The sequence below is a fragment of the Capricornis sumatraensis genome, chromosome 16 (genome assembly GCF_032405125.1).
Source record: "Capricornis sumatraensis isolate serow.1 chromosome 16, serow.2, whole genome shotgun sequence".
NCBI lineage: Eukaryota > Metazoa > Chordata > Mammalia > Artiodactyla > Bovidae > Capricornis > Capricornis sumatraensis.
The window spans coordinates 43,761,002-43,832,179 of record NC_091084.1 but is presented as its reverse complement, the minus strand read 5'-3'; the positions used below and the strand labels follow the sequence as shown (position 1 = coordinate 43,832,179).

Genomic DNA, 71,178 nt, shown 5'->3' with positions numbered 1-71,178 from the left:
TTTTAATTGCAGTAAAGAATCTGTGACCAGGTGTCTCCGGAAGACCTCGTTATGCAGCTTCCAAACATTTTCTAGATCCTGGGCCCTTTTCAGAATGTGATTAAAGTTCTAGGTATTCTCCCCAGAAAAATGCACACAAGCACATGTACACGACATTCTGTGCACGTAGTAATGTCAGAGACAGGCCTTCAAGAAGCTAAGAGTCCCACAGAGAACGTAAATGAGAGGACAGAAATGCACATAAATAAGGATAAGACAGTTATGGGTGCTCTGAAGGACTGTGGCGTTTAAGTATTTTGAGAGCTCCTGGGGGAGAGGGATCAAGCTGTGAGGTAGAGAGTCAAGCACCACATGAAGGAGCCTGTCTTAGATGCATTCTGATGTCCTGATGTCCTCCAGACATCTGCGGAGGGCCTCTGAGCCTTGATGTCCAGTGCGGTGGCCTGGACTTCTGAATCCCACGGACCGAGGAGTTCCACGCCCTCTCCAGCATTTCTGCTGGTTCCCTGTGGGGACCTCAGTCTCTTGGCCCTCCTACCTCTCAAAATGCTAGCTTCCTTACACACCATTTCTGTCCCCTTAGGACACCCCCTCCCCCAACACAAAATTCAGCCACTCATCTGGTTTGCACAAGAAAAACTCAATCACACCAAGAATTTATACACACAGGTTTCATACAGGAGAATGGCTCCTGGGATGGAGTCGTGTTAAATATCACCTGGCCTTCTACCATCCCTCTGCCCTCTCACCACACCTTTGTCTCTTTCCTCTTCTTTCTCAGAAGCAACTCAAAAAGTTCCTGAGCCTTAGTGCCAGCTGACACCTAGGCCTGGGGTGCCGGTGGGGCAAGGGTTGGTGGGAGAATTTCTCAAGGCCTCCTTCCAAAGCACACACACAGTCTTTCGCTAAGAGGAAGCTGGCAGTAAAAGTCTCTCCATCCCATTTGAATTGGTGAATTGAAGAGAACAAAATCCACTCAAGCTAGATTAAGCAAGAAGGGATTTATGACAGGATATTAACTGTCTTACAGGACTACTAGGAAGAATTTAGAAAAGATTTTAGGTTGAGCTTGCAGTAAAGTCTTCCAAAGCAGATCCCGGCCACCAAGGAAGCCACTTGCTCCAGAATCAGCACTGCTTCTGCTACAAGGCCAATGGCAGAATGCATGATCCTGGGCCTCCCAGCATCTATGAGACTGTGGCAGGACCCTGGGATGTCTGCTCATGCCAGCAGAGAAAGCTCAGTCAGCCCCTCAAGCGCAGTGCCAGCAGAAAGTGCAGGAGCAGCAAAGGGCTGGCCTCTGCCTGGCTACCCCCTAGATCTGTTTTGCCTCACACCTTGAGGTTTGATCATCTACCCCAGGGAAGACATCACAGTCTTCCCTGAGAGTCCATCACAGTCAGGATCCACTAGGCCTACCCAGCAGGTAGGGACTCTTTACTGAGCACTCATCCTTGTAATGTGGGCCACATACACATATGGGTGCCCTACTCCTTGGGCTCAGGCAGAGCCAGGACTGGAATGAGACAATGGGCACCAGAGGCCCAAAGTTGAAAGAGGCACTTCTGTGGCTCACGCAAATGCAAGGCCAGCCCCTGGAGTGAGTGTCTCCTTAAATATCTGTGCACTCAGTCCCCTGTTCGCCTCACTGTAGTTCCAGCCAGCTCCCAGGAGAGACAAACCTGCACTCCTCCCCGAGCCTTGACAATCTGGAAACAGGTCCTGGCTGGTCACCATGGTGAGATTTCCACGTGGAATCACGAGGTGCCACCTCCAGCTTGATACCTAGGCCAGCTATCAGAAGAGGCACCAGGCTCTCTGAAAGTCAACCTTCTATGCCAGCTTCCTTAATTTGAGAGTCGTCAATAAACAGATGTACTTTGTACCTCTTAATCCCTTACCCCTATCTTGTCCCTCCTATGGATACAGTTAAAAAAAAAAAGAAAAAGCTGTAATGATATACTGTTGGGGCTTCCCAGGTGGCATAGCGGTAAAGCACCTGCCTGCCAATGCAGGAGATGCAAGAGACACAGCTTGGGTCAAGAAGATCTCCTGGAGTAGGAAATGGCAACCCACTCCAATATCCTCGCCTGGAAAATTCCATGGAAAGAAGAGTCTGGCGGGCTACCGTCCATGGAGTCGCAAAGAGTCAGACACAGCTGAGGACACACACACACAGTGAATACACACAGGGAATATAGCCAATATTCTACAATAATGCAAATGGAATACAGTCTTTGAAAACTGTGAATCACTATGTTGTACACTTAAAACTTATATAATTTTGACCCTGAGACCTGACCCCAGGTCCAGCTGGGTGGCCAGCACCGTGCCACACTGCCTCCCTGGCAGAGGCTAACTTTTTAAGGTCCATTTCAGGATACTTCCCAGCACAAATGGAACCCTGGTATAAGAGGTCCTCTATCCTCCCCAATCCCACCACCGCCCCTGTGAAATGTTAAATGTACAGGATAACTTTTTCCTCCCACGTCTTTGCAGCCCCCTCCCCTGGAGACCCACCCAGACTGAATCAAACACAGGAGGCAGCCGGAGGTGTGGTGGGCGGTGTGCTGCCCTGTAAGGGAGACGGAGAGGCTTCCAGCCAAAGCCCCCCTGCGTGGGAAGCCCAGCACCACCTCTATGTAGCGCTGAGCAGGTGACACTCTCTCTGAGCCCCATTCACTAGTTGTAAAATGGAATAAGTGACACCCACCCAGTAGGGTGGTTTTAAACATGTATGTATACAGTCTTGCCTCTGCATCCATAGGGAATCGGTTCCAAGAGCTTCCTCAGATGCCAATCCACGTATCCTCAAGTTTCTTAAATAAAATGGTGTAGGATAATCAATACAGTCAGTCCTGTGTATCCATGGGGTTTTTATCCATGGATTCATCCAACCAAGGGTTGAGCAACTGGTTGAATCAGAAGCTGCATAATCCAGCAGATTCAGAGGGCCAACCGTGTATACAAAATCTACATTGTCAGCCAGGTTGCCTACCCTTTGAAATTCAAAAATGCTGGCTTAAATCTCATCTCAGCCTCTGCCAGGGACCAGATCCATTTAGAGATTTATTTCTGCACAAATTAGAATTGTGTCACTTTCCTTCAAAGGCAAAAAGGCTATAGTTGGCCTTGGGTTTAAATATTATTTTCCTCTCTGTTATCCATGAAAATCTCTGAGAACTGTTCCAGGTCCACTGTAAACACTTCGAGGACCCAGAGGCCAAGGGGGGATAGAGAGGAACAGTCTCCTTCTTAAAGCAGAGGCTGAACCCCTCCAAAGCCTCCTATAGAGGCTTTTGGGGAGGAGCTGCTCTGTTCTGAGGTTTTATGATATAAGAAACAGAAAACCCAACCCGAAGGCCTTAAACACCAGGATGACTTATTGGTTCACAAAGTCCAGAGAGGGTGAGCTCTAGCACGGGTTGTTCAGAGGCTCCCAATGTGTGGAGGTCTATACCCCAGTATATCCATGAGTCTTTCCCCTCCCCCTCCCCCTCCCCCATCAGCTCTTTCCAAAGTAGCCTTTTCTTGGGGTAGCAAGATGGCTGCTGGCAGTTTCCAGGGTGACATGCTTCCTCATTCACAGCGAATGGATGGACATGGTTGCATGCCCACTCCTCTGCCAACAGGGTTGGGACTGTGTTGATGACTTAGGCCATTTGAAACCTACCCCAGAAACCAAAAGTTGGCTTGACCCTTGACTTAAACCACATCGTTGTTATACATGCTGAGATGGAGAGGCAACCATAGTATCTGCTACAAAACCCCTTTATCAGCGTGGGTGCAGGTATGCTGTGTTGTGTGTGATTTGATATGCCACTGCGTGTAAAGCATGAGTGTGCTATGTGCATGCGATGTCTGTGTGAACATGTGTGTGGGATGTGTGTATATAAGTGTAAGTATGCTTAGTAATCATTTTGCAATATATACAAGTCAAATCTTTATGTTGTGCACCTTAAACACTGTGTGCATGCGTGCTAAGGCACTGTAGTTGTGTCCAACTCTTTGTGACCCTATAGACTATAGCCAACCAGGGATTCTGTCCATGGGATTCTCCAGGCAAGAATACTGGAATGGGTTGCCATGCCCTCCACCAAGAGATCCTCCTGACCCAGGGAACAATCCAGGCAGGTTCTTTATCACTACAGCTACCTGGGAAGACCCAAACTTATACAGTGCTATATACTTATACAGTCAATCATAAGACGCTTTCTCCTAGGAAGAAAAGCTATGACAAACCTAGACAGCATATTAAAAAGCAGAGACATCACTTTGCCAACAAAGATCCATATAGTCAAAGCTATGGTTTTTCCAGTAGTCATGTACTGGATGTGAGAGTTGGACCATAAAGAAGGCTGAGCATCGAAGAATTGTTGCTTTTGAATTGCGGTGCTGGGGAAGACTCTTGAGAGTCGCTTGGACTTCAAGGAGATCAAACCAGTCAATCCTAAAGGAAATCAACCCTGTATATTCATTGGAAGGACTGACTGCTGAAGCCGAACCTCCAATACTTTGGCCACCTGATGGGAAGAGGCGACTCACTGGAAAAGATCCTGATGCTGGGAAAGACTGAAGGCGGGAGGAGAAGGGGATGACAGAGGATGAGATGGTTGGATGGCATCATCGACTCAATGGATGTGAATTTGAGCAAACCCTGGGAAACAGTGAAGGACAGGGAAGCCTGGTGTGCTGCAGTCTGTGGGGTCACAAAGAGTCAGACACAACTGAGTGACTGAACAACAAATATGTCAATCATATTTCAATAAAACTGGAAAAATTTAAAGTGTATGTATGCTATGCGATTGTGTATATATGTGTGTATGCGAAATGTGTGTGTTGAGAAATCCAAGTGTCCAGGTTAAGTGAAACTCACTCAGTCCTTCAGTTGCTGTCAGTCTAACTCTTTGTGACCCTGACCCCGTGGACTATAGCCCACCGGAGTCCTTGGGATTCTCCAGGCAAGAATACTGAAGTGGGTTGCCGTTTCCTTCTCTGGGGGATCTTCCCCACCCAGGGACTGAACCCAGGTCCCCTGCATGGCAAGCGGACGCTACCATCTGAGTTGCCAGGCAGGTCCAGATTAAGCGCTGCTTCTGTTTGGGGCCTGTTACTCTGACCTCTGCTGCTACCACCTTGATGAGCGCTAAGGAGCACTATGCTGCCCCCTCCCCCCTCCCTACCCCCCCGCCCCCCGGCCAATTGTGTACAAAATCCTTTACCCCTAAGTACAGATGAGAGGTCAGAAATTTTGAAAACAACACTAACAAAAAGGAAAAGTAGTCAATTCAGAGAGCATACTGCTACTGCTGCTGCTAAGTCGCTTCAGTCGTGTATGACTCTGTGCGACCCCATAGATGGCAGCCCACCAGGCTCCCCCACCTGGGATTCTCCAGGCAAGAACACTGGAGTGGGTTGCCATTGCTTTCTCCAATGCACGAAAGTGAAAAGTGAAAGTGAAGTCACTCAGTGGTATCCGACTCTTACGACCCCATGGACTGCAGCCCACCAGGCTCTTCCATCCATTGGATTTTCCAGGCAAGAGTAATGGAGTGGGGTGCCATTGCCTTCTCCGTCAGAGAGCATAAGAATTATTCAAAGTTATTTCTGGCAATGTCCACTGAGGAGCCAATAATGACCTCCTGTTGACCCCAAAGCACTGTCTGCCCTTGCTCTTTCCCAGCTCGTGGCTGCGGCTGAGACACGCCTCATTCCCTGCTTTGCCGAACAGTCTCCAGGAAACCTGTTCCCTTGCTGCTGCTGCTGCTAAGTCACTTCAGTCGTGTCCGACTCTGTGCGACCCAGGCCAAAATTTCCATCTGTGCTCACCATTTCACCTCAGGGCCCTTCCTCCTCCTCCCTCCTCCTCTCCCCTTTCCCCCATCCCTGCGCCGGGAGACCGCCCTTCGCAGCAGCAACTGGGCCACAGTGAATCAGCTTCATTATACTCTATGATAAAAAGCAGCACAGTCTAAACACAGAAATATGGCCTCACGCTCTTCATCAGCGCACTTTAGGCTCCCATGAAGGACCGGCGACTTTCGTCACCTTTTTCCTAAGCCCCAGCCTGGGGCGGGGTCTAGCTGCCTAGCCTGCTGCCCAGCCACCCCCCCTCACCGCCCCGGGCCAGGCCAATCCAGCAGAACCACAACCCTATGCGGCCCTCTACTGCCCTCTGCTGGGACTTTGCTTACACAGCCCTGGAGTTCACTAGCAACCAGGGACCAACTCTACTAAAAGATGAATCCTCTTCAGTCTGGCCGCTGGAATGTAACTAACCAATATTCAACCCACCCATCGCTACTCAAATGCTTTATTAATTTTTAAAAACGTGTATGGGATTTAAAACTCTCACTCCACAGGGCCAGGATGCAAATCGAAAGGGCTTACTTATTCATTCATTCATGATTCAAAAATTGATCGCAGGCTACTTGCTAAAATCCATATTAGCCCTAAGGACACAAAAAGGACTAAGAGAGAAACTACCCTAAAAAGGAATAAATAAGATGCTGGGATAGAATATAATAAGGAGAAGTTACTTGCATGAAGAGGAAACAACACTTCTTTGCAGCAACTTTTTTTCGACTCCTCCCAGTCTCCAGCAAGAGTGACAATGTCATATAGTGGGAAACTGGAGCATGTCACTTTTCTACTTCAAATCCATTAAGTGCACCCCTTTATACTGAGGACAAAGCCAAGCTCTCCAACAAAATGTGGCCTATTATTTCAACCCCTTCATAACCTTCTCTTCTGTGTTTGCTGTGCTCACCACACTGGTCTTTTTTTTTTAAATAGCTTCTTCAAATAAGCCAAGCTGTTTTCTATCTCCCAACCTTTGGATATGTAGCTCTCTCTACCTTGAATGTTTCTGCCTTCATCTCCATGAAGCTGGCTACTTCTTATTCTTCAAATGTTAGCCTAAATGTCGCCCACCAGCAAGACCTTCTCTGTTTAGCCTGTCTAAAACATGTCCACTTCTAGTTCTGCATGGTATCAAAATATATTTCAAACCTTCAATTAATAAAGCAGTTTGATATGAGAATAAATGAAACCAAAGAAAAATAAGACATAGACTCTAATGCACAAGGGAATTTACTGTAAAGATGGAAAAGTGAGACTTCAAAATGCTGGGGAAAAGAGGCTAGTGAATAAAAATAAGTAGTGATGGCACAACTTGTCTGTATATATTGAGATAAAAACAAAGCTGGGATCTTATTCCTTATATCCAATTCTGATATATCAAATATGAACTGTAAAAAAATAACTCAAAAAATATCCTTAAAAATATGTTGCTGCTGCTGCTGCTAAGTCGCTTCAGTCGTGTCCGACTCTGTGTGACCCCATAGACGGCAGCCCAACAGGCTCCCCCGTCCCTGGGATTCTCCAGGCAAGAACACTGGAGTGGGTTGCCATTTCCTTCTCCAATGCATGAAAGTGAAAAGTGAAAGTGAAGTTGCTCAGTCATGTCCAACTTAGCGACCCCATGGGCTGCAGCCCACCAGGCACCTCCGTCCATGGGATTTTCCAGGCAAGAGTACTGGAGTGGGGAACTAAATGCTAACAGAGGCTTTTCTAAGAAGACTGTGAAATCTAGCAACTATATGGGGAAAAATTAGTCAAGTTCTCCAGGTAGCAATGTAACTTTGGAATGAAAAAAAAGAAAAAGGAAAATAATGACAGAAATTGAAATTTAAATGAAAGGCTGTTTCAAAACAGGGAAAACAAATTCAAAGAACTCTTTTTCTTAACTTAGATAGAACTGATATAAATGAATATTTTAAAAAAACAGCTCAATAGAAAAGTGTGCAAAGGAGAGAAAAAGTTCATAAAAAATAGCAAATTCAAAAGATAATAAACATGTGGAAAGATGCTCTAATTCACGCATACTTAAAGAAATGCAAATCAAAATGGCAAGAAAACTTTTTTTTTTTCCTTATCAAACAGGTACAGGACTTTTCAGATGCTGGGAGGGATATGAAGAAATTAATACTCTGGCTTCCCAGGTGGCTCTAGTGTCTAGAATCTGCCTGCCAGTGCAGGAGATGCAAGAGCTGTGGGTCTGATCCCTGGGTCAGGAAGATCCCCTGGAGGAGGAAATGGCAACCCACTCCAGTATTTTGCCTGGAAAATCTCGTGGACGGAGGAGCCTGGTGGCTACAGTCCGTGGGGGCCACAGAGTTTGACACAGCTGAGCACATGCACACAGCACTCTCATTCACTTTTAAGGAAAGGAGGGCGCAAATTGATACAGTTTCTTACTGCAGGCAAGTCTGATAAATACCAAAATTTAAAAGGCACATATCCTTTCACATAGCAAAAAATTTAGATATGGTTATACCTACAATCAGAGAAGGCAATGGCACCCCACTCCAGTACTCTTGCCTGGAAAATCCCATAGGTGGAGGAGCCTGGTGGGCTGCAGTCCATAGGGTCTTGAAGAGTCAGATACGACTGAGCGACTTCACTTTCGCTTTTCACTTTCATGCATTGGAGAAGGCAATGGCAACCCACTCCAGTGTTCTTGCCTGGAGAATCCCAGAGACAGTGGGCCCCCGTCTATGGGGTCGCACAGAGTCGGACACGACTGAAGCAACTTAGCAGCAGCAGCATACCTACAATAATTTGGCCACATATGTACAGGAATCTTCCTGGCAGAATTTTTATAAAAGCAAAAACCAAAGTATGAATTAAAAGTGAATAAATTATCCATCATCTATGATTCCATACATATAGAGTTCCAAAGATGCCATGGAAAAACTACTAGAGCTCATCGATAAATTCTGTGAAGTTGCAAGGTAAAAAAATTAACATATAGATATCTATTGCATTTCTATACACTTACAACAAGCTATCAGAAAGAGACATTAAAACAGTCCCATTTATAATCCCATTAAAAAAAATAGCTAGGATTAAATTTAACCAAGGAGGTAAAAGACCTGTATTCAGAAAACCTTAAGACACTCATGAAAGAAATTGAAGATGACACCAACAGATGAAAAGATACATCATGTTCATGGATTGGAAGAATTAATTGTTAAAATAACCACACTACCCAAAACAATATTCAATGAAATCCACAGATTCAATGCAATCCATATCAAAATATCAATGGCATTTTCCACAAAACTAAAATGATTTTAAATCTTGTGTGGAAACACAAAAGACCCCATATAGACAGCAGTCACCCTGATTTCAGACTATACTATGCAGCTATACTATACTGTACCATAAACTCCTAGAAGAAAATATAGGCATAACACTCCTTTAACATAAATAATTTTAAGCAATTTTTAAAATCTATCTCCTAAGGTAAAGGAAGCAGAAGCAAAAATAAATAGGACCTAATTAAACTTTAAAACTTTTGCACAACAAAGGAAACCATCAACAACATCAAAAGAAACCTACTGAATGAGAAAATATTTGCAAATAGTATGACCAATAAAGAGTTCCTATCCAAAGCATATACCGTATGACTCCACTTATACGTGGAGTCTAACACAGCAAAACAAACAAATAGGCACTAACATAGTGTTGTAGGTCAAAAACAAACAAATTTTAAAACTCACAGAGAAAGGTATCAGATCTGTGGTTACCAGAGGCAAGAGTTGGGAGGAGGGAGAATTGTATGGGGGCAGTCAAAAGGTTTAAACCTCCAGTTGTAAGATAATGGCATCCGGTCCCATCACTCCATGGGAAATAGATGGAGAAACACTGGAAACAGTGTCAGACTTTATTTTTGGGGGCTCCAAAATCACTGCAGATGGTGACTGCAGCCATGAAATTAAAAGACGCTTACTCCTTGGAAGAAAAGTTATGACCAACCTAGACAGCATATTCAAAAGCAGAGACATTACTTTGCCGACTATGGTCTGTCTAGTCCAGGCTATGGTTTTTCCAGTAGTCATGTATGGATGTGAGAGTTGGACTGTGAAGAAGGCTGAGCACCGAAGAATTGATGCTTTTGAACTGTGGTGTTGGAGAAGACTCTTGAGAGTCCCTTGGACTGCAAGGAGATCCAACCAGTCCATTCTGAAGGAGATCAACCCTAAGATCTCTTTGGAAGGAATGATGCTAAAGCTGAAACTCCAGTACTTTGGCCACCTTATGCGAAGAGTTGACTCATTGGAGAGGACTTTGATGCTGGGAGGGACTGGGGGCAGGAGGAGAAGGGGACGACAGAGGATGAGATGGCTGGATGGCATCACTGACTCGATGGACATGAGTCTGAGTGAACTCCGGCAGTTGGTAATGGACAGGGAGGCCTGGCATGCTACGAGTCATGGGGTCGCAAAGAGTCGGACACGAATGAGCGACTGAACTGAACTGAACTGAGGGAGAAGGCAATGGCACCCCACTCCAGTACTCTTGCCTGGAAAATCCCATGGATGGAGGAGCTTGGTAGGCTGCAGTCCATGGGGTCGCTAAGAGTCGGACACGACATTAGCGACTTCACTTTGACTTTTTCACTTTCATGCTGTGGAGAAGGAAATGGCAACCCACTCCAGCGTTCTTGCCTGGAGAATCCCAGGGACGACAGAGCCTGGTGGGCTGCCGTCTATGGTGTCGCACAGAGTCGGACACGACTGAAGCGACTTAGCAGCAGCAGCAGCAGGATGTAATGTTTAACATGAAAAATATAATGAACACTGCTGCATGTGATACATGGAACTTGTTAAGAGAGTGAATCCTGAGTTCTCATCTCCAGAAAAAATGGTTTTTTCTATTTCTTTGATTTTGTATCTACATGAGATGATGGATGTTTCTTAAACTTATTGTGATGATCACTTCGTGTTGTATATCAATGAAATCATTATGCTGTGTACCTTAAACGTATGTACTGCTGTATGTCACTTGTATCTCAATACAACTGGAAGAAAATAAATTATTCATCATTCACATGATGCAATATTCTTTTATTTTTAATGGAAGGATAACTGCTTTACAGTATTGCCTTGGTTTCTACCCAACATCAACATGAAACAGCCATGGGTTTACCCATGTCCCCTCCCTCTCGGACATCCCTCCCACCTCCCTCCCCACATGAAGCAATATTGTGCAGAGATTAACAAGAATATGGGTGTTCTGAACATGCCAATAGGGAAAGACTTTTAATACATTAATATTTAATATTTTAATTTTAATTAATAATTAATTTATTTAATTATTAATTCTCTTTTGTTCTTGAAAGCATTCTGTAGAGGAAAATGATCCCTTTTGTATGATTTATAGCATTGACACATAAGTGGGTAAGTGCATCTTTTTCTGGAAGGAATCATAGGGAACTATGCTTTTTACCTTTGAAGAGAGAAAATGGGATGGGAAAGGAAGGAACAAGATTCTCCATTTTTGTGTTTTCTGGAGTAAAGCTGAAGGACTTGAAAAGTTTCACCTTAGATTTATATTATCTTTTAACACTTTTAAAAAATTTGACACTCAACTGTTTGTAATGAAATTATGGCCTCAGTTCTGAATGCCCCTTTCATATCATGTTCTGTGCTAAACAACAAGATCCCTTTAAGCATTTCTCCTTTAAATTGAGAAGGATGTGAAAACTTTCTTAACTGGATGCACTGGAGGGATGCTGCAGGAGAGAGTAGGCTTTCATGTCATTCCCAGGTTGGAGGGGTGGGTGTGGGGACGAGAGCCTGCCCAGCCATGGCGCAGAGCACTGTCCCTCCGTAGCCCTGCAGCCTCAGCCTATGTAGGGTGACCTTCCCTTAAAACTCAAAACCTTGAGCCCCCATGCAGCCCACATATTCTAAAGGGCTCCTCCCTAAGCCAGGGCCCCAGACCATCCACCCTGGTGGCACATGCCCCTCCTGTGTCCCAGGAGGTAGGCTATTGCTTGTCCAGTGAGGCCAGAACAGCTCTGGCCTGCCCCAGTCAGCCAACCTCTCTGCTATCCCACGGCAGAACCGTACTGCTATGGACTGAATTTCCTCCCCCTTAAAATTCACATATATAGTTCTAATCCCCAGTGGGATGGTAGGTGGAAATGGGGGTTGTCCCCAGTAAGAGCTCCTTCATGAAGCAGTGAGTGCCCCTTCCTGAGAGGCTTGACAAAAGCTGAAGAGTCATGGATCAGGTATGTTAGAGAAATTACTCCTACGTGAGGAAGAAACTGGGACTAGAAGATCTTTAATCTAGATAAGAAAGCATATTTCTTTCTTCTTTTTTTTTTTTTTTGAGTGTAACTGCCTTACAATGTTGTGCTAGTTTCTGCTGCACCACAGTGTGAATCAGCGATAAGTATAGATACATCCCCTCCCTCTTGAGTCTCCCTCCCACCCCACCCCTCCAAAAAAGCATATTTTAACAGAAGTAACATTCAGCTAGAGACAGAAAAACCTGGGTTCAAATTCTGGCTCCTCCACTTACAAGCTATGTGATCTTGGACAACCAAATTAACTTTTTGAGCCTCCGTTTCTTGATTTATAAAATAGCAATAATTGTTTCCAATTTGTAAGGTTGTCATCTGGATTAGATGTTAACAGATGTAAAGTGGCTTGCACAGTATCTGACCTAATATCAATATCCAGAGGTCCAACTCTAGAATTCTCTAATCCCAGGGTGTCTCAGCAGCAGTTCTCAGAGTGTGGTCCCTGGACCAAGAAAAGAAGCAGCAGGAACTCATTAGAAATGCAAGCTCTCCATCCCACCTCACACTTACTGAGTCAGAAACTGGGATTAGGCCCCAGAAATCTGAGTTTTAACTAGCTCTCCAGGTGATGCTTATTACACTAAAGACTTTGAATGGCTTTGAAAAGCAGTTCTCTAAGCAACAGTCTTGTCTCTGAAACATAAGAATGGGAAATCTCTCCAAAACTTGAAAAGTTCTTGCTTTTTTCCACCATAAAATAAAATTATTTTAAAATAAAAATAGTGCTGAAATGTTGACCCAAATGCCTTTTATTTTATTTTATTTTTTTAAAGTTTTATTTACACTTGTATCTTATAAACAACTAACTTAACTTGAAACATGATGAAATGAAAGTTTGCAGCTCTAATCATCCCTTAAATACCCCAAAAGATTTAAATTAAAATTAATGTGCTAATATAAAAATATTTCCTCTTTCCTAATATATAGCAGCATGTTTTCTTCCAAAGCTATCACATATATTTTAAAACACATTATAGAAATTAGGAAACATAAATGATGTACAGAAAAACAATAATCAAAAAAAAGTTAATTCAGATGTACACTATCAGAAAAAGATACTAGAGTAAAACATGTGGCTTAAAAATCAATGCAGCGTCCTTTTCGTTCCCAAGCTCCATATCGGGTAGGTTCTGGGCCTCTGGGTCCACCTTTCTCTTTTGTAACAGGATTAATATCATCTGGAAATTTTGTCAGTGGTTCCTTCTCTAAATTGGAATCTTCTGGTGCATCAAAACGACCTTCTGGTAACTTCGGCTTCTTAAGAGGTTGTTTGCTAGGTTCAGGTTTTCCTCCTTGAGAACTTATTTTCCTCAAACAATTATACAGAAGGGGTGATCTTGCCGAGGCCTAACGCAGCCATGGCATCCGCTCCCGCGGCGTCCGCAACAGCCTTCCCTGAGGTGTTAGCGGGTCGCATCCCCAAATGCCTTTTAAAAGGCAATTGCCTTTGTAAACAGGTTTCACAGGCAGGAGTTATTTGCACTCTGGGGTAAACATGTCAGTATGACCTGGGCTTGGCAAGCATGCCCTCAGCCAAAAAGCACTGATAAACTGACTTACTTTAGTTACACCATATAAACCACTAATTTGACCAATCATGAACTACACAGTCGAGCTGATTTTTCACACTCATAAAGGGGGTAAGTCAGCAGAATAGTTGGAAAAGAATTTCTTAAATTGTGATGGTTCTCTAGATGGGAAGTCACCTTGAGGGTAAGTAAAAAGAATTCTCACTGGAGTGCACATTAACTTTTTCTCTGCCCGAACAAGTCCCAGAATTCAGTGATATGTTTATCATATACATAAACCTGGACAAAGAATCAGGTTAAAGTAATTTTTAAACAGTTCTAAACTCATTTTATAGACAGAGGGGATCTTTTAATATACAAAACCTAGGATAATTCCATCAAAATAATCCATTTTTTCTTGAATTTGAAATGTTTCTCATGATTTTTAGGGATGAATGTGAAGAAAAATATTTACTTTTCAAAGTTCTGAGACTATCTTGAAACTGTTGTTTAAACAGTCAGGCAGAAAACTTCATCTGCACAAAGCAAGAGTACCCAAATTCCCTGGGCACATTTGCTTTTGAAAGGAATATCCTTTACTGTCCTTCCAACTCTGGCTTTTACCAAGCAATTCAAAATCTATTTATGTATTGAGAACTTCTAGGCTCCTCAAGCTGGGAGAGGGGAGTATTCAAAAAGTATTCTGACCTTGAGGAAAGGAAGAGTCAGAGGGGAGAAAACACTGCATTCAAAATAGGTATTTTAGGGACTTCCCTGAGGGTCCAGGGGTTAAGACTGTGCTTCCAATGCACAGGGGTGACTGGTTTGCTCCCTGGTTGGGTAATTAAGATCTCACCTGCCACTCAAACAAAATTGGTATTTTAGCCTCTTTCCATGCCGACACTGCTCTCACAAACATGGTGAATGTTCCTAAAACCCACCAGACTTTCTATAAGAAGTGTGGCAAGCGCCAACTGCACAAAGTGACACACACCAGGAAGGGCAAGGATTCTCTGCCTGCCTAGGGAAAGCGGCATTATGCCAGGAAGCAGAGTGACTATGGTGACCAGACTAAGCCGATTTTCCAGAAAAAGGCTAAAACTACAAAGAAGAGTGTGCTGCAGCTCGAATGCATGACGCCCAACTACAAGAGAATCTTGGCTAAAAAGAGGTACAAGCATTTTGAGCTGGGAGGAGATAAGAAGAGAAAGAGGCAAATGGTCCCGTTCTGAGCTTCATAGTTTTATTATGAAGAAAATAGAAATTTGAGATTGTTTACCTCAAAAAAAAAAATATTTTAAATATACTGTGATATACTAACATGGAGAACAGACTTGTGGTTGCCAAGGGGGAGAGGGTTGGGGGAAGGATGGAGTGGGAAGTTGGGATTAGCAGATGCAAGCTATTATATATAGGATGGATAAACACAGGTCCTACTGCATAACACAGGGAACTATATTCAATATCCTGTGATAAACCTTAACGGAAAAGAATATTTTAAAATATATATATGTGTATAAAGTAACACAACATTGTAAATCAACTATACTTCCATTTTTCTAATGAAAAAAAAAAAATAGTATACTGTGATACATACTTTCTTCCAAAAAGAAAGGAGGAGAATGGGGCAACAGAGGATGAGATGGATGGATGACATCACCGACTCAATGGACATGAGTTTAAGCAAACTCCAGGAGACAGTGAAGGACAGGGAGGCCTGGCATGCTGCAGTTCATGGGGTCACAAAGAGTTGGACAGGACTTAGCGACTGAACAACAACAAAACTGAATATCGTTCAATGCCAAGCTATTTTTGGAGACAATAAGACAAATAGAAAGGAGAGAGTTTCTTGAACGATGTTAACAAGGAAGGCTTCTTGGAGGAGATGGGAAATGGAATACTATGTATATTTTAAGGCAGGCAAGAACGTTTAAACAAAATTCTGCCTTTCTGTTCCATTTGGGCCTCCTCCCTTCCCCCTTCATGCAGTGTGCGTCTATCTTCATTACAAGTTAACCAGAGCTCCTCAAAGATGGAAATTCCTACTCAAACTTAAACATCAATTTCTTTTCTTCTTTCTTCTGATGCTAGCAACATAACTTCCCAAAAGATTCACGTTCCTTCCCAAGTCTGTAGGCAGTCGTGGGAACTTACTGCTCAATTTGTACATGTTTACCTGGACTATGTATTTTTGAAAGTGTTATTTAACATATCAGTATATCATTTTAATGTATGATCCTTTGTCTCAAGAATGTATATGACCTTGCCTTCAATTTCTAACAGGTCTCAGAGCTTCTGAGAGTCTGTCTCCTGGGTTCTAATCCTCAGTTTGGCCTAAATAAAATCCTCTTTTTTCTTCTTAATGTGATTTTTAATTGAATATTTGTCAACAGACACATGATGAATGTCAAAGAACTGGTAAGTTTTAATGCTGGGATGCAGGCTTCCCTTGTAGCTCAGCAGTAATGAATCTGTCTGCCAATGTAGGAGACTCAAATTCAATTCCTGGGTCATGAAGATCCCCTGCAGAAGGAAACAGCAACCCACTCCAGTATTCTTGCCTGGGAAATCCAAGGAACTGAGGAGCCTGACAGGCTACAGTCCATGGGGTCAGACACGACTCAGCAACTAAATAACAACAATGCTGGGATGTACTCACTTGTCACTGGCCTTTAAAGAGTGTTATTCTTGCCATTAAGATTTTGCTTGAAATGGTTCCCACATTCTGCCTATTCAAATTCTACCCATTTCAAAGCCACTTCAAAGTCCATCTTCTTTTCTTCTTTCAACAAGAATCTATAACATCCTTAAAATAAGAAGGGACCTGTGCTTCTTACCTTTGGAGACAATAAGAAAGAGAAGAAGTGAAGACTTTGAGAGTCTGTCATCCTATCTGTAGCAGAAAACCCCCAGGGATAGAGCATATGGTTGCAGTTTCCAAAGTAGAGTCACATGCACGTTGGCCCATCACTTTATACCTCATCTTATTTCCACACTGATCCCAGGAGAGAGATATGACCACCCGCCTTGGCCTCCGTACCTTTGACAGTTTACTGTACCCATGTCATAAAGCTGTTCTGAAGATTAAAGGAGTTTCGGCATTTCAAGTACTGGAACAAGCAAACATTCAATACCTCTTAGTTACTACTATTTAATTTCCAGTAGGGGAAGTACTCCAGTGTTCTTGCCTGGAGAATCCCAGGGACGGGGGAGGCTGGTGGGCTGCCGTCTATGGGGTCCCACAGAGTCGGACACAACTGAAGTGACTTAGCAGCAGCAGGGGAAGTAGGGGCCAATCAATCAAAAATATTAAGTAACTTGCCCAGCCATGCCAGGGACACCACACACTTACGGATAATTCCTATGCTGTCTTGCCTTGGGAATTCCCAGACCAAGAGGAAAATGTCAGATACTCAATCTACCTAATATATAGATCCTGGTGGTTGCAATTTCTTGAGGGAGATTCTCCCACCCCTCCCCCACTACCAACTGCAAATTTTATACCCTGAGTCCAGACTGTTATCTGTATTGGTGGGATTTTTTTCCTTACCCTCTTTTACTTAGAGAATAGCCTCTTAAGGCTTCCAGCATAAGCCCCAAACCTCTAATTCTCTCTCTCTGTGAGCATTACTATTACCCACCACTATCTGGGTAGTCTTAGCACGGGCTTTAATTTCTGTTATTCAGATTAGTAGATCTCTCAGCTGTGCATTTACAGGGACATGCCATACTATAATATTCTCATTTTTTTTTTAAATTCAGCATATCTAGGTTATCTAGCAACATATTCAACATGTCTAGCAGAAGGATTTTCTGGTTATTTCAGTTTGCCAGAACTAAGATTTCTATCATCGTTTTTCTTTTTTACTGACAATGAAATTATTAATAGTTCTGTTGATCTTTACATTCCCAGTTCTTCTCTAAGGGAGCATTTTATATAGTTTTAAATTCCTGAAAATAGGCTCATGTTTTAGAGATGAAAGTTTATTAAAAACCTAGAGGTGGGGGAAGAATAAGGGGGAAAAAAAAAAACCTAAAGGAAACTATGACATAGATCATAAAACAACTGCCCAGAAAAATGTAATGACAAACTAGAAGCCTAAAAAGTTTACTAATGATCAGGCATCCCACTACTACAGGAACAAGGCTTATTTTAAAAAAGGACAAGAAAAAGCACAGTTTAAAAATCCACCTGGGAACTTCCCTCATGGTCCAGTGGTTAAGACTTGACCTTCTAATGCAAGGGGCATGGGTTCAATGCTCAGGGAAATGAGATCCCACATGCCTCCTGGCCAAAAATACCAAAACATAAAACAGAAACAATATTGTAACAAATTCAATGAAAGCTTTAAAAATGGTCCTCATCCCAAAAAAAAAAAAAATCTTTAAAAAATAAAAATTCACCTGCAAAGACATATCCTATGATAGGCTCTCTTAAGGCCTATATTATGTCTTCCCGTAATTCAGATGTTGTAATCCTAACCCCCAGTGCCACAGAATTTGACTTTATTTGGAGTTAGATCTTGAAAGAGGTAATTAAGTTAAAATGAGGTCACTAGGGTTAGTCCTAATCCAATTATGACTGGCATCCTTAAAAGAAGAAGAAATTAGGGCACAGACACCCAAGAGACAGCCAGGTGGAGACAGAGGGAGAAGACACCACATACAAGCCAAAGAGAGAAGAATCCTCAGAAGAAACCAGCCCGGCAGACACCTTGATCTTGGACTTTCAGCCTCCAGAATTATGAGAAAACAAATTTCTGTTGTTTAAGTCACCAGGCCTGTGGTACTTTCTTGTGGCAGCCCTAGCAAATGAATACAATTCCTATTCTTTCTTAATAATATATACAAACTACTTAAAATATATATCCCTTTGTGTCCCGGTATTTAGGGGGCAGGGTGGAAGGGAGGGTCTAGAGGGAAGGGATATATGTACACACACAGCTGATTCACTTTGTTGTACAGCAGAGTCTAACACAATGTCGTAAAACAATCATACTCCCAAATAGAAAATAAAAATAAATAAAAGATATCTAATTTGAGAGCTCAAATATTCTTTACCAAAAGATCAATTATTTCAATAAGTACTATATTTGATCAACATGTAAAACAGCTCACTCTTCAGAATGGTTAAATATACATGTTTACCAACACAACAACCAACCAAAAATCAATATCAGAAAGTTGAAGAATCTTAGCAATCTATTTAGACTATGTATTCACCAAATCCTACACTGACCAAATACACTAACTGCTTTACCTTGATCTGGGCCACTCAAACCCAACGTGGAGCCTGGCATTTGTGAACAGACTTTGCACACGCATGTCAGCTGGAGGAAAATCTCTGTACTCACTACCAAACTAGATCTGCAGCTTAAAAACATCGAACTTCAGGCTCCCCTGGTGGTTCAGTGGTTAAGAATCCACCTGCCAGTACAGGGGACTCGGGTTCAATCCCTGATCTGGGAAGACCCCCCCCCCCCGTGGCACAGAGCAACTAAGCTCATGCGCCACAATTACTAAGCCAGAGCTCCTAAGCCTGTGAGCCACAACTGCTGAAGCCCACGGGCCCAGAGCCGGTGCTCCACAGCTAGAGAAGCCACCGCAGTGAGAAGCCCTGCGCGTGGCAACAAAGACCCAGCACAGCCAATATATGAATAAACACATCTTAAAAAACAAAAGTCTAATTTCACCCATGTCTGCTACAGTTAGGGGAAAACAAAAGGCTGCCTGTCACTCTCCGTATCAAGTTACAGTTTAAGTCCCAGCGGTTGCCTCACGATTTTCTCTCCTTCTAGTCTTCTAATTCCTTACAGAACCTCTTCCCCTACCTGCCTACTGCATATGCTACAGTTCCTCATAGCTTGGCCCTGGGCCCTCCCTTGTCACTTTACATTCTCACTCGAGTTTATCTCAACCTTCCCCATAATTTTAAATTTCACCTATATGCTAGGAGCTTTCAGACTTATTTCTCCAGCTCTTAGAAACTATCTTCTAAGCTCCAGACCTGTATATTCAACAGCCTGTCTGATATCTGTCTCAGAGATGTCAGAGACAGGGCAGGCAACACAACTGAAACCCACTAGGGATCTGCACTTGCCCAAATGTGCTCCTCCACTAATCATATGTATCTTGGAAAATGACACTTCATTCACCCAGTTGCCCATGCCAGAAACCTGGAAGTGCTTCCTGACACTACTTTTTCAATGACCCTTGTATCCAGTTCATTAGCAAAAGAAGTGAAAGTGAAAGTCACTCAGTTGTGTCCAACTCTTTGCGACCCCATGGTCTATACAGTCCATGGAATTCTCCAGACCAGAACACTGGCGTGGGTAGCCTTTCCCTTCTCCAGGGGATATTCCCAACCCAGGGATCAAACCCAGGTCTCTTGTACTTCTGGCAGATTCTTTACCAGCTGAGGCACAAGATTATACACATACACATACACATGTGGAAATGGAGAAAAGTGAAGAGATTATATTTATATATATCTACCACCACCTACCTGCCTGCCTGCTAAGTCACTTCAGTCATGTCCAGCTCTTTGCAACCCTAAGGATGACAGCCCACCAGGCTCCTATATCCACAGGATTCTCCAGGCAAGAATACTGGAGTGGGTTGCCATGCCCTTCTCCAGGGCATCTTCCCTACTGGTGTCTCTTATGTCTCCTGCATTGGCAGGTGGGTTCTTTACCACTAACGCCACCTCCATCACCTTAAACCTATTCTTAGCTATTTATCATATGTAACTCGGACAGTAGTTTTCTAAGTATTCGGCCCACATGCTCTTAAACACTCTCGAATCCATTTTCCACAATGTAACCACGACAATCTTTAAAACCACAAAACAATTCTCTCTTTCATAGAGACCTATTCAGTGATACATATACATCACTTCATTGCACCTAAGATAAAATCCAAACTCCTTAACCGACTTTATGTCAAAAGAAGTCTCATGGACACATGCATTAGAAAAAGTATTTCCTTAGGAAAATACTTGCACAAGTTTACAGGTGAGTCAAGGCTTTAGTAGGACTGCTTCATCAAACACCCGGCCCCCACCCAAGGTTATAAGGTCTACAGTCAGCTGATTCATGACTGAAGAGCAGTTTTCTCATACGACTTCCATGTTCCCCCAAATTCTTGCATATTTTCAGACTTGCAAAAGTCAGCCCTGCAAACGTCATTGATTGAGTTGTTTTTGTTGGAGAATCAATAACATGGGAAACACTGAAGGTTCCATTCACCTTGGAGACCTACAGATAGTGTGACACAGATCTGGTTTGGTTACCTCGGAGTGCAATTGTTTTGTTTTTTTCTGTGATGTCTATACTTACATTAGAAACAGGGCAAGGCACCAGCTTTGCTTTGCATGGATAAACCTGGGCATGATCTGGCTATTTCTTACGTCTACAAGCCTCAACCCATGCTACTCTCCGCATCAGTTTTTACATTCTAGCAATATGACTTTCAGGTTCACAAAGCTCTTCCCCAGAGTACTGTCCCTTCTATCTCGCATACACTCCACCTGAGCCTTTACCTAGCCAAATTTTACTCATCTTCCCAGTGGCAACCTAAATATCACCTCCTTCAAATTCCACTCTAAATCAGGCTCTCGTATTACTCAATGATAGTGTTCTGCACTGTCAGTTAGGATGCTGTTGATTGCCAGTAAATGAAACACCAATTCAAATGTGTTGCTAGCGTCTTTAAGGCCAGGAGGGTTTGGGCAAGAATAATAACATTCATCACTAAGTTTACTTTTGTCTAATGCTCACTTTATAAACCTTAAAATGTATTAAACAGTATTTCCTGAAAATACAATACTGAATCCACTAACCATATGTACCTACTGAACACTCGAAACATGGTTAATGGAACTAAGGAACTGAACTTTAAATTTTGTTTATTTTTAATTGACTTAAAATTTTAACTTTAAACTGATGATTGATTCAGTTACTGAAAAACTTGTAAATTTGTTTGGAAAATTCAAGTATGTGGATTTCTTTCTTTTTTTGGCTGCGCTGTGGGGCTTACAGGATCTTAGTTCTCTGACCAGAGATTGAATCAGGGCCCCAGCAAAGAAAACATCAAGTCTTAACCACTGGACTGCCACAGAGTTCCCTGGATCTATTTTCTTTTCAATGCCAAATTTTATGAAATTTAAGTACAGGTCCAATAGTTCCAATTAAAATTAAGCAACTGAACTAAGTATATAAGTGTAAAATACATACTGCATTTGCAAAACTTACTATGAAAAATAATGTGAACTATCTCAATTTTATATTGATTATACATTGAAGTTTTATTTTTTATATATTGGGTAAAACAATTTATTAAACTAATTTCATCTACTTCTTTTTATTTATTTAATGTGGTTACTAGAAAAATTTAAATTACCTACATACCTAGTATTATGTCTATATTGGACAACTGATCAAAACATAAATTTAATGAAGTTTCCACTTAAAGGTTTTGAGGGAGGTGGGAGGAAACACAAATATCAAACTAGTATTTTTTTTAAAGATAGATGTGTAACATGCTGAAGCTGGATTGGAGTTTCGGATCAAGAGTGGATGACATATTGGATAAAACAGGAATTTATTCCAGGAAAGTGAGGCTATTGGTTTGGTCTAGAATGGAGGTTGTGGAGATGAAGCCCATACATATAACAGGCACTAGGTAAAACTGACAGTGTTACAAATCTGTTTAATCAGTTTCTTTTCTGGCTCACTCAAAACAGTGATTACAAGCTAATCTAATCACATTCTATAATTTAATGAAAACACTAATTAAAATGTACTTAGTCAAATTCTATAATCAAAACGCTGATTACAAATTTAATCCAATTCTTCAACAGTTTTATTAAAATCACAAATCTAGCAGATTCTCATATGCTTCAAAGACACTCCCCCCAAAAAAACCCCGAACAAAACCCACACAAAATACATGAACTAGCACAATGATTACAGAATTCACTGAAACGTTTCTATTTAAGCTCGTCACAAAGCTCGCACAAATAGGACGAACGAAAAGTAGCTGCTAACTGAACGACCAATTTGCGTTAAGGAATGAACCGATTGTCTCATTCATGGTAATCTGGATTAGAAAAGGAGGCTGGCCGGGCCCATCTGGTAGAGGATAAATCCGGGGATCGGGGGCGGAATCAGGCTCAGGAAAGGATGGCTATAATTGGCCAGAATTCCCATGCCAGTCATGGGCTCCTAGGGCTTCCCTTGTAGCTCAGTCAGTAAAGAGTCTGTCTGCAATGCAGGAGACTTGGGTTCGATCGCTGGGTCGGGAAGATCCCCTGGAGAAGGAAATGGCAACCCACTCCAGTATTCTTGCCTGGAGAATCCCATGAACAGAGGAGCCTGGCAGAGTCGGACACTACTGAGCGACTTTTCACTTCACTTCACACATGGCAGTCAGCGGCCAGGCCCCGAATCCGAGCCTCATTCGCCTCTAAGGTGGGAAGGGGCGGATACGCTCTCCACCTATTTATCCCCGCTCCTGGGCGGCTTCAGGTTCAATAGCCTCAGGCCCTCGGAGAGGTAGGGCTACGAATCTTCCAAACCCTCCTTTAAAATCGGGGAACCTAAACCACAGAAGGAGCGTTCCCAACGGACAGGCCCTCCCGCGTGGAAAGTTTCCGGGGCAGGGGGCGGGGCTGCCGGAAGTCGCCGGTCGCCGTCTGCTGTTCGTTGTTTGAGCGGCTGACGGGAAGGAGAAGCCGAAGCTCCGGCGGCGCTGCGGGGCTGCAGTCACAACCGGAGCCCGAGCCGCCGCTAGTCTCCGGACGAGCTATAAGCCAGGAGTACCGGCTGTGGAGAGGCGGGGCCCGACGCCCGCTCTCCTTCTAATTTCACCATGTCGCGGGGCTCTATTGAGATTCCCCTTCGGGACACTGACGAGGTAAGTGTCGAGCATGGGGGAGGGTGGGGGCCGTGAACTTGGACGATCTCCCCCTCCCCCTTTCTCTCGACTTCGCTTCCGAAGTAAGAGCACTGTCTCTCCCAGATCGAACTCCCCTACCGAAGCTCCGACCACTTCCTTCCCCAGCCCCGGCACCCTCCCAGGCTGGGAACATCAGGTCCCCGAAACCTTGAGGCCACCCCGAGAAGGAGTTCTTTTGAAGTTCCCCTCCAACCTGTTCGTATTTGACAGTACTCCGCTCTTCCTAGTTCAGAGGCGCGGGAGTGTGAGTGTGCTTGATCAAATGTGAGGGACCTCACAGACCACAGAGGTGGACACTGATGTCACTGTGTTCTCTCTGCTGCTCAAACTAAGTATCTCTCCCCGGGAATATGTAGGATGTCGCCCTTCCTCCCTTAGAAACTCCCGTGTCGCTGCACAAGGCTCTCTCAGCGAAATAGAGACCCCAAGCCGCTGCTGTGTGCTGATAGAATTGCCCCCCTCTCCCTTGTCTCCTCTTTTATGGATGGCCAATAGCTTGTCTGAGTAAAGCTCTCAGAATTGCTGTTGTCTTATTGGCTATCTCATATTCCTGTTTGTTTGTTCGATTGAGGTACAATATTGAGATGTGTTTCACTTACCATAAAATGCAGTGGTTTTTAGTGATATTCACAAAGCAGTATAACCACCACCACGATCTAATTCTAGGAAATTTTTCTACTGTGATTTTTGTGCCACAGTCAGGAGTGTGTGTGACACAAATGCTGCCTCCATGTTGCCTTGCTTCTAGGATTGTGCTTCTTGTCAGACCAATGGCATCAGAGTCTCTGGGGTGCTTATCTACACTTTACCTGCACTATGCATTAAGCAGAGTTTCCTTTCATTTTTTTTCAAAGCTTTATATAGTTCTAGTGATTTGAAGACAGCTAGCAGGATTTGTTGCTATGCTTTTACTTTACTATTCCATATAATGTATTTGGCATATGCTCCTTAAACATTTCTTAACATATACTTGTTTAGCCTTACAGAAAGTGAACACAGATCCTATTGATTAAAAAAAAAAAAATTATATGTATAACCAGACTGATGAATCTCTGGGAAAAGAGCAGTCAGAGGAGAAACATGGATTTCAAAAAGAAAAACGGACTTCCCTGGTACCCCATGCAGGGTTAAGACCCTGCATTTCCACTGTAGAGGGCACAAGTTCGGTCCCTGGTTGGGATATAAGATCCCACATGCTGTGGTGGCATGGCCAAAAAAAAAGAAAAAAAGAAAAGTAAGAGTTAAAACCTACATTTTGTATTTTAGGTCATTGAACTTGATTTTGATCAGTTACCGGAGGGAGATGAAGTTATCAGTATTCTGAAACAGGAACACACACAACTGCACATATGGATTGCTTTGGCGGTGAGTATTCATGTAACAAATACTTTTTATATGTCGACTGGAAAAAAATATGTGGTTTCTGTTTTCAGATACAGTAATAGCCAGCTTGGGTGAATGATAGTACCGTGTATGTGAAAGTTAATTATATTATAGTCCAGTTTCCTAAGTGGTCTGCTGGCCTCTGGTAAATTAGAATATGTTGGTAAAAGCAAAATTCACTTAAGCCAAATAGTACTCAGCATTGAACATTTGATTATTTACTGGTTATTCAGTGAGGACTGGCTTATGATTTGCAGATAAACTGAGAAAAAAACAAGGTGCCACAATGTAAACAATCTAACACCTCAGTACTACCTGCATGATTATGTTTCTTTTTTGTGGGAACATTATAGGAAATGATTATAGTAATGAAATATAGTGAATACTTTAATCATTATTCCTAAGCAAGTTTGCCACAAGTCACTTTTCATGTAAGGATATAAACAAGGCATCTAATGTTAGCTTGAATAGTCAGAGAAACAGATCTGGAATTAGGTTTGTGTCCAGTGCTCAAGTGTAACTCCTGAGTTTCTTAGGCTTGGGTTTAAAGAGAGGTGCTATCAGTGACAAGCAGTGCCTTCCTGACTTAAGTGCCAAGTTTTCTCAGTCTTTGGAGAACAGGCCATTTATGCTTGTCACTCATTTTTTTAAAACCAGAAGAGAACTTAAGTTGTTTTTTTTTAGTACAAATGCCTCCTTTCACAGCACTTATATGAAAATTGGAGTCTTGCAGGGTTAGCATGACACCTGTAGTAAGATAAATTTATGAACCATTGTGGGCTACAGGTTGTTAAAACAAGAAAGAATGTAGGCTTTGGGATTAGAAAGGCCTTTGTTCAAACTTCAACACAGCTGCTAACTAATTCCGTGACCTTCAACAAATGATCTATCTTCTGAGCCTATTTCCTCATCTAAAATAGGGGGTTGTTAACACTGGATTAAAAGATAGTTGTAGAGATTAGAGATAATGTCTAAGAAACTCCTGGCATTGTTTGTGGCCCAAAGGAAGGGGCTAATGATGGATATTCCTTATATTATTAACAAATGAAACAAATATCCACAGAAGTTATTCAACAGGCCCAAAGTCATAGATAATTTTTGGTGGATCTAGAACTAGAACCCAAGTTTTTTGTTTGGAATTCTTTATACCTCTCACTATTTCTTTCTCTCTTTGGCTCTGATTTAGTTTGCAATCAACTATTGCTGAGTAAGGAGATGGAAACATTTATAGTGATTTTAATTTTTTAAGCAACTTGATTAGGTATATTTCACTGTAGTAAACTGCATATGGTTGATAACAGTCAAAAAGGAGAAGGGTTCCTTATTAAAATAGAAATTCCTCACACCGTTGAATTAATATGGGCATATTTAGCATAGAAATTTATAAACATGTTGAGTTGGTAATTCTAACATCCTCAGGTTAATTTCAGATCACTGAATATAACACAGACATTTGAGAAGCTTTAGCACATATATACACCTGTGAAATGATCACCATATTTAAAATAACACATACATCCATCAGCCCTGAAACTTTCCCCCCAGCTCTCCCTTCCCCACCCTCCCATAGTGCCCAGGCACTTGTTAATATTATTATGTATGATCAGGTAAATTAAGTCAGATTTCTTTGAATTTATGAGAGAGGGAAAAAATGCCACATGAAAGCAAAATAGTGCCCTGGCAACCCCTGATCAGCTTTTTGTCAATGAAGATTAGTTTGAGATTTATCCACATAGTTGCATATATCCAGTAGCTCCTTCTTACTGCTGAGCAGTAGCCATTGTACAGATAGACCACAGATTGTCCATTCACCTTTTCATCAACAGTTTGGTTGTTTCCAGTATGGGGCCTATAAAACCTCTGTAAACATTTGTGTTCAACTTTTTGTATGGACATAGAATAATTCTAACTTGATTATATGCCTTATAGCTGGAATACTACAAGCAAGGGAAAACAGAAGAGTTTGTCAAGTTGTTGGAAGCAGCGCGTATAGATGGCAATTTGGATTATAGAGACCATGAAAAAGACCAGATGACTTGCTTGGATACATTGGCAGCCTATTATGTTCAACAGGCTCGTAAGGAAAAGAATAAGGACAACAAGAAGGATCTTATTACACAGGCAACCCTATTGTATACAATGGCAGATAAAATTATTATGTATGATCAGGTAAATTAAGTCAGATTTCTTTGAATTTATGAAAGAGGAAAAAATTGCCACGTGAAAGCAAAATGTGTGTAATAGGCAACAGAGTTTCTAAAACAATTTTTAATATGGTTGATAACAGTCTAAAAGGAGAAGGGTTCTTTATTAAAATAGAAATTCCTCACACTGTTGAATTAATATGGGCATATTTAGCATAGAAATTTATAAACATGTTGAGTTGGTAATTCTAACATCCTCAGGTGAATTTCAGATATATTTTAAGGAGTTTGAACTTTTCTTTTTGTCATTTTTCTTGGCTTGCATTTTGGGATAATTTCTCAATTTGTAATTCAGAATTGCTTACTGATGGTTTAAACACACTATAGTGTTAGGGGAATTTGTGTGATGCCCAACTTCTGCCCTGTATGGTTTTCATTTTCATGTTACACATTTGTCTTAAATCACGGTTAGTCCTATGTAAAGTCAAGTGTAAAATGGTACGTTACTTTTTCAGAACCATTTGTTAGGAAGAGCCTGCTTCTGCCTTCTTGAAGGTGACAAAATGGATCAAGCTGATGCACAGTTTCATTTTGTACTTAACCAGTCTCCAAATAATATTCCAGCACTGCTTGGTAAGTCATTTTCAGCAACCATCTTAGGAATCTTTATTTTTCAGCATGTGCCTAAAATACATCTCTTTGTTGATAGCTCCGTAGTAACTGGGCTGGGCAGCAAAGTAGAAGAGCTTTACCTTAGTAAAAATAAAACCTTCGTGGGGTGGGGAGGAGACTTCCCTGGTGGTCTAGTGGTTAAGAATCCACCTGCCAATGCAGGCAGCATGGGTTCAATCCCTGGTCCAGGAAGATTCCACATGCCACGGAGCAACTAAACCCGTGTACCTCAACTACTGAGCCTGAGTGCTCCACAAGAGAATCCACCACAACGAGAAGCCCATGCACCATATAAAGGAGCTCCCATTCACTGCAACTAGAAGAGAGCCTGCATGCAGTAACAAAGATCCAGTGCAGCTAAAAATAAATAAAATTTTAAAAAACAAAAAAACTCTCGTAGGGAGTTCCCTGGTGGTCCATTGGTTGGGACGTCATGCTTTCATGGCCAAGGACCTGGGTTCAGGGCCACCCAGCCTGGCCAAAAAAACAAAGACGGAAAAAACTTACTGCAGGAGATCATCATTTCTGTTGGCATTACGGAAATAAAATATATACCAGTTAAGCATAATTTGTAATCTACTTCTAGAGAATCAGTAAACAACCTATTTGGACAACTCTAAGCTAATTTTTGTTTTCTAACATTTCACATAAATATAGGACTGTTCTATTTATAGACATAGGTTAATAGATTGTTATGGAAAGCAAGTTTAAATATGAAATCATTTTTACTATTGACTGTTTTTTACTGGGAGATATATATTTGATCTAGGTGAGTTAGTGGAGAGTATATAACACTTGAGTTCTTTAATAAGTGCATGTTTATTTTTAAAAACCATTACAGGTAAAGCTTGCATTTCGTTCAACAAGAAGGATTACAGAGGCGCTCTAGCTTACTATAAGAAAGCCTTGCGGACTAACCCAGGTTGTCCAGGTAAGAGGAAAACTTCAAGTCTAAGCTGTATATGATCCAACTTAAAATATTGATATTTGATTCAAAGGCTGAGTAGAAGTAGTTCTTAATATATCTTTTTCCTGTATATTTTTTTTCTTTGCAAAATCACATTCATTTAGCAAATTTTGAAATTAAATATCAAGTGTTTCCAGAAGGAGAGATTGCCAGACTGTGTCAAATTCTGTTGTTAGGCCAAGTAAAATAGGGAGTGAAAGTTGCTCATTGGATCTGGCAACATACAAATCATTAGTGACCTTGATAAAAGCAGTTCTATTGGAATGGTAGAGGTGAGATACTCATCGTAGTGGAGTCCAAAGAGAAAAGGGAAGGAAAGGAATTGGAGGCAGCAAGTATAGAATCTAAGGAGCTTGACTTTCTAAGGAAAGTAGGAATGAAGTGACACTGGAAAGACAAATGGAATCAAGAGAGGATTTTTTAGGATAGGGGAGTGTGTATGGATGAGAATGATGTAGTTGAGAGGGAAATTCTGATGATGCAGGAAAAAGAGGGGAGGGTTGCTGGTGCAGTGACCTTAGATGAGAAGGGGTAGCATCTAATGAGCACTGGAGAGGTTGGCCTTTGATAAGAACATGGTTGACTTTTGGCATGGGTTTGAAATTGGGAAGCATTTATAAGCTTAGTTCTGCAGATGTGCAGGTAGCCAGTCACTTTATTTAAGCCTATAATGAAGCTCTTTGTTTAAAAAATTGCTGTTTAAAAATTAGAGCTTGAAGGTACAGTATAGTCAGGCATATTGGAAGACAAGAAAAATAACATTATTTTTCTGACCCCCAGTGAAGTCAAGATTGTGATACAAACAAAGATTTCATGGTGGGATTATGTTGAGGTTAATTCTGGCATTTTGCAACTTATAAATAGTGTGTAAGCATTTTAAAAAATTTAAATCCTAAGAATGCCTTAGTTTGACAGACTAAATAACTTGACTTTATTTTTGTAGCGGAGGTTCGTTTAGGAATGGGCCATTGCTTTGTGAAACTTAACAAATTGGAGAAAGCTCGTCTGGCATTCAGCAGAGCCCTGGAACTCAATTCCAAGTGTGTGGGCGCATTGGTGGGACTGGCTGTTCTAGAACTCAATAATAAAGAGGTGTGTGATAAAAAAACTGTTTAGTTTCTGACTGTTTTGTCAGGTGAATAGTATTAAATTATATATTGAATTATATCTCAACAGAGCTGTTAAAAAATGCAGTCTTTTGGAGTCTTTCCTATTATTTGCCTTGGGGATTAGCAGTAGATTGTTTAGGACAGTGATATCAGGTATATGTATTACATTCACCCAATTTCAAAGGGCAGGAAGTGCTTTCCAGTGGCAGTGTTTCTGCAGTTAAGTCTGTTAAGAAAGCTAAATTCTGAAAGTTTAACTCACTGTTTGAATTTATTTCTATTATTTTTCCTTTAATTTTTGTAGTTTTTAAAGATTACTTTCCATTTGCGTTATTACAAAATCTTGGCTATGTTCTTCATGTTGTACACTACATCCTTGAACCTTTCTTATACCTTGATAGTTTATGCCACCCACTTCCCAACCCTTATATTGTCCCTCCCCTCCCCAACTGGTAATCAGTAGTTTGTTCTCTATATCTGTGACTACACTTCTTTTTTGTTATATTCACTATTTTGTTGTATTTTTTAGATTCATATAGCATTTATCTTTCTGTGACTTATTTCACTTAACGTAATGCCTTCCAAGTCCATCCATGTTGTTACAAATGGCAAAATTTCATTCTTTTTTATGGCTGTGTTGTATTCCATTGCATGTACATGTGTGTGTATCATCTTTATCCATTCATCTGTTGATGGACACTTAGGTTATATATCTTGGCAATTATAAGTAATGGTCTGGATTTTGAGGTAGTATTTCCAGTTAATATTTGGCTTTTCAGCTGTGTGCCCAGGAGGGGAGTTGTTGGGCCATGTGGTAGTTCTATTCTTAGTTTTTTGAGAAACCTTCATGCTGTTTTCTGTAGTGGCTGTGCCAATTTATAATCTCACCATCACGGTTTGAAATTTGTTATTGCTGGTGAGAAAGTTAAAAAGAACTATATTTTGGTATCTGAACTTAGATTTGTATAATCTTATTTCTTCAGACTAGAAAAGAAACTTTGAAAAAGTGCTATTTAAGTAATGTTTCTCTCATCCCTGTCATCACTGTGTTTCCTTTAGGCTGATTCCATCAAAAATGGTGTCCAGCTTCTTTCCAGAGCCTATACTATTGATCCTAGCAACCCTATGGTATTAAACCACTTAGCAAATCACTTTTTCTTCAAAAAGGTAGGAGAAATCATTTATTAAAGTTGTTTAATTTTAAATCCTTATCTTTGCTTTTCTGCACTGCAGTTGACACTTTATCTTTTTAACTTCAAAAGAAATTTTAATCAAGAGAATTTTTTCAAGTTAGAGTTTATATTAGTATCTAGGTATGTCTGTTTGTTCATTCAATCATTTAATAATTATTGATCCTGTATACCATACCCAATGTTGTGATGGAGGTGTGAAGTTCAGTAAGACATTTTTTGCACTCAAGGAGTTCAGTTTCATAGAAAACCCAGACATGTGAACAAATGTAAATGTAAAAATAAAGGTCTCTACCCTGCTGTGGTAGAGAAATGAAAGAGGAAATGATTAAGTGGTTAAGAAAAGTGTTTACCACCAAGAAGGAAAACGCTCTTGAGCTACATTTTTAGAAGACGATCACTAGGTAGCTGAAAGAAGAGAGGCACAGCTTGTTTATTTTTGTATGTTGTTTATTTTGTATGTTGATCATGATGTCATTTTTAAAGTTGCCACTAATTCTGTAGAGCAATGGCTTTCTAGATATCTAAAATACTAGAAAAGTTTTTATATAGTTGGTAAGCATGAGTTTAATAAATCATTTTGCAACTAGGTACTAAATTATACCAAGAACTTTAATTAAATAGCAATTTAAGTAAAAGTTCACAAAATTACATCGATCCTTATTAGTAATACATGCTATATTGCTGTTATTGTTGCTATTGGTATGCACTCTATCCTTACTAAATGCCAAGTACTGTTAAAAGTGCATGCCATGAATTTATGTAATATTCAAAACAATCCTGTGAGATAGGTAATATTTTCTTAATTTTGTGGATGAATCATGGAAGCACAGTTAATACCCTGGGGTCACAGAGCTGTTAACCATGGTGCTTTACTCTCCCTGGCTATAGAAGCCCCTTTCATAGTGAATTATTAATTAAGCTTTCAGTTTAGTTCAGTTCAGTCGCTCAGTCGTGTCCGACTCTTTGTGACCCCATGAGTCGCAGCACTCCAGGCCTCCCTGTCCATCACCAACTCTGGAGTTCACTCAGACTCACATCCATCGAGTCAGTGATGCCATCCAGCCATTTCTTCCTCTCTCATCCCCTTCTCCTGCCCCCAATCCCTCCCAGCATCAGAGTCTTTTCCAGTGAGTCAACTCTTCGCATGAGGTGGCCAAAGTACTGGAGTTTCAGCTTTAGCATCATTCCTTCTAAAGAAATCCCAAGGCTGATCTCCTTCAGAATGGACTGGTTGGATCTCCTTGCAGTCCAAGGGACTCTCAAGAGTCTTCTCCAACACCACAGTTCAAAAGCATCAGTTCTTTGGTGCTCAGCTTTCTTCACAGTCCAACTCTCACATCCATACATGACCACTAGAAAAACCATTTATGCGATAGCTATTACAGTACTAAAAGGCAACTACTTAGGGAGAAGATGGAAATATATTTTAAAAGTAAATGAAGTGTTACTGTTTTAAGATAAAACATTAACACAAGTTAGATTGGTTTTTATTGGGGAAAAAAACAACAAAAAACAGAGGACTAATGATTCTAAATATTTGAGTGCATATCTAGTAGTCAGTGCTTACAAATGTTAGGACAGCTTCCTTGAACCAGATGAGAATAACGCATTTTTTATTTTCAATGCTAGTCATGCTTCCACTGCTGAAGATAGAGACTTGCTTCTACTGAGCACAATTAGTATATTCAGAACCTTAAAGATTACCTAGGTGAAATATGTAAATCAAGGGAGTCTATTTGAGTGTTACTGAACATCTGATCTATGATCAGTGCCGTACCAGGTGTCATGAGGTCCTCTTGCACTGAATATATGTCTGTAAGGTTTACGGAGGGAGCATGTTTACATACGTTTTCTCAGTTTGTCATTAAAACAAACCTAGAAGGTACACAGGCTATTTCCATACCCTCATTCTAGTGAACAAGATAGAAATTTAGCTAAAGGCTGTGTCATGTAATTAAAGGTGTGGAGTTTGAGTCACTTAGTTCAGATTCTGGCATCACCATTATATATAGTTCCTTGGCTTTGGGCCAATATACTGATTTCCCTAAACCTTAATTGCCTCACTTGTAAAACAGCAATAATACCTACTTTATAGGATTTGAGGGGTGGTAGTTAGGGTTGTTAAATGTAATATCCATATTACATACCTACCTAATGGGAAACAGTCCCTGTTAAAAGCTGCCATCCCATTATTTATAATATTAAAAAAATGTCAAAAGTTTTACATCAGACCAGATTTCTGGTCAGATGAATAAAACACATTCCTATTAAAACTGAAACATTGTTTCTACCCCTGATGTATGAACTGTGACTTTTGAGACACTTGGCAGATTAATCAAAAGGAAAGTCAAATCTAGTAGAAAGGTCATGACCCATGCATTCAAATAGAGTTGAATGCAGGTCCAGGCGCTGGTACTTGTTACCTTCATGTGACAGAACATATCCTTGGAGTGGGGAAGAAAGTAAACTGAGATTCTAGCTTTTCACTCTGGATAACAAACTTTACTTAAGTTTCTGTTTTCCCATCAATAAAATGGTAGTAATGACATACTTTGCAGGGAAGGTTGATTAAGCTTAGAACTAACATAAGTATACCTAGCAGAGTACTTTGGATATAGTGAAAGTGTAGTTGCTTAGTCGTGTCTGATTTTTTGCAACCCTATAGACTGTATCTCACCAGGCTCCTCTGTCCATGGAGTTCTGTAGGCAAGGATACTGGAGTGGATTGCCATTTCCTTCTCTGAGGGATCTTCCTGACCCAGGGATCAAACCTGGGTCTCCCACATTGCAAGCAGATTACCATTTGAGCCACAAGAGAAACCCTTGGATATAATAGTTCTTATTAAATCATAACTGCTCCCATTACTGTTAATAAGGGACTTAACTTCTCTTGGGTTTTCTAATCACAAAAATAGGCCTAATGCTTCAAAGGATTATTGTGGAGATTAAATGAAGTAATAGACATACTGAGCAAATGTTAAGTACTATACAAATGTTAGTTCCCATCTTCCCTAAGTTTATCAGCAAGGGGAATAAGGAGAGTGATTTGTAAATATGGGTACAGTGCTGTTATTGTTAATTCAGTTAACAAATTTTTAAAGTGAAATTTGAGGAACCCTATGACAGACCAGTAGAGTTGTTGGAGCTTACCCATTGATTTTTGGGTCTTTCTTGTTCAGGATTACAGTAAAGTCCAGCACTTGGCTCTCCATGCATTCCATAATACAGAAGTGGAGGCCATGCAAGCAGAAAGTTGCTATCAGTTGGCTAGATCATTCCATGTCCAGGTAAGTTAATTTTACATCCTGGAGGATCTTAATTCTTTAATGGTTTTCCAGATCTTTAACTCTGTTTGTATATATTGTTGCTCTTGTTTTATTTTCATTTTTTAGGAAGATTATGACCAAGCTTTCCAATACTACTATCAAGCCACACAGTTTGCCTCATCCTCTTTTGTGCTGCCTTTTTTTGGTTTGGGACAAATGTACATTTATCGAGGTGACAAAGAGAATGCATCTCAGTGCTTTGAGAAAGTTTTGAAAGCTTATCCTAATAATTATGAAACTATGAAAATTCTTGGCTCTTTATATGCTGCTTCAGAAGACCAAGAAAAAAGAGATATTGCCAAGGTACGTTTTAAAAGTCTTATTTTCTGGTAGCTATCCCTAGATGCTCATTTCTTGTTATTGCTTATAGAAATATGGTTTTGATAGCTGAGTTTGTTCCAGTTGAAATAACAACTGACATTAAACAGGGTAGAGCAGCTACCACGTTTTACTTTCATAGCCTAGAGTTGGAATGCCTTAGCTTAGTGATCTCTTTTTATCCCAGGGCCATTTGAAGAAGGTCACAGAACAGTATCCTGATGATGTTGAAGCTTGGATTGAGTTGGCACAGATCTTAGAACAGACTGATATACAGGTATTTGATCACATTTTTCATCTACCTAATGTGTTTTTGGTAAGCCTGATATAGTGTTTCTCTCTTTTTCACTTACACCTTATTCTGTCCACCATGAAAATACAGGGTGCCCTGTCAGCCTATGGAACAGCAACACGCATCCTTCAGGAGAAAGTGCAGGCCGATGTCCCCCCAGAGATTCTGAATAACGTGGGTGCCCTTCACTTCAGACTTGGAAATCTGGGTGAGGCAAAGGTAGGAACGAAGGACTAATTCCTTCTTTTGAACTATCAAGTTCAGTGCGCACCTTTTTCGATGTATCAACCAAGTCTTTTCACAGTGTAATTTTCTTTTCTTTTTCCTAGAAATACTTTTTGGCATCTTTGGATCGTGCAAAGGCCGAAGCTGAGCATGATGAACATTATTATAACGCCATTTCTGTTACAACGTCATACAATTTAGCCAGGCTGTATGAGGCGATGTGTGAATTCCATGAAGCTGAAAAACTATATAAAAACATCTTACGGGAACATCCTAATTATGTTGACTGTAAGAATTTTAAACTTTATTTTTTATGTATTAAATGCTCACAACAGGAGCAAAAATTTAGCCTGAAAAAAATCTTTCTTGGAACTAATAATAAATAGTTTTAGGGAATTTCCTGATGGTCCAGTGGTTAGGATTTCTTGCTTCCACTGGAGATTAATTCCCTTTTCGGGGAACTAAGATCCTGTAAGCCACACAGTGTAGCAAAAAAAAAAAAACTATTGAAAAAACAAAACCAGCTGTTCTAAAGGTTATACCTTTTCTTCAAAGCAAATTTGTGGCCTTAAAAAAAAAATGCAGCTTCACTTAAATTTATCCTGGAAACAGAAGGAAACAACTGAAAACCAGTGGGACCATATTTTATAGACTAGTCCATCTTCAGTGGGTCAGCTACCTTTACTAGGCTTTTAACAACTCCTTGACATATTTGGTTATGGGTTTATCTTAATGGTGGCTTCTGTTTTGATTTACTGTGTTTTTAATAGTCATAAAGGAGAGTGCCTTTCCTGGAAATAATTATTCCTAAAAATGTCCTACCTTGAGTTTTTGCAACCTGAACAGTGTGAAATTTGGAAAGTTTCTAACTAAAAATCATTTATATGCTGCACTTCCCTTAAAAGAACCTAAAGCTATGATGTTTTGACTCTGGTCAAATCAAGGGCTGGTAACTTGGCCCCTGTCATACTATTATGAATAAAAAAGTGATTTAAAATAAGATTTTAGTTGAATTCCAGGCTTAATTTGAACTGAGTTGATAGGCAATTGTAAACCATTGTTGGTTTCTTGAGAGAGTGACATTTTCTGGAAAAAATAACAATTTGACATTTGTGTGGCACTCCCTGGTGGCTCAGATGGTAAAGAATATGCCTGCAGTGCAGGAGTCCTGGGTTCAGTCCTTGGGTCGGGAAGATCCCCTGAAGAAGGACAGGCAATCCACCCCAGTATTCTTGCCTGGAGAATCCCATGGACAGAGGAGCCTGGCTAGCTACAGTCCGTGGGGTCGCAAAGAGTTGGATACGATTGAGTGACTAACACTTTCACTTTTAAAATTACTTAAGGGAATTAGTTAGAGCCCAGGTTTTCTAACTAGTAATCCCTTAGTGGTCTGTGTTTTCACTATTGTGTGATATGCCAAGCACAGTGCTGTATATCAGAGAGAAACGGGAAACAAAATGATGCCAAGCTTTTAAAATAACTTAACTTGAGATAATGACTTGATCCAGAGTGCCAACTTGGGGAATGGAGTAGAAGAGAGAATCTGAGATTTCAAACAGGAAGGTTTGATGGCATTGAAGTTGTACTTTAACTTATTAGATATTTAATTAACTATATTGATGCTTGATGTTTTTTCACCTGTGATGTGTTAATGAAAAACAATTATTTTAAAAGTGCAACTTTAAAATTATGGTCCTACTTTATAGCTAATATTTTAAACATAAAAACTTGTGTATTTTCAGGCTATCTGCGCCTAGGAGCAATGGCTAGAGATAAAGGAAACTTTTATGAGGCTTCAGATTGGTTTAAGGAAGCTCTTCAGATTAATCAGGTTGGTAATAATAATTCTTGGGTTTGAAAAAATAATTACATTACCACATCACCATTTTCCTTCAGGAAATCAGTTTTTTCTTTTAATGGCTGTGTTGGTTGGCTCCCCCCCCCCCCTTTTTTTTTTACATTTACTTTTTAAAGATACTAAAGGGCTTCCCTGAGAGCTTAGTTGGTAAAGAATCAGCCTGCAATGCAGGAGATCCTGGTTTGATTCCTGGGTTGGGAACATCTGGAGAAGGGATAGGCTACCCACTCCAGTATTCTTGGGTTTCCCTTGTGGCTCAGCTGGATAAAGAATCCACCTGCAATGAGGGAGACCTGGGTTTGATCCTTGGGATGGGAAGATCCCTTGGAGAAGGGAAAGGCTACCCACTCCAGTATTCTGGCCTGAAGAATTCCATGGACTCTATATAGTCCATGGGGTTGCAGAGTCAGATAGAACTGAGCAACCTTCACTTCACTTCAAAGGGTGTAGCGTCATCTAGATGTTTGGATTGTGGCCCACAATGAGAATTAGATTTCACATCACAGCCTAGTACACACACACATGTGTACGCAAATAGCTGAGATCAAAGTTTTACAGATTAATAAATATGATTTGTAAAATCATATTGCCCTAGGCAGTACATTGTTTCTACTGTATTCCATTTTATTGCATCTCTTATGCTGATAACTAAACACTAAATTGATTTTATGAGTCATTAATCCATCTCAGCTGTCAGTTTGAAAAAAACTGTTGTAAACCTCTCCAGGAATCAGCTGTTCTGGAAAGATGGTTGATCTCCAAAGCCAAATTACAGATCTTGCTTCTTTTTATATGTGTGTTTTTAGGACCATCCAGATGCTTGGTCTTTGATTGGTAATCTTCATTTAGCAAAACAAGAATGGGGTCCAGGCCAGAAGAAATTTGAGAGGATATTAAAACAACCAGCTACTCAGAGTGACACTTATTCTATGCTGGCCCTTGGCAACGTCTGGCTTCAAACTTTGCATCAGCCCACCCGAGATAGAGAAAAGGTAATCTCTTTTCATTTCTTTAAAACAAAGTTGATTCTTACTTGATTCTTATTTGAATTTTTTTAATAATCTTTTTATAGGAAAAGCGTCATCAGGATCGTGCTCTGGCTATCTACAAACAAGTACTCAGAAATGATGCAAAGAATCTATACGCTGCTAATGGCATAGGTAATTATAAGATTTGGATATCCATAATTGTGAAATAAATGCTTTTGGAAGGATGTTTATAGATCAGATTTTCTCTCTAGTTTTTTTTTCTGGCTACAAATAGGAAGTTCTAATTCCGTGACCCTTTTTATAACTTTAGGAGCTGTCTTGGCCCACAAAGGATATTTCCGTGAAGCTCGTGATGTATTTGCCCAAGTAAGAGAAGCAACAGCAGATATCAGTGATGTGTGGTTGAATCTAGCACACATCTACGTGGAACAAAAGCAATATATCAGTGCTGTTCAGATGGTAATGTTTTATTTTTCAAAATATTTTATTTTGTGATCATCGTTGAGCAGTTGTTTTCTTAACCATTCCTGCCCCATCGGTTTAGAGGCTTATAATTTTATAAGGTTAAGACCAGTCTTTGATGTCCAGACAAAGATGTGAGTCCTGGCTCCACCATTAATTGCATGTCTTGGGCATGTCTATAAGACAGAAATACTTGTACATTAATCTCATAGAATATTATGAGGATCCAGAATGAAAAATACTTGGCACTAATTTGCCTAGCATAGCAGTATAAGTGCCGGAAGATAGTGGGATTTATTATTCATTTGGGCTTCCCTAGTGGCTCAGCTGGTAAAGAATCCACCTGCAATGCAGGAGACCTGGGTTCGATCCCTGGGCTGGGATGATCCCCTTGAGAAAGGAATAGCTACCCACTCCAGTATTCTGGCCTGGAGAATTCCACAGACTGTATAGTACATGGAGTCACAAAGAGTCGGGCACGACTGAGCAATTATTCATTTGCTCATTTTATCCTGTTCCTTTTCAGATGAGAACTGCAATTCAGAAAGGTTAAAAGACATTTAAAAAGAAAAAACTCCCTCCATGGGGATAACTTCATAGCTAGAGATTTTTGTTACGCTTTTCATATTTGTTGATTACTTGAAGTGAAAGAGTCATGCCCAGCATCTTTAGCATAGTGAGCATCTTTAGCATACCTAGTGAAAAAGGGAAAATGCTCTTATTGAAATTATGGCCAGAAAAAAACAAGTTTCTGACCAAAGATAGAAGACATGAGCAGTCCAGGCTCTGGGAAGTAGTTAACCATTTTTTCTAAAAAGGATGAGTATTATTATTATTATTGGAAAGGTAACTCATCACAAGGACTTACAGAACCCTGGTTGCATATGGTAGTCTCAGAGGTTGTATTTTTGGAGGTCAGCCTTCTTGGTCTGCAAGTCAATTGCTAATAGCCAGGGATAAACCATCTAACCATCTTCACTGAGAAGAACTTGCCTACAATACTCCTAACGTTGCATGGTCAGAAACTGACTTGTTCGTGGCAAAATTAATACCAGCATTGCTATATTAGTTTTACGAAGAGATTAACAACCAGAACTGTGAGGCTTCTCATATTGATTGCCAGTAGGTTCCACCAGCCCTAAAGAAAGGTGGTAGAGCGCCATAGGAGCCAGGTGTATGACTTCTGATAAATCATCAGTAAGTCTTTTCTAGATTGTATTGCTAAAGATACAAAAAAGACCTTCCATCTGTTTCACCTTTCAGTGTTGGTCCAGATTTCAAATGGAAAGACTATTTCGAGTATGTAATTTTTCTTATCAGGTTTTTATGTTGTGAAAATGTATGCTGGTGAATGTCAAGAATCAGTCTCAATTTAGTCTTTGAAACTAACCATCCAGAAGATAAATACCTTTTCACATAGCTTGAAGATCGCTTGAAATTTTGTTATAATAGTATGTAATTATTGTGCTTTAATTAACTTTTTCTCTTTTTGTAGTATGAAAACTGCCTCAGAAAGTTTTATAAGCACCAGAACACAGAAGTTGTGCTGTATTTGGCCCGGGCCCTCTTCAAATGTGGCAAGTTACAGGAATGCAAACAAACCCTGCTGAAGGTAAAAACAGAGAACTCAATTCTGTGCTAGTTTGTATTTTTTACTCTGTTTTACACATGCTTACATGCCTAATACTCTTAACTAACATTGTTTTCATGTTTTCGTAACATATGAAAAATTTGCTTTGTTTTTATTTATAGGCTAGACACGTGGCACCCAGTGATACAGTTCTTATGTTTAATGTGGCCTTGGTCCTACAAAGATTAGCTACCTCTGTCCTGAAAGATGAAAAGAGTAATCTGAAGGAAGTACTTAATGCTGTGAAGGAACTGGAGCTTGCACACAGGTAAGATTTTGTACCTGTTCCAAACAACCTTTGAAATTGTTTCTTTAAACCCATATGTCTCAAAGGAGAATCATTCTCTAGTAGACTCATTCTGGCAACTTTGAAACCAAAGCACACAGCTGCCACTAGGTGACATCAAACCATAGCCAGGATCCTGCTAGAATTGGATCCTATAGTCCAACCCCTATAACTGGCTAGCTTTATAGGCTTGCCCTAGATTTTTTATTAATCTGAGAGTAATATGACCCAGACTTTTACATACTAGAAACTTTTAGACTCCACTTATGTTGGAGTTATACCAGTGTCACCTGTTAAACCAGTGTCTTCTTTGAGATAGGAGTTGTCCTTGAGCTAAGATTAAGGCCTTTCCTCTTAAATAACTGAATAAGTTTATTTGGCTTAACTCAATTTATGTAACTTTATAGTATTTAGTTGGTAACTCAGTGTATGTTAAAGTTAAAATCTGACATCTCTTCAGGTTTTATCCAACCTTATTTGAGTTCTTGTTTTAAGTATTTCTTGCCTTTCCTAGTAAATTATATGTGCTTTCATGGCTTAAGCCTCCTAACCTCCATGCTGACATATTTAGTAAATTTGATGTTTAGTAAATATTAGTTGCTGAAATTGATTTTTGGTTGTTTGTGAATTTACTGATAATGTTAAATATAACTTTATCTTCATGAACTTGCTGGTATTGCGTGGTATGTTGTTGAGAGTTCTTTTTTAAGTGAGTTGTATATGTGTTTTTCCTATTGAGATGCTAGCCCTTTGTGAATACATTTAAGTATTAAGTGTTCATTAATTTCAGTCAGTATGTAAGCCTTTTCTGAAACTTCTTTTTGAAAACAGATTAAAAATCTAAAGGGTCTGTTTAATTTTTTTTTTACATATTTTATTTTCTCATTCCATTTAGATATTTCAGTTACTTGAGTAAAGTGGGAGATAAAATGAGATTTGACTTGGCCCTTGCTGCTACAGAAGCCAGGTAATGTTACTATTTATTATGGAAGGTGACTTTGGGTGAGGTAGTGATATCCATATGGGCTGGGAGAGTGACACAGTAGTGAGGGATTCTGACCTTCTAGGCATCAGTCTTTCTCCTCTCTGGGATGTTCCGCCCTGGGCTAAGGCTATTTCTTGAGGGTTCTTTCAGGGAATATGCCAAAGTTAATTTAGTTCAAGTCCTGAAGTTATATGGGAGAAGACTTTTCTGATTTCACTAACATCAGCTATGTAGTCAGAATCAAGACACGATTCCTGACTCGGAGTTATATGTAAAGATATTGTTGGGAATCTTTTTAGCTGTGCTTTGGGAAGACAGTTATAATTTGGACACTTAAAATAGTTGACAGTATTGGCTTATGAGAAATTAAGTTAATTTTGCTAATTAAGACTTCCTATGATCCTGCTTCAAACTTTTAAATATGTGTAAATAATATAAATGCTCTGAGTTTTTAAATAAAAAGTATACTAGCTGCATTCATATTTCTTGAAATTGGGAACGTTCTAGGCAATGCTCTGACTTACTGAGCCAGGCGCAATACCACGTGGCCCGGGCACGCAAGCAAGATGAAGAAGAAAGGGAGTTGCGGGCCAAACAAGAACAAGAGAAAGAACTGCTAAGGCAGAAACTTCTCAAAGAACAGGTATTTCTTGTGTTTGTGGTGATATAGAATTAAAGGTGTGCATATATACACTTTGTTAGAAAAAGTTCTTTTGATGATAGCCATGATTTTATGGTCATAAGAACATTTTGATGAGATTTTTCCCTACCCTGTTTTCCTCATAGGAAGAGAAACGTCTCAGAGAAAAAGAAGAGCAAAAGAAACTTTTGGAACAGCGGGCCCAGTATGTAGAAAAGACCAAAAATATTCTTATGTTTACTGGAGAGACTGAAGCAACAAAAGAAAAGAAAAGAGGTGGTGGTGGTGGACGGGTAAGATGACTCCAGCTGGAAATGAAGTTACCTGCCTAAATGCACTCAACATTTAGTTGCGCTTTGGCTTCCTCCTCTGCTAAAGGATAGTCTTCAACGCAGAGAATGCTTTAAATGGTATCTAGTCTTTAGAAATGCACTTCAGTGTTAGTTTTAGTATAGTTTATCTTGTAGCAACCTTGCAGTTGATGATCTTTGCTATGAGAAACATTCATCCCAATTAGCAGTTTTAAAGTATGGGCCTCACCATGCACCTCTTCCAATCGACTCAGGGGACTGATTGCATGAGGCCTATTTCATACAGCCATATTCTACCAGCCAGGACAGCACTGACTGTGGTCTTCTTTGGATTTCAGCGTTCCAAGAAGGGAGGAGAGTTCGATGAATTTGTCAATGATGACACCGATGAGGACCTGCCTGTCTCCAAAAAGAAGAAGCGAAGGAAGGGCAGTGGTAGTGAGCAAGAAGGCGAGGAAGAGGAGGGCGGCGAGAGAAAGAAGAAGAAGAGGAGAAGGTAGTGTCATGGGATAACTTTTTCAATCACTTCATGAAAGTGGAAAACACCTTTCACCTTCTGAATCTTAGGGCTAGAATTTGGGAACACCTGGTAATCTCTTGATCCACTCAGACAGAAACCTTTCCTGCTCCTGCTTCCTGCTTTAATCCTAAAAAGGACCCCAGTTACCAAATACTACAAATTTCCTTCTGAGAGCTCTGAGCCAGTCATAATTGCCTTTCTTATGTCTATAAAATTGCAACACTTAATTGGAAAACCTATGCAATTTAGAATGAGAAAAGTTAGTGGTTCTGTGCCAACTGTCCATCTTAATAACCTTAAAAAGCTCTAAACCTCAGTTTCTCTCTGTAAAATGGTGAGAGTTGTGGCTCACCTCAAGTTTCACAGGATGGGTAAAATGTGAATTTAGCTGAAAGAAGGGCTTTTCATCCTCCCATGCCATCCGCTGTGAGGACAAGGGGTGCCTTGTCCTCTCTTACCTGGAGGGGCCCTTGAACTCTCCCACTCCTCTCGTGGTGCTTCCCTTTCCAGGAACCTCCAGGATTATCTAGGCCTGTTCTTCCCAACCCGAGGCTGACTCTGCTTGTGGAATTCAATCAGACACACTGACCTGTGGAATTGAAGCTATGGCTGAATATTAGCAGACCTAGGATGAGTAGTTGGGAAGGAAGGAAGAGGAGGGGGAGGATGCTGAGTCTGGAGCCTGGATCTTTTCTCACATCCTCTTATCACTCACCAAGAGCAAGATCTGAGCTTATCTTACATGCATTAAGAGGGCTCAACAGTGACTCACGTAGTCAGCAGACTTTGCATAAATCCATGGTTTATTTGTATGGCAGACTGCTGAGCCTTGTGCAGCAACTGTAAGTTGTGGCCTCACAGTCTGGTTTCATTCAGCACCCGTAGAGAAGGGTGTTGAGAATGACTCATACCATTTGGATGGCGAAGAAGTCTTGGGCTTTATAGGCATATGAATGAATCTTGACACACTTTCTTTTGGTATTCACTATAGACCTCCGAAGGGAGATGAAGGATCTGATGATGATGAAACAGAAAATGGCCCCAAACCGAAAAAGCGCCGTCCCCCGAGAGCAGAGAAGAAGAAGGCTGTGAGTGTCCAACACGTTTTTCTTCCCTGGTAGGCATAAAAGATGTCTGCTAGATACATCCTCCTCCTGCAGTGTCTCCAAGCACAGACACTTGCTTCTAAAGTCTGTTGGTTGCCATTTGATTGTATCATTGCAATGCAAACCCAATTTAACATGACATCCTAACGGAAGTCTTCACTAATCTATTATGTGTGTTCTTTCTTTAGCCCAAGCCAGAACGTCTGCCTCCTTCAATGAAGGGAAAAATAAAATCCAAAGCCATAATATCATCAAGTGATGATTCGTCTGATGAAGATAAACTGAAAATTGCTGATGAAGGGTAGGAATTTTTTGCTTGGTGTGTTCTCCTAATGAAAGGTAACCGAGAGTGGTCACTGTGACAGAATGTCATCTCTAGTTTCTTAGAATCTTAGAACTGGAAGACACCTTATCACACACCTCATTCTGATCTTGTCATTTTGTCTACCAAATATTTGTCCCTTACAGAAGGAAACCTATTTTGAAACCTCCTTTCTTCTTGGATATTAGTTGAAATTTTCTATATGACATCCTCCTACACAAAATGTATCATTTTGCTACACTGCCATTGACTGGCTTAAAGTATTAGGAGTAGCTGGATCTTGGTCACAGGAAGAAAGGCACTTTCTTGACCATTTCCTCCCTTGTCAGGCAGGGATGACTCAGCACTACCTGCCTGTGGAGGGCTTGTCCTGTACTCCTTTAGCTTATAGCCCACTTGGTCAAACAATATTCTGTTTTACTTGTCCTGAACTTGCACCTGAAGCTCCACATTTGGATTCCTAGACTAGGACTCTTAATACCATACTACGCCTTATTCTTCTGATGGCTATCATTTCACTGATGGGCATCATTTCATTCACTCATCCAACAGATATTTTAATATCCATGTTATGAGATGAGTGCTAAGTGCTGGAGATGCAGAGGAAAAAGACATTGACCCCTCTCAAAGGAATTTGTCCTTTAGAAGCAGTTACAGAATGACAGATAAGCCAAAACTACATTATACTGGGGAAAGTGTTATCACATATTTTCCATTTATTGCTTGCCAGGGACCATATGTAATCTGGAGTTGAAGTATTAAGGGTAATTACTGAGATATATTTTGTAAAAGGCTGTTTAAGTCTTTTAGAAGAATAAAGAGTCCTAATCACCTGTACGTCTAAAAAAAAAACAATAAATAATAAAAAAGAGTTTTTTAAATAAAAGCAAGAGAGGGAGTCCTGGTGGGTTAGAGGTGAGGCAGCAGTGAGAGGTTAGCATGTTGAAGGGGCTAGGGGTCTGCGGCCGGGGGTGGGGTGGCTAGCCTGGTAGGGTAAAGCATCTGTGAAGATGTTTGGTTCCCATTTTCTCTGAAGACACTGGTTGACACAGATTCAGATTGCTTTTCCATAAACCACTGGTCCTTGCCCACAGTGTTATCCTGGTCCATGGATTAGAGGCGTGATGGTTGAACCCTCAGGAAGTGTTTCCTTCTTTAGCCAGATGGAACGGAGTGAATTAGATTCAAGGGGCCCCCTGGTACCTGGTGTATACACAGAAGGAATATCCAGCATCCTCTTGTGCACGCTTCACGTCCTTCCTGAGTGACCTGAGTTACATGATGCGTGTCTAGGTCTCTTTCAGATGTAAGCACAAAGAGCCTCTCTTCAGTCTGCAGGGATGTTTTCATTGCTGGGGAGAGTAATCTGTTTCACCTCCATCACCCTTCTTAGACTGAGCCTGTAGGATTTAATATTCCTTTCTTGGAATATTTGTCATGGAAACCAAAACCAAGGAATATGCCAGAGGAGAAGCAGGTCCCTCCTGGTGAGCGCAGTGCAGTGGGGGGTTGGGGGGGTGGAGGTAGCAGCTGTCACAGTGGTTGAGGGAATGTTTGTTCCTGCAGGAAGCCACGATTCCCTTGGCACCACCATCCCGAGCATTAGCACAAGTCCCTTTCCTTTAACGTCTGATGTGTAGAGAGCAAGCAGCAGAACCCCCTCAGCCCAGTGTCCTGCGCAGAGTAAGTCTAGTCGTGTCGGAGGGCGTCAGAGCAGAAGCAAAGCCCAGAACCGGGATGGTGGCTTGGCTCCTTGGCCGACTGCTACACAGATGGGACAGGGAGCCCCACTCAGCCAACCCCTGGGAGAGGGTTCATGTCCATAGTCTCTGTAGCCAAGTGAGGTCCTAGGCTGCTGCTGTGGATTTGCTTATAAAGATAAATGTATTCCTTCCTCACCTGATTTTACGTGTGAAATTAATTCTGATGAAAGGTGCCTGGTGTGACCAGTGAGAGTCATCCTTCCCTGTTTTTATTCTGTCTTAGGGCTAACGTGCCTTATTCTTTCTTCCTACTTAATCCCATTTTTATTATGAACAACTTCTCATTTACAAAAAAAGTACACCAAAGAAATATCACAGTAAAAACACTGATCAGGTCCAGAATATTCTGCCCTTCTCTTTTAAAAGGCCATCCCCTGATTGTCAGGTGGTGTTGGCCAGAGACCTGGCCTGTAACGAGCATTTCTCTTTGCCAGGCATCCCCGCAACAGCCACAGCAACAGCGACTCAGATGAGGGCGAGCCGCGGAAGAAGGGTGCCTCCTCGGAGAGCGACTCGGAGGAGAACCAGAACAAGTCCGGCAGCGAGGCCGGCAGCCCCCGGCGGTCCCGGAGATCCCACTCCGATGAGGATTCAGACAGCGACCAGCCGGCCAGGAAACGCAGGCCCTCAGGCTCCGAACAGTCAGACAACGAGTCCCTACGGTCAGGGCGGAGCCGCTCCGCAGGCTCTGAGATGGACTCCCGGCCCGCGTCCCCCAGTGCCGAGTCGGACCACGACTCAGAAAGAGCATCTGACAATGAGGGCTCCGGCCCAGGTTCCGGAAATGAATCTGAACCCGAGGTATCCAACAATGAGGCCTCGGATAGGGGCTCAGAACGTGGTTCAGATGATAGCGACTAGGCTCTATTTCATGAATACGCTTCATCTCTGCAGGAAACTTTTTTTAACATATGAAAGCTGTGATAAAAACATTTCAGGTGTTTGGTCAGTGGTGAAATTTTTGCTAAGGCAATTTTTTCCCCTATCCATTTGTACATTACTATGACCCAAGAGATGTTTCCCGTGCTAGAGTCTAATATTTGAGTCTCTTGAGCAAAAGGTGACTATTCTTCATTATGGTACAATTCCACCTATCATATGTGAAAACCCCAGAAAAATACACCCATGTGCTGAAGCATTCCTACAGAGTTGTGAGTGCCTACAACAGTGGCACACGTGTCATCTTTGTATGTTAAGCAGTTTACTGTTTGGATTTCTATTACAATCTTTTACCAAGTGGTGTGAGAAACTTGGTGTTACTGTCTTTTTCCATTTCAAGCTTAGATCAAGAATATTTTTATTTTCTGGAGAAAGAGGTATCTACTGTATAATTGCACCAAAGTACAAATGAAAGGAAGGTTTTCTTCAATAGGGTAATACTGCAGCCATGTAGATAAAAACAAATATATCGTTTGTTAGGTTGACTAAGATGTGGAAAAATGCTTTTCTGTTAGTAGAATGCAAAGACCTACCTAAGCCACATAATAAAATTCTTTTACCAATTTTTATGTGTAAACTTTGTGTCATTTGGGGAGGGGGGGAGCAGTACATTTGTATATGAAAATTTAGTATCAATAAACTGCAAATATTTGGAAGAACCTGAATTAAACTGAAGATTGTTTACTCAAAAGTTTTGTAATTCTTTGTAGATTTCTGAAGTGTTTTTAAAGATGCAAGAAGCTATTTACAGGGACTTTCTTGGCAGGCCAGTGGTTAAGTCTCTGGGCTTCTCATGTAGTAGGGGTGGGTTAAGTGTCTGGTTGGGGAACTAAGGTCCCACATGTGTGGCTCAGCCAAAAAATTAAAAACAAACTATGGAAGCCAAGACAGGGAAGCAACCTGAGTGTCCATCAACAGATGAATGAATAAAGAGATGTAGTATGTATAATGCATATACAATGGAATGCTACTCAGCCATAAAAAAGAATGAAATACTGCCACTTGCAATGTTGACAGACCTAGAAATTATACTAAGTGAAATAGAAAAGACAAATACACAATATCACTTATAGGTGGAATCTAAAAGTAATAAATAGAAATTTGTTTACAAAACAGAAACACACTGATAGACGTAAAAAACAGTTACTGAAGGGGAAAGGAGAGGAGGGATAAATTAGTATGAGATTTAAGAGATACACATTACTATATAACCAGGATTTGCTGTATAGCATGGGGAACTATATCTGATATCTTGTAATAACCTATAGTGGAAAAGAATCTAAAAAATATACATATTCATAATATATATTCATATATATATATATGAATCATTTTGCCATATTCCTGAAACTAACACAATACTTCAAAAGAAAAAGATGTTTTAATATGTAAGACCAAGGTGCTAGTATGTATTTTTATTTTCAGTACCTTTTGTGATTAACGACTTAAGGATCATCATTTTATGTAGTATTGAACAGTTTGTAAAAAGAACTGCAGTTATTTTGGTCAGCAAGTATGAAATGCATTATAAAGGCATTGAGAACAGAGATCAAGTGTCTTTTCTATCCTCAAATGGAGTGATGTTTGCACAGGTTATGGGAGCAAAGGGAGAACAAAGTCAAGGCAAGGTTTCCTGAAGGACAGACTTGAAGCAACTCACCCAGTGGAGAGTTGAGGAATGTGTTCTCCGCATGTGCAACTCTAGGAACTAGAGTAACTAAAGGAGGAAAGGTGGATATTAACCCCACGCCACCCCACCCCCTGTGAAACGTGACAAGCCTGAGATTCAGAATCTATAATAGCAAAGGTGAGGTTCAGACTATACTCCAGGTCCTCTGTCTACTCTCCCCCTGCTTTTTCCAATATGTCACATGTAACTTGGGGTGATATAGTTAATCCCCAAAAGACAAATCCAACTACTGGGTAATCATTTCCTAAATGATGACTCACTTCAAGCAATAAGTCTATTGGTAGAAGTTCCCTTGGAGAGCTGTTTATGGAGAGATTTAACCTAGTGAGAGTGATTTCCCTAATATTCCACTGCCCACTTCAGGTTTTGGCTAGGATGGTGCTTTGGAGTACAGTTCCAAAGCACTTTTGCATGTCTAAGTCAGTTCCACTTAAGATGGCTCTTTCTTCCAGGGAAGCCCTCAGATCAACAGAACAGGAATATTCTCCGCAGTCACTTTGTTCATGTCAGAAAGCACCACGTGGTTTCTTCAGGTCCAGCTCCCTCTGGTCTTAGGAGCCTAGAGATGACGGAAATGACCAAGGAGCAAGAGGTGCCCCTCAGGACGGGGAAGACCCTTCTGACAAAGGAAACCTGACTGACCTGCCGCCTTTGCCCTTCTGCCACTGCTCTCCAGGACTCAGAGCAGCCTGTGTGTCTGGACAGGCCTTCTTCCTCTTTTTTTTTTTTTTTGAGGTGTAACTGACATATAACATGATGTTATTTTTAGGTGATTTGATATTTGTATTGCAAAATGATCACATTTAATTAACATCTGTCATCTGACGTTGTTACAAAAATGGAAACAATAAGGATATTCCTCAAATAATTAAAAATAGAACTGCCATACAGATCCAGAAATTCCACTCTACTTATTTATGAGAAGAAAATGAAACAGTAATTCAAAAAGATGTATGTCCTCACTATGATATATAAAGGCTCCTGCGCCTCGCCGCCTCCCCGCCCCATGGCTCAGCGGTAAAGAATCTGCCTGCAATTCAGGAGCACACTTTTGATCCCTGGGTCAGGAAGATCCCCTGGAGAAGGGCATGGCAACCCAATCCAGTATTCTTGCCTGGAGAATACCACAGACAGAGGAGCCTGGCAGGGTTCAGTCCACAGGGTCACAAAGAGTCAGATACAACTGAACCAGCTTAGCACACACACATTATATATTGTAAATATGAAGCATTATTTACAGTAGCTGAGATAGCAAAACAATCTAAGTGTCCATCAGCAGATGAATGGATAAAGATGTGATACACACACACACACACACACACACACACAGTGAAATGCTTGCCATTTGCAATGAGTCAGGTGGACCTTGAGGGCATTATGCTAAATGAAATAAGTCAGAAAAATATCCTATGATCATTTATATGTAGACTCTAAAAAACAAAGCCAAACAAACCTAAACTCATAGACACAGAGAACAGATTGGTGGCTGTCAGAGGCAGGTGTGGGGGAATGTGGGTGAAAGGGTAAAGGAAGTCAAAATGTACAAATTTCCAGTTATAAAATAAATAAGTCTTGGGATTTAATGTACAGCATGGAGACTACAATTAATAATACTGTAAAGCATATTTGAAAGAGGAGATCTTAAAAGTTCTTACAAGAAAAAAAAATATTTTGTAATGATACATGGTAACAGATGAACTTTATCGTTAATCTTGCCCTTGCTCTTGGCTGTCTCTCAAACCTTGGTGCTTGTCCATACAGCTTGCTTCATTTTTAATAGATCCTAGCAGGTGAGGGTCTGCTGACACCTGTCAGTGTCTCAGTGGAAGGTATTTAAGATACAGGTGAGCTGGTGCAAGGCGGAGAGAGAATGCAAAAATGGCGTCAGGCCTTAGCTTCCCCAGAAGGGCCCTTGAAGTGTGCCGGGCCCTTGAAGTGTGCCTGCCCCTCAGGCCACAACTCCTGGGCAAGAAAATAGACGTCTTTCAACAGAAAGAGCGGGTAAGTTTCAATCTGCTGTCTGTGCTGCTGGGAGTGGGGGTGGGGGTGGGGGGATGGATGTGTGCCAAAGATAACTACTTATCTGATTGTTACAGCCCCCTGGGCCCCAGGAACTAACCCCACCCCCAGAACCAGGCAATGGAGGAGGCGTCCCCTGGGCTACAGCTGTAAAAACTGGGTCACCAGATGTAAAAACCCAGGCACCAGACGAGGGTAGCAGCTCCCCTCCGGCAGATGCTGGCTCTGGAGGGCAGTGAGGGAGCAAAGATGGCGTCCAGCTGGAGCGAGGCCGGCGAGGGAGGTTCAGGGCTGGCGTTCACAGAAAGAAAAAAAAAAAAAATTAAAAGAAAGATTTTTTTTTTTAAAGATAAAAAGAAAAAGAGGGTTCTTCTGGCTTTAGCAAGGCAGAAAGAGTGCTGAAGGACCCACAAACCTCCATCCCTTGAGAGTATCCCAGCAGGCCAGGGCCCCTCAGTCCAACGCTTTAAAATCAGCAAATGAGCCTCGCTCAGGTAAAGTCTGGGCAGTTTTCAGTCTGCTCTCTGCGGGACCCTGGGGTGAAGCAGTCTGCATGTGAACTCTTCAGGAGACACTTCTGAGTATGCCACGGCCCCAGGGGTCTTTGGGGCATGAGCTGTTGGTTTTCAAAGCTAGATGTATTGGGGGCTTGCCTTAGGAGCAGGTCTTAAAGGTTGGATTGCACAATGTGGAGTCCAAACCCTCGGCTCAGGGAGAAGCTCTAGGTTGGAGTTCCCTTCCCATTGTGGGTTGGGGGTTTATAATGAAATCGTGTCTCAGCCTTTTCCACCCAGTTTAATGTGGTCTTTTTCTCATGTACCCAATACAAAGGAGTTGTTCTGCTAGTTTTTAGGGTTTTTTTTTTTCCAGAGAAAATCGTTCCATAGGTAGCTGTAGATTCAGCACACCCATGGAAAGAATTCAAGACCCTTCAAGTACCCTGCTTGAACTGGAATCTTTGCCTTCTATTTCCTGGTGAATTGGTGAAATGGCCTGGGCTTCGCTGGTGGCTCAGACAGTAAAGGATTCGCCTGCAATGCAGGAGACCAGGGTTCCATCCCTGTGTGGGGAAGATCCCCTGGAGAAGGAAATGGCCACCCACTCCAGTATTCCATGGACAGAGAAGCCTGGCAGGCTACAGTCCATGAGGCCGCAAAAAGTCAGACATGGCTGAGCGACTGTCACACTTTTTTTCTTAGTGAGCTTGGTGTCAGCAGAAGGCAGCAGGGAATAGTTCTGAAGAGCAGAGATCCTGCAGTCCAGGAGCCCTGGAATCCATTGGCCTGGGGCAAGCTGCTTCCCTGTAGCCACCTTCTGTTTGACACAAGCCATTTCTTCTACCCTGTATGTTTTGAAACCTCACCTGGATCTGTCACAATTAGAGAATGCTATTTATACTGACTTTGATGCTACTTCGGAACGGAACCAGACTTGCCTTGTGGTCCAGTGGTTAAGACTCTACCCTTCCAATGCAGGGGGTTACAGGTTCAATCCCTGGTCAGGGAATTTCTGCTGTGCTATGTGGCCCCCACCAACCCCACCCCCCAAAGAAACAAAAAACGTTAGAATCAGACCAAGCTCCACCACCATTATTTGAGCTACTAAACTTTAAAATAAATTTTGCTGAAATTGAGGTAAGAAAAACCACTGTTAGTCTGACTCTGAAACTAACTCACTTCCTCCATTGGAGTTACTGTGTTTATAACATGACGTTTCCTAACTGGACAATTATTCCAATATAGCAGAGGACTATAACTAACTCATAGGATTGTTGTGAGGATTATAAAGTTAGATTCAGTGATGAACCTATGGTGAATTCCCAGTGATGTCCTCCCTATCACTGAATCAATGCTGCATGTCTGACAGTATTCATCAAACTCACAAATCCTTGTTCAGTCCAAGGCGGGACTGGGTCAGTTACTCCTTCATAGGTCATCCTTTTAAAATTGCATGCTTCTTCCTAGTTCCTGTTGAGAAAAATATTTTTAATCTCCAGGAAATATGACTTTCCTGGAGATTTTTAAGTATTCCTTGTTTTGATCCCACACATGAATAATTTCTTCCCTGGGAGAGTAGGTAGCCAATGGAGTCTGGAAAAACTATTTAAAGGAAATTAGAGTCAGCTCCTAAAATGAGAATTTGGAGCATGGGCAGAACAGCTTTTTCTTTAAAGGTAGTTTCTGATGCTCTGGTCGTTTGGGTATGTTAGAGCAGTGCAGGTCAGTTGTGATGCTCGCCATATAATCTCAGGAGTGTGTATATGCTGCAGGCTAATCCAGTTCATCTAGATCTCAGGGTGTCCACTGATTTGGGTGGAACAAATCAGCCTGTCATCAGAGACTTACTTTGCATCAAGCTCCAGCAATAGGAAGGCTGCCCAGGCCTCCAGCCTGACTGTCATCCCCACTGATGGGACAAAATGCTTGACTTTTCAGCTTCAGTATCCTTACCCATAATATAAAATTGTCTAAGACCCACCCTTTAAAAAAAATAGTTATTTTTTAATGGAAGGATAATTGCTTTACAGAATTTTGTTGTTTTCTTGAGACCCTTTTAAGTTATACATTCTAGGGTCATTGCAGAGAATTTTAAACAGGTTGTCTAGTCTGTGTCAACTGCATTAGTAACTTAAGGTTTTTCTGTGTCAAGTAATTGGAAATCAAGTCTGCTATTTCAAACGTAACTTTTCCATCAATACGGATTTTTATGTTTTGCTTATGAAACATATGCATTTACTCTTTTGCTTTTATTTATTCTGTTTACTACAGCAAAAGGTGGTTTGTAACATTTTTCATTTTGAAAATATTGTTTTGAAAAATATATTTTTAATGCATTTTTCTTGACATAGTTGATCAATTCTAGATTGCCACTATGGCAACACTGCTGGGGGCAAATCTGTATTTTTTTTTAATGCAGTCCACAGCTAAGCAGTGAAGTGGACACTTATTAGGTAAAAGACATTATGCTGGATTTTCAAGCCTCTTATCCAAAGGTGACTAGATTTGTGAATTCAACTTCTTGTCAATTCTGTCTCCTGAGTATTAATAGGACACCAATCCAGTGTGTTCCCTGTTGCCGCACACAGGTTCGGTAGTTGCAGCGTGCAGGTCTGAGATTGCCCAGGCTCCGGTAGCTGCAGCTCCTGGGCCCTGGAGCATGGGCTCTGTAGCTGTGCCCACAGGCTTAGTTGTTCCAAGGCAAGTGGAATCTTCCCAGACAGGGACTGAACTCGTAACCCCTGCATTGGCAGATGGATTCTTCTCCACTGTACCACCAGGGAAGTCCTCTTAGAAACCTTTATCTGGCTCACCAGATCTTGTTCTCATTTTGACAATTGTGAAGGCACAAACACTGGTGAAAACACCAAAAGGTGACCCCTCTGAGCACGAGCCTAATAAACAAAACTGTGGGTTGGTTTTTAGTCCCAGACTGGGTTCCTCTAAGTGAGCTGAAGTGTCTATGATAGCATCTTCTCCCGAAAGAGCTCAATGCCAAAACCTTTGTTCTCTCTTGGGAAATTTTGTTCTTCGAAACAATGCTGCTTTGATTTCTCCAGTGGGAACTAGTGCTCCAATTTCCGTGGCTGGAAAGAAGTGGAGACTTCATTTCCTGCTGCACCCCACTGCTGGGTGCAGACACGCTCTTTGCTTATCTCTCCAGCCCGCAGTGGCAGCGAAGCAATGGGAAAGAGCCAAGGAGGTGGGAGAAGGCAGCACCATTGTATCCCTTGGCCATGAGCACTTCAGGGAAGGATCAACGCTGGGGCTGGTTTAATGGATGTTCAAACCTTGCTTCAGCACCTGCAACCCTCTTATCAGTCTAGTCTGAGTTTCCTATCATTGGAGTTGCATGCATCTTTCTTTTCTGTGGTTCACAGAAATTGCAGATGTCAGTATTCCACTCTTCTGATTCCAAGGAGACTGATTCGGGGACACTTCCTGCTGGAGTCGCACACTGCAAATGGCTGATCTTGTTCAAAACCCCTACTCAAATCAACTTTGAAGCTCTCACTTGTCATATGAGCTGACAGTGCACTCCAAGGGACAGTCGTGCTGTGACCAGTGACCCCTGCTTCCTGTGGTGGGGACTGCAAGTACCTTATAGTTATTTGGCCCCAGGGAATGGATTCCAAGAATGGGGAGATGGTTTGGCTTTTGGAAAGAGTTGGGACCTTTGATCCATAGAAAAAGGAAGGGAGTCACATGGGGACAATTGTTGGCAAGTCAATAGTTTCACTGGTACGAAGAGTAGGAGGGACTAGGATTGCTTCTCAATGAACTAGAAGCTGAGTCCCAGGCCACCACAGGTTGGTGGTCAGCAAGCGGGGGGGCTCTATTAGGTTATGTATCGAGGGCTGTCAGACTTCAATGGGGATTCTGATCCAGTAGGTCTGGAGTGAGACTGGGTAAGTCTCCAGGTAATACTAGAACAAAGACTATACTTGGAGTAGCGAGGCTGTGTATCATTACAAATATGCCTTCACTGGGGGAACACCCACAGTGTTGTTTTTTTTTCCCCATTGGGGCTGAAAAACCTGGCAAGGCAGTTTCACCAGCTAGGGCTGGGGTGTGGAGAAGGGGAGGGGAGAGTCGGATATAGCTTAGGGAAGGAGGAGAAGATGTGAGATTATTTTATTACTATTTTGAAGAACAGTGAAGTCAACATGCCAGGAAGCTGGTGACATCTGATGGTACAAACTTCAGAGGATCTTGGGGTTTGGAAGAAAGGAGGGCAGAAGTGGTTGGAAAGAGCTCGTGGGAAGCGAGGTGGATACGGTCCCCCCTCCCTGAGGCCACTGGCTTGAGAGGAGAGACGGCAGGGGAAGTGATGGCATCGGGGACAGCTGAGTTTCCCTCAGAGCAAGTAGCAGGAAAGTTCAGAGAGAGAGATTGCAGATAACAGGGACAAGGACCCAGAGGGTATGAAGTGAGGGCTTGCGAGCAGGGAATTGGGATAGATGAGCAGATGTATGGAGAAGTTCAGAGGCGGGGTCCAGGGTGGATGTCAGGGGGCTTCAGGTTTCTGCTGAACTGAGGAGGGGATGAGGCCCGATGGGAAGATGGGCAACCAGTTCAGGCTGCATGGTGTAGGGCCTTGGACGATACTGTCTCCTGCAGCTCTGGTAATACACACATCATTTCCGGGGGAATCATAAGATTCACAGGAGCAGCATTACTCCTGGCACCTGAGTTACAAGTGCCCGTCAGCATCACATGGGGATCTTCCACCTTCCCCTTTGTCCAGTAGGTGGAGTATTTCCCAACTCTGTTTAGAGTACGGAGTTTTAAAATGATCCTTAAACTGGCTCGTTTACCTTTTTTCTTAACTCTTTGGATTGTGTGATCATGTCCCCAAGAATAATGGTTAAATTTGTGTTAAATTTCTTTTTGCTTTTTGACACAACTTGATGACATCTGCAAAGACCTGATTTCCAAATGAGGTCACACTGGCAGGTATCGAGAGTGAGGACATCAACATATCTTTTGAGGGGGTTCACAACTGAACCCATTAGCGGGGGATTTAGAGGCTGACTGCTCCTCGCCTTGGGCCTCTGGCCCGACCCTCAGAAGTGCTGCACCAGCTCTGCGCACCCCAGGGAGGAGGGGCTCGCTGCCGCCAGGATGGCTCTTCTACTTTCTCACCCCTTCTCTGTCCCCTCAACATGTAGTCGTGCCTGTGGTGGGGAGGGTTGGCTCTTTGAGATGCGATGCAGGGTCCAAATCACGACTCCGTGACTTCAAACTTTCAAAAGAGCATGAGGAGGGTGCTCCTATCCACGGGCTGAGTAAAGGAAAGTCCTTGGGTAAGGTGTTTAACTTCTCAGAGCCTCAGTTTCCTCATCAGTGAAATAGAAATGGCACAGTACCTGCCCCAAGGAGGTCGGGAAGATGAAATTGTACCTAGTCCAGCCTGGCATAGGCTAAACGCCCAAGAAATGTTAGCTAGAATGGATGTTAGTCGTTCAGTCGCGTCTGACTCTTTGCAACACCATGGACTGTAGCCTGCCAGGCTCCTCTGTCCATGGGATTCTCCAGCCAAGAACACTGGAGTGGCTTGCCATTTCCTTCTCCAGGGGATCTTCCCCACCCAGAGACTGAACCCATGTCTCTTATGTCTCCTGAATTGTCAGGCAGGTGCTTTACCACTAGCATCACCTAGGAAGCCCTATTAGTTAGAATAATCATAATAATATGCCATAGCATAGCACTGGATAGTATTAATGTTATTAACATCATTGATAAATAATAATAGGAATCCTCCGAAGACAGTCCACTCCACTTAGAAAAAAGCCTAAAGCCATAATTATGTCCTACGAGTGCTACAGGTCGCCCCTGCCCCTCTGCAGCCTCAGGCCCTTGGTCTATTCAGTCACACTGACCCCTGCATTGACCCTCAAGCACTCCACCAGTGTTCCCATCTCAGGGCCATTGGCGACTTTCCTCCCCCACTTCCTGCAGGTATCTGCATAGTTCCCTTTCTAGCTTTATTTAGATCTTTGCTCAAAGGTCACTTCCTCCCTATTTCAAGTAGCGTGTGTGTCCCTCCTTATCTCTTCTTCTCTTTATTTCTTCACGTAGAGCACTCTTTACTACTGACAGTATATATGTGTTTGTTCTCTCCCTTTCCTATCACCTAGAGTGTTTGCTTCCTAAGGAGACTTTCCCTCATTTGCTGGTATATCTAGCACTGGAATAGGGCCTGGCACATAGCTGAGACTCAATAAATATTTATGAGATGAATGGACTTGGAGAGCAATCCCATACCTGAACAACACCGTTTTTCATTATCTGTCTGTCTCCTCACAACCACTCTAGGATGTGGACACACCAAGGATTATTTCACATTTAACGAAAATGAAGCCCAGAGGTAAAGCTATTGACCTAAGCTCATAGAACTAATTAATGGGGAAGCTGGGATGCAGGCTCTGGTCTATGACTCTGCATGTCCCATGGAGACCTGAACAGTCCTCAAGGATTCACTGCTTATCAGTAACATTGTTACACCGTCTAGAGTTGAGGCCAAAATGCTCACTGTCTCTTCTCCCACTGAAGAGCATGTCCAATAGGTTTTGGCCTTTCCTTGGGGACAAGGATACAGTACCTTTCTGCCAAGGAGGAGTGTCTTCTCCTGGGAGCTCAGCAGAGGGCGCGATAGAGACAGCATCCTGATAGGTGGCCTTCCTCTATCCCACCATCCGGGACTAACTCCAGGTGATGTAGGCTGGGAGGACAGCCTGTGGGTCTGGGCAGCCTATGTGATTTCAGCATCCTGTTTCTGCTCCTCTCTGCTGCGTGCTGAGACATCCCCTTGGCAAGAGCCCTGGCTTTCCTTGGAGGATGCTTCTTGGAAGTCTCAAAATCGATTGGGATAAATGTGAAAGAGCTTTGTGATTCCTTGTCCTCCTGGCCCCGCTGAACAGCTGCTGTTCTCCAGCAAAAGATGAGACGTCCCCTCATTTGGAAGTGGACTCTGTCCTGGTGTCAAGTGGAAGGGAGAGGAAAGCTCTGTGGAGCCAGGAGACAAGTGGAGTTGGGTCCCCGACTTGTGCCTTTGAAAGCCCTCCCTCAGACGTTTGCTGGGAAAGCCATTCTTCCGTGGAGTCTCAGCTTCTCTGGATGTTTCCTCCTCTCCCCTCAGGAAGTCCCGTCCTCCCCTCAGTGTGTCCAGCGCCTGCCCCATGGCCACAGGGTCTGCTCCCGTCAGCTCCCCTGCTGGACAGTGGGCTCCCTGCGGGGAGAGATGGCATCTTGCTCATGCTGTGTTCCAGCCCTGGGTGCCCAGCTGGCACAAATGAGGCATTTATTTTTGCGTGTACAAATGAATAAGTTAATGGGATGTTGGGAGTTGGGTGCTTTGGGATTGGATTGGAAGCACTGGGAAATGGTAGGGCCGTGCACGTGTGCTAAGTTGCTTCTGTCATGTCCGACTCTTTGCAACCCCGTGGACTGTAGCCCACGGGGCTCCTCTGTCCTTGGGATTCTCCAGGCAAATACTGGAGTGGGTAGCCGTGCCCTCCTTCAGGGGCTCTTCCCAACCCAGGGATTGAACCCGCATCTCTTATGTCTCCTGCACTGGCAGGTGGGTTCTTTACCACTAGCGCCACCTGGGAAGCCCAGCAGGGCCAAAGCAGCCACAAATGAGAAAATATCAAGTCCCTTCTACAAGGAGTTTTGATAAATATCCTGTTAGTTTCTGCCTAGTGGGTACAAATAGGTATGAAAATTATTATAATGTAGTGTATAAACTCTAGTCTCTCACTCAGAGTTACCAAGTTTGGCCCAGAACAAAGCTCACAGTTCAAGACCATCCCTTACATAGGACTCCTATGGACCCTGAACCCAATTTTGTATTCTTTAAGAGCCACAACTTCTCCTCCACCCTTAACTGCATAAAATTTGGGTTCCACAAAACCTAGATTCATGTTGCACACCATACCTACTTATTGATCCCTAACATTGCCCAGCGCTGTGCTAGGCACTGGGAAATAGAGCAACGGATGAGACATTCCCCACCTCCTCTTGGAGTAGAGAGTGGAAAGAAAGGCAGCGAGCAGGTGTTCACAATACAGTGTAGGTGTTCTAGGTGGAGAAGTGGGGTAGAGAGGACTCCCAATGGACAATGACCTTTTTTTCCCCAGCTGTCCATCCACATCTCTTCCAGAGTTCCCTTCCCCTTCACACACACAGCATTGCTGGGAGTTGGGGTCTGCCTGACACAAAAGCCAGATCCTTGGTCCACTAAAGGAAACGAAGGCGGCAAGGGGTGGACACATGACCTAAGTCAACTGCAGGTTTCTGCCCAGGCCTCTGACCCGGACCTGATGTCACTAGGCAGTTCATTCAAATACAGGCAGGGGATGCTAAGAAGTCTGTAGGGTTGGTTTTACAGCACTGCCCTAGACAGGCTATTTCTCTGACACAGGACTGCCTACCTAACCTTGGTCTATTCATTTTTAAAATTTTATTTTTGGCTAGCCTGGGTCTTCCATGCTGCACATGGGCTTTCTCTAGTTGCAGCAAGTGGGGGGGCCACTCTCTGGCTGCAGTGCGAGGACTTCTCATTGTGGTGACGTCTCTTGGTGTGGAGCACAGGCTCGAGACCCAGGGGCTTCAGTAGTTGGTGACTCGCAGGCTCTCGAGTGCAGACTCGGTAGTTGTGGCCCTCAGGCTTAGTTGCCCCGCAGCATGTGGGATTTTCCAGAATCAGGGATCGAACCTGTGTCCCCTGCATTGTCAGGTGGATTCTTATCCACTCTACTACCAGGGAAGTCCCCCATTCATTTTTGAACCTGCTTCTCTGTGCTTCCTGTGGATCCCTTGAGTTCTAATAAATTCCTTTTCATCTTAGTTTGTAAGGTTCTCTTTGCAACCAAGAACCCTGAAGGGCACAAGCTCCTAACAGCCTAGGCAGAAAATATCAGGTTTCCCAAATGTGGGAATTTTATGCTAATACCTGAAGGATGAATAAGATAGATGAAGGGGCACAAAGTGGTGGGTACAGCAGTGACAGCAACGTTCCAGGCAGAGGATACCGCCTGTGCTGGGAAAGAAAACGAAGAGCGTGCAAACGGGGGCAAAAGGATGACTTGGAGCCTTGATAATGGAAAATCTGAATTTTATTCTGAGGAAAACTAGGAGCTACTGAACGGCAGAGGAAGGATCAGACTTTTACAAAAAGGCTGCTCTGAGGATAATGTGGAGAATGGACTAGAAAGCGAGCAAGATGAAGGGCAGGGAGACCACGTAGAAGCCTGCTGCAGCACTTCACCCGTGAGATGATGGTGCTTGGACTCGGGTGGTGCATGACTGCAGCAGCTGCAATGAAAGATGGGCACATGGGGGGTGACCGGTCGAAACTAAGAAGGGGATAAAAAATGACTCAGGTTTTTGGCTTGGATGGGGTATCATTGAGAGCCAGGAGAGGAGGAAGTGTTGGTTTGAGGGAAAGTTTAGTGATGGACATGCTGAGTCTGGAGTGCTTGTGGTACACTCAGATAAAATGTCCAGAAGCTGGTTTGATGTTCTGGAAAGACGTTTGGACTCAAGATACAGGTGTCAGCACATATGTGGTAACTGGAGCTACTGGGGTGAGTTGGCAGTGTTCAGAGGGGAAGCAGAACAGTAACACTCATGAACCAGGCCAGAGAAGAGCGCCTTTAAAGGAGACCAAGGAAAAGTCTGAGAGGAAAATGATAGGAAAGAGAGCAGCCAATCATTGAATGTTTTTGATGTCAAATAGGAAGACTGGGAAATGCCCATTGACTGATCAGGAGATTGCAAGCTCAGGCGGGAAGCAGTCCTCATGTTGTAGAGAAGCTGCTGAGGTCATTCACATGTACACTGAAGGACTGCTGTGTGAGGTCCTCTGCTAGTGACTTCCACGTAACCAGCTTACTTAGATCTTATGGCAACACTTAAGCATTAGTCTCATTTTCAACAGAAATCAAGACTCGAGTATTTTGCCTAGCCACACTGCTAGTGATAGGAACCAACCCTAGATCCAGAAAACCATCCAGTCTGTATTCTTTCTGTTCCTCTCTCTATGTCCAAATCCTGCCAATGCAGGATAATTGGTGATTCTGTTCAACAAATACTAAGATGCCTATGTGTGCTAAGGGTTAGTCGCTCAGTTGTGCCCAACTTTTTGTGACCCCATGGACTGCAGCCCCACCAGGCTCCTCTGTCCATGTGATTTTCCAGGCAAGAATGCTGGAAAAAAAGTTGCCATTTCCTTCTTCAGATCTTCCCGACCCAGGGATCCAACCTGGGTCTCCTGCACTGCAGGCAGATTCTTTACTGACTAAGCTACAAAGGAAGCCCTATGTGTGCTAGGCACTAACAAGTTCTGAGTATACAGCAGTGAGTTGAACAGTCGAAAATGTTATGCTCCTCACATTCTGGAGACAGTCAGTTGCAAATAAGCAGCATATCACAAAACAATGGCAGACATGGGAGATACCCACAGCAGGGAAGAGAGGAAGGGTATGCCCAAGATTATACTTAAGATAGACAGTGTGGACCCTATAAAGTGATATATGAGCCAAGACCTAACAGGGGAAGAGAGCCATCACCCAGTTATCCACAGGGTAGCAGGAACAGAAACCCCCCGGTGCTTGGCACATCCCGGGAACCTTGAGGAGGCCAGGGGCGTGGGAACAGAATGAGCAATAGTCAGTGGCAGAAACCGAGATCAGAGAAATACGGTGTGGGTAGATGGAGGAGGCTGCTGCTGCTACTGCTGCTAAGCCGCTTCAGTCGTGTCCGACTCTGTGCGGCCCCAGACGGCAGCCCACCAGGCTCCCCCGTCCCTGGGATTCTCCAGGCAAGAACACTGGAGAGGGAAGAGGCGGGGGGGACACTAAATCAGACCTGGGGCTGTGTAGAACAACTTTAAATACTGATTTAAAAATCTAGGTGGGAAGTCACTTTGGTAGATTTTGTGCTAAGCGATATTTGTTTTTTCTTGAAAAGATTTCCTCATCCTCTGGCTACTGCTGAAGAGACTAACAAGGAGAGTGAAGACAGAGAGGCTGGCATGGTATCCAGGTGAGAATTGAGAGCCCCAGTGGAAGAGGGGAGTTACTCAATTTCTAATGTTTTGAAGGGAAAATCAACAAGATTTGATAATTGGACATTGGGTTTGACATCAGGCACTTTTGCCATTGGAGATTTAAGAGAACAGAGCAAGAAGGAGAAGAGATGTTCTCAAGAGTCTCAAGAAATTGTTAAATGCTGCTTATGGGATAATGAATACCTACTAGTTAATAGCTCTGGAGTTACTGGTGATCTTAACAAAGTTCTGGTGTAGGAATGAAGTGCAGCCTGTTAGAAAATGCGAAGAAAAGGAGTCAACAAAATGAAGACCACCTGTCTTGCCTTATATAAAAGAACACCAAAGTTGGGTGTGATGTGGAATCTTAGACATGTAGCAGTTACATGTAACTATTTGTACAGATACCAGAGCATTGTCCTTGATACAAGAAACATGTAAATACTGTCATTCCGTAGCGTGGCAGCTTGTAAAATGCTTCCCCCCCCCGACCCCCCGCACAAGATGGGAATATTACTCGAGGTATTTGTTCTTGAAGCATCAGGGTGGGCAGGTATGAAAGTACCCTCTGACAAACTAATGCACACCAGGTTTAACTCTGGAACTTCTTTTGGCCCAATTCTCCAGCTGAATTGGGAGAATTCTGGTTGTAAATGAAGCCAACTGAATACTTTGCCAAGTTTCCCCCTTGGGGAGGGTTGAAGAGAGGTGCCAGGAATGCCATTTTTATCTATAGCCTAGTAAAGTCAGCTTCTTGATACTCCACTTAGTTTTCATTTCATATTTAAAAATTATCTACCAGAAACTATAAATGTTCTAACTTCAAAGAAGTCTGCTAGAATACAGGAAAAGCTAGCTTCAGTTAGAGTAAGGAGACAGTTTTAACGATAACTGTGGGGTTTCAAGAACTTCCTGGGAGGGACAGTGAGAATGCATTCACCATGCATTCCAGTATGACGATGAAAATGTCAGCCAAGTTCAAGTTTTGTTGCTATGCATTAGTAATGTCCCTCCCAATTCAGGAAACTTCTCGGCACTGTCCTTGATTACAGGAACTACATGTTGGTTACTTACAGTAACCTGAAATAAAGAGGAACCACCACCTTGAATTTTCTAATCAAAATTATTTGTCTATGTATTTAATGTTCCTAAGTCAAGTCCTAGCTCACAACAAAAGCTGTCACTTCTTCATATATCTGTATGTACTACTTCAAAGTCTAGTCAAAGCTATGGTTTTTCCAGTAGTCACGTATGGATGAGTTGGACTATAAAAAAAGCCGAGTGCTGAAGCATTGATGCTTTTAAACTGTGGTGCTGGAGAAAAAGGAAATCAGTCCTGAATATTCATTGGAAAGATTGATGCTGAAGCTGAAACTCCCAATACTTTGGCCACCTGATGCAGAGAAGTGACTCCTTGGAAAAGACCATGATGCTAGCAAAGACTGAAGACAGAGGGGACAACAGAGGATGAGATGTCTGGATGGCATTACCCACTCAATGGACATGAGTTTGAGCAAGCTCTGGGAGTTGGTAATGGACAGGGAATCCCGGTGTGCTGCAGTTCACAAGGTTGCAGAGTTGGACATGACTGAGCAACTGAACTGACTTAAGTCACACAACTATATCAAGTATCACAATGTTTATTGATAGATACAAGTATATAAAATCAGGGCATGAACATGACTTGATAAATTAAGTAGACTTAATTTCAATACTATAATAAGAGGGACCAATTCAAATTCTCACCATTTGTTTCACACCCACAAAGACCACTTCAAGGGCATTTACGATCTCTCAAAACTGATCAGTTTTGTGCAAGTAAACCATGTTTCTTTTAAAAAGACTTGTGCACTTGCCCAGGCTCAAGGATATTAAAATCTAGCACATAAAGCCCATTACTAGAGGTAGAAATACAGGCAATATACTATTACGGCAACAACCATCAATTACAGTTAAGAATTTTTCTGTAACAACCAAATGGATAATCAAATATTGCAACAACTCAAGTATTACTGAGCAAAGTGCATTTCTACAGTATTCAGTGTTGCTATTCAGTTTTCTAACTTATAACAGCCTATGATAACTGGCAGCAAAGAAGGTCCTTGCAATAGACTGCCTCTGCTTGAGAACTTATGATGTAATTATTGCATGCTGCTAATATACTATCTAAACATTAAAGATACTCCTAAAATATTTGATGGTAGACTATGATTAAGACATTACACTACAAAAAAACCTTATGCAGAAGGAAATCCTAACTGACGTGCTTCTGCTTTTAAATATTGTGAAAACATTACAGCGGAATGAATTTTCGCAGTGGTTAGGTCAAATGCAGTTACACCATAGCAACAGTATGTTTTGCACAATTTAAGGCTTTGGCTGGTTCTTTTAGTCAGCTTCTTCCTCTGATTCTTCTTCTTCAGCAGTTTCTAGCCAGGTTAGCCACTGATTCACCTGTAATTTGTAATTTAACAAAATAAGCAGTACTTAGAAAATACAGAATAGCAGTATTCCCAATCAACCAACTGCCCCAAGAACCAAAGTTTTAGACAGTACCACACATCTTATAATTGCAAGCAGTGTTCAGAACCTAACATACAAGCTGTTTGGGGCTTCCCTGATGGCTCAGGGTAAGAATTGCCTGTCAATGTAGAAGCAGATTTGATCCCTGGGTAGAGATCTCCTCGGGGAGAAAATGGCAACCTGCTTCAATAATCCTGCCTGGAGAATTCCATGGCCAGAGGAGTCTGGTGGGCTATAGTCCATGGGGTCACAAAGAGACACAACTGAGCGATAAACAATTAACACAAGCTGTTTATGGCCAGTTAACACGGGTGTCAATTCTTTGACACCACTCCCATCACACTTCAAAACTGTTTCAATATGGGACAGTGGCTCATCCCAAACTTAAATGTTAGCAATGCTGGGGAGGGAGGAGAGGGACAAAGAAGATCCCAAGAGAGTAATTTCTAGTCCCATCCAGAACTTTAGGACCAGATTCCCCAAGGACAAGACTAAGGACAAACACTGTGATGGTGATCCTCCTGAAACTAGCTTAAGAACCTCAGGAGTAAAGACTACTACAGACTAGCATTTCTCAAAGCCTGGCCCCTGGGAAAAGTAGTACGAGAATCTCCTGAGTTGTATACCACACGCAGACCTAAGTCAGAATGTCTATAATCAGACCTGAAACTTCCTTTGAAAATTACTTTCCAGGTGATTGATGTATGCTGTGGAATCCCCTGACATTATAAAAATTTTCCTCAGGGCTAGAATTCACTTTGTAAGTTAGAAAACCATGGTATGTAATATTACCAGGGCTATTTTGCTTATATTTAACTTAAAAAGCTTCATTTAAGTAATATCAATTAAGATGGAAAAAGCGTAACAAATTTCTCTAAAATTTACCTGGAACAAAGCCTTGCCTTTCCCTGGAAACTCTTGGGTTATATCTTCTTTCCAAGCCAAGAAAGCTTCTTCTTCAATAATTTCCATGTCATAGAAGTGAACAAAAAAGCGGAGTAACATGCCTAGAAGACAAAATGTAACACCATTATGTAGTGTGTTTAATGCCCGTCCATTTGTTGTTAATTATGATGCTAGTCCTCTCTCACCTTTTGGGAAGTTGCTGTTGTAGCAGTGCACCTGAAGAGCATAGAGGGCACTAACTTGTAGATCAACATGATCATGAAGGAATTTCTGCATTACTGGCTTGAAGGAAAGAAGCAGTTGTTTTTCCTGCTCTAACTGTTCTTTGGAAGGAGCAGAGGAAGAATCTGTTTCATCACTGGGTGGGTTTACTTCACTAGAAATGTACTGTAAGAAGCTGCACAGAAAAAGATCTTGTTACAACCTCCAAATGAAAAATTTCCAATTCAAGAAACAATTCTCAATCCCTTGCCTTGTAGACTTTCTTTCTAGTAAACTAAACACAGGCTAATTCTGTTTTCGATGTAGAAAAGCACAACTCTGTTATCTTACCTAGTCATTAAGATGTTCACAAATCCTTTATCTACATGAAGTTTGGGAGAGATGTTATCTTTAATCCATTTATATATGGTCTGAGGGGATGGATCCAACTTTATTTGCTTTAACAGTTCCTTCTCCAGTTTGAGAAGTGGGAATAAGAAACTCAGTCCCTTTCCTTCCAAAATCTCCAGCATGCGGTCCTTATTTTGATCAATTTCTGAAGAGACAAAGCCATTCCCATCATCAGGTAGTTCATTTTACTCAGTTGGTTTCTTAAAACTGCTTTGCAAACAATTTCCCAAACACACAAGATTTATGTAAAACAATGAAACAACTGAGCAAAGGAAACTTTGTATTTGGACCAAATGAAAATAGTTACATCATAATAGACTTTTATAAAGGTGAAGTCTATCTGTGGTAATGCTTATTATTATCCAGACAGGATAATCACACTGACCTATATAATAAATTCACTCAAAGTACTAAGGACTTTTAGATCTAGTATTAAAAACAAAAAAATCCCCAGCATTCTTACCTGGGAGCATTTTCTGCATATTGACCTTGCTCTGTTGGAAAAGCTCTGTTAACCATTCTCGATCTTGTAATTTAGCTAATTGCTGAAGACAAAGTAAGAAGAGAGGAAAATGGGTGCCACTTTCCAGTGGTTGAGCTAGTTCCGAAATGCTCACCAGCTCTGAAATGACAGCACGAGCTGCAAACTGTGCTAAATACGATTTCACCAAGGGGATGTCAACCTCTAATTTGGGGCACTGGTCCAATACATTCAGGAAAGCCTGAAAGGAATATAGTACACAGTCAGTTCATAGTCAATTCAAATTTGAAGAGTTCTTACAGAATCAGAAAAAGAATCAGAAAGTGTTCTACCTGCATGAAGTTGTCACTTGTGGCTATCCCTTCCTGTTTGAGTAAACTGATCAAAGAACTTGCTTTTTCTTTATCTTCATCACTTCTATCCAGTGACAGGATGATTACTTTGCTTAACATCTCAGGAAGGAAGTGTTTAGGAGCTCTCATCTCTCTTACACCATTGACAGCTTCATTTGCATTCCCACTATTCAGGTATTCAGTTACAACAGTTTCCTGAAAAGAATGAAATCCCCGTATCTTTAGTTTTCCTGCCTCAAATACACCCCCATGAGCTAAATGATGAGATTGTCTGAAACTCACGGTTAGTTTAAGCAGTTCTTCCTTTGACGGTGGTGGCTTTTTACTGGTCTTGGCAGGCTTTTCCTGGATAAGTGGTGGATTAGTTTTGAGACCAAGCTGAGGTGTCTACAAGAATAGCAAAATAATTAAGTATAAATGTTTAATAACTTTTTAATCATTAAAAGAAAAAGTGCTTATGAAGTTGACAGCAAACATTAAAAAGCATTCTTCAGACATCTTCAAAAGGTACTGGAACGATTGAAAATGTCATACTACATACATCCCATACCTGTCCCAGAGGTGGCGTTTGAGTGCGTGGTGGCTGTGCACTAGGAGGAATCATAGTTATTTGGGGCTGAAGCTTTGGCACTTGATTTTTATTCATTAGGAAAGACTGAGCAGGCCTCAAGCTAATCTAGAATTGAAAACAAAGCAAAACAGATATCCAAGTTAATAAGCAGTGAACTAACATTAATTGCAACCCTCTAAAGTTAACTCAGCATATACAAACATGATGGAACCTATGGCAGAAATCTAAGTCAAATAACTAAAAATGTTACTGTTATATTTAATTTATAGCAAGAGAACTAAAGATCTGATCCAGACAAAAATACAACATGGCTATAAATCTTTTATTTATACCACAACTCTCCAAGGATTAGCATCACTAAAACATGAAAATAAAAACCAGAAAATTTAATTACAGCTTAAAAAACGTTTTACTTTATCCCGAGTCATTCTATTTGCAGGGAAGTCACAATCAAAATCTTGACAACCATTTTCCTTACTCTAACTGAAGACTTGCCCTCATATCTCATAATCTTCGCTCATAGGACGCTGGACATTCAAAGAAAGAAAAAGTAGTACAGAAAAGAGAGAAAGAAGGTAAAGATAAAAGAATTCCAGCATTAAGTCCTCTTAATGCGTCTTTTTTTTATAATCATCGGGCAAGAGATTTCTGAATTGACATACTATGGTATATAAATAACATAGGCAAATGTACCTCATCTGCATTAAGCTGTCCTTTCTTAGAAAACCGAGGTGGCATATCCTTCGACTGTCCTTGCAGCTGGGATAAGAGTCCCTGACTCTGGTTATGGTAGAGCTGGCTTAGCCCCTATTTCAGAAAGAGAGAAATAAAAGTCTAGATAAAAAGGGGTCCACACATTATGGTAATCAAGTACCAAAGTGATGAGGCCAGGCCACAAGAAAGCTGAATTTGCCCAGAGAAAGTAAAAGATGAAACAGAAGAATAAAATTCTAACCTAACTGTCAAATAAAGTGATGTGATTTTACTAATACTTTACTAATCTTAATAATAATCATTTCACCCAGTTTGAAATAACTGTCACAGATATAAATCTAGTTTAGAAAAATGTTTTTAGGTTTTCTAAACCTAAAACATTTACACTTAAAAAAAAATTAATCATATGTATTCCAAAACGTAATTACTTGTTGCCTAAATATTCTTAAATGTATGCTTACCTGGCTTTTCATAAACTTGCCTCCCATCTCCCCAAACTGCGACTGTGTGGGAGGCATGATGTGTCCCCCATGGCCATTGAAGAGCTGATTTGAACGATGGCGCCCCATGGTGGGTGAAAATCTATCCTGGATAACTCCTGGACCAGTACCAATTCCGCTTCCTTAAAATATAGACACGGAGAACTCTTTAATGTTAAAACTGTTAAACTCATTATTTAATGCAACCAAACCATCTGTTTTTCAAAATCACCTGGCATTTGTCCAAACATATCAGCAAGTCCTCCAAGTGGGTCCCTATCCATTTTCATCCTGGGTGGCATAAACGGTCCCTCCAGAAAGAAGTCACTTCTCATCCCTTGAGCCATAGGAGCAGGAATAAACACTCCTAGATCCTTCAGAAATAAAGTGAATAAACACTTACTTCTAGACACTATTTTATATAAAGTGAAAATTCTTACAGCAGGAAAATCAGAAATACTTCTCTGGATAAGAATGCCACTGATGTATTCTCTATAAACAACTTGTTCTCAAGAGAATACAGACAGCAAAAACATTATGCTCTATTGGTAAGACAAGACAGTCTCAAATAAAGATGTTTTAATAGGGTTTTTGTGCCATTATAAACGCAACCCCCACTTAATGATTATAAAGCAAAGCAAAACTTACTTTTACTGCATCTTGACGGATTTGATTGATCGTCTTTGGTCCATTGTCAAGAAAAGCTTTGCGAGGAACCCAATGGTGTTCTCGCAACTCTACGGTATCCTTTAATATACAAAGTTTTTAATAAATATTATTTCAATACTCCTAAACAAAAGTCAGCTTACCAACACACCTAAAGAAAGCAGTTTTACCTGCAGCAGGAAACGAATCCTCGCCGGCAATTCCTTACTTAACATCAAGGAGCACATTCGGGCAAAGTACTGATCCATTAAGGACTAAAAGAGAAAAATAAAAACGTGTACTGCTTAAGACTTCTAGATATCATCAAAGTTAATGACTAAAGGCAATCCTCTGTATCACCAAATAAGCTGTTTGATTTTAATACAATCATGACAGGCTATTTACACTATTTCTGTCAGCAACACACATACCTTGGCTCGTTCATGGTCTAATCTAGGCCCCACTGTCCTCATTATCTGACAGAGGCACTCCAAATCCTCTCCCATATCTTTGAGTTGGACTCTCTTCTTTTTTTCCAAAAGCTACCAAAAGAAATAAATCCCATGTTGTTTACAAATTTTTCTTGGTTTAGATGTAGCACTTTTCCATAAGTTTCCACTAACGCATACAGTTCCTAGTGTCTAGCATACTATTCTTATTTGGTTTCTGTTCAAGAAATTTCTCCAAATTGAGCAATTTAAACCTAAGTAGGGAATCAGTTCTATCCCTATCTTGCAAAATACACTGCATACTTCCATATTTACAATATTTAAATAGCAGTTTTGCCAGCAATCTAAAATATTTAACTAGCACACCAAGTCTCAGATGGCGAAATTATAATTGACTCCTATCTCCCCAAAATGATGTACATGACGATTAATGAAAGCTTAAATTCACAATCATTACTTACTGTTTTGATGCACTTATGAAGGATAGATTCATGAATAAGATCAAGCTTTCCAAGTTCTCCAATGAATTTGATGTTCCCCAACATCTTGATCTTGGCAATAGCTCTCTGTTCCTCCTCCTCAGGGAGGAGGGGATTTTCACGCTTATCATAGACTAAAAAGAATAAAAGTAACATTCAGAATTAAGTTGAACATATGCAGTACTGTGTATTAGTTGCTCTGTCATGTCCTCTCTTTGTGATTGCAGACTGTAGCCCACCAGGCTCCTCTGTCCATGGGGTTCTCTAGGCAAGACTACTAGAGTGGGTTGCCATTCCTTTCTCCAGGGGATCTTCCCAACCCAGGAATCAAACCCAGGTCTTCTGCATTGCAGACAGATTCTTTACCATCTGAGGTACACAGTACAACTAAGTATTAAATTCTCACCATCAACATTTCTGGTTCGGTTTTCAAATTCATCTTGTAATTTGGAAATTAGGAGGCGTCTGAATGTCTGTAAGAAACAAAAGACATTTGTCAGGGTTTGATAATAAAACCTTCCAAATCAACTTAAAATAAGCAAGCACACACGCCCACTTACTGTGCTTTGCTTCTGTCCTGGTTGACCCTCTGCTGCTGGGCCATCAAAGTTTGGTGCATCTTCTGCCAATCGCAGACATAGC

At 41.7% G+C, this 71,178-nt stretch overlaps 2 protein-coding genes, 1 non-coding gene and 1 pseudogene across 4 annotated transcripts in view; 2 read left to right on the top strand and 2 right to left on the bottom strand.

Moving 5' to 3' along the window:
- Positions 1-14,585: 14,585 nt before the first annotated feature.
- Positions 14,586-14,900, top strand: LOC138093282 (large ribosomal subunit protein eL42-like; annotated as a pseudogene).
- An 8,511-nt stretch (positions 14,901-23,411) lies between these two features.
- CTR9 (CTR9 homolog, Paf1/RNA polymerase II complex component) lies at positions 23,412-47,643 on the top strand. 2 transcript variants are annotated; one of them, XM_068988405.1, is made up of 25 exons: positions 23,412-23,583; positions 24,892-24,990; positions 26,938-27,177; positions 27,668-27,785; positions 28,666-28,755; positions 29,735-29,883; positions 30,960-31,067; positions 34,273-34,380; positions 34,486-34,722; positions 34,925-35,014; positions 35,120-35,248; positions 35,359-35,542; positions 36,997-37,085; positions 37,919-38,104; positions 38,185-38,272; positions 38,412-38,560; positions 40,059-40,175; positions 40,316-40,461; positions 41,375-41,446; positions 41,972-42,107; positions 42,251-42,397; positions 42,754-42,911; positions 43,927-44,023; positions 44,230-44,342; positions 46,561-47,643. In XM_068988405.1, exons 1-25 carry the CDS (start codon positions 23,539-23,541, stop codon positions 46,985-46,987), a joined length of 3,522 nt encoding a protein of 1,173 aa, XP_068844506.1. In that variant the 5' UTR covers positions 23,412-23,538; the 3' UTR covers positions 46,988-47,643. The 2 variants fall into 2 exon arrangements, with proteins under 2 accessions (XP_068844506.1, XP_068844507.1); XM_068988406.1 differs by lacking the exon at positions 41,375-41,446.
- Positions 47,644-63,957: 16,314 nt separating this feature from the next.
- EIF4G2 (eukaryotic translation initiation factor 4 gamma 2) overlaps positions 63,958-71,178 on the bottom strand; it is an 11,594-nt gene continuing 4,373 nt past the window's right edge. The window contains exons 7-23 of the mRNA XM_068987976.1: positions 71,097-71,178; positions 70,943-71,009; positions 70,519-70,670; positions 70,040-70,150; positions 69,800-69,883; positions 69,612-69,710; positions 69,196-69,337; positions 68,946-69,106; positions 68,464-68,577; positions 67,750-67,875; positions 67,482-67,586; positions 67,179-67,394; positions 66,829-67,087; positions 66,306-66,510; positions 65,939-66,150; positions 65,733-65,854; positions 63,958-64,778 (exon numbers count right to left, since the gene is read on the bottom strand). The exon at positions 71,097-71,178 is cut by the window's right edge and continues 50 nt beyond it. Of these exons, the coding sequence (XP_068844077.1) occupies positions 64,713-64,778; positions 65,733-65,854; positions 65,939-66,150; positions 66,306-66,510; positions 66,829-67,087; positions 67,179-67,394; positions 67,482-67,586; positions 67,750-67,875; positions 68,464-68,577; positions 68,946-69,106; positions 69,196-69,337; positions 69,612-69,710; positions 69,800-69,883; positions 70,040-70,150; positions 70,519-70,670; positions 70,943-71,009; positions 71,097-71,178 (2,323 nt within the window). The 3' untranslated portion in view covers positions 63,958-64,712. The remainder of the gene's footprint in view (positions 64,779-65,732; positions 65,855-65,938; positions 66,151-66,305; positions 66,511-66,828; positions 67,088-67,178; positions 67,395-67,481; positions 67,587-67,749; positions 67,876-68,463; positions 68,578-68,945; positions 69,107-69,195; positions 69,338-69,611; positions 69,711-69,799; positions 69,884-70,039; positions 70,151-70,518; positions 70,671-70,942; positions 71,010-71,096) is intronic.
- LOC138093306 (small nucleolar RNA SNORD97) lies at positions 68,262-68,411 on the bottom strand. Its single transcript, XR_011146041.1, has one exon. It is a non-coding gene; the product is annotated as a small nucleolar RNA SNORD97 (small nucleolar RNA).

Coding starts and splice junctions, on each gene's coding strand:
- CTR9 (XM_068988405.1), top strand. CDS start 23,539: ATGTCGCGGGGCTCTATTGAGATTCCCCTTCGGGACACTGACGAG. Junction 34,381..34,485: donor CTAGATCATTCCATGTCCAG/GTAAGTTAATTT, acceptor TTCATTTTTTAG/GAAGATTATGACCAAGCTTT. Junction 35,543..36,996: donor ACATCCTAATTATGTTGACT/GTAAGAATTTTA, acceptor GTGTATTTTCAG/GCTATCTGCGCCTAGGAGCA.